The 72089-nt window shown below is 36.0% G+C and overlaps 3 protein-coding genes across 3 annotated transcripts; all 3 read left to right on the top strand.

The window, feature by feature from the left end:
• Window positions 1-36500: 36500 nt before the first annotated feature.
• Window positions 36501-37432, top strand: LOC131054464 (uclacyanin 1-like). The gene is made up of 2 exons (XM_057988994.1): window positions 36501-36678; window positions 37035-37432. The coding sequence occupies exons 1-2, from the start codon at window positions 36501-36503 to the stop codon at window positions 37430-37432; spliced, it is 576 nt and encodes a 191-aa protein (XP_057844977.1).
• Window positions 37433-42817: 5385 nt separating this feature from the next.
• LOC131054471 (transcription factor CPC) lies at window positions 42818-44478 on the top strand. Its single transcript, XM_057989004.2, has 3 exons — window positions 42818-43134; window positions 43745-43829; window positions 43936-44478. The coding sequence occupies exons 1-3, from the start codon at window positions 43080-43082 to the stop codon at window positions 44018-44020; spliced, it is 225 nt and encodes a 74-aa protein (XP_057844987.1). The 5' UTR covers window positions 42818-43079; the 3' UTR covers window positions 44021-44478.
• A 10203-nt stretch (window positions 44479-54681) lies between these two features.
• LOC131859968 (uncharacterized) lies at window positions 54682-55203 on the top strand. The gene has a single exon (XM_059214286.1). It carries the CDS (start codon window positions 54682-54684, stop codon window positions 55201-55203), a length of 522 nt encoding a protein of 173 aa, XP_059070269.1.
• The last annotated feature ends 16886 nt before the right edge of the window (window positions 55204-72089 follow it).

Here is a 72089-nt window from a genome sequence, read left to right as displayed (position 1 = left end):
GTGTAGTTTTGTGACATTATATTTTGTCCCTACTTTAGCAAGCATGATTGTTTGAAATAGAATGCAAATTAAAGTAAAGAGAAAGAGTTGAGAGTGTTATACCCAAGATATGAAGGTGAAGCAAAGTCTTATATCCATTAGAGTTTATGCTAGGGAAGAGACTTGAGTTGATCCTACATAAAGGTTGTTAAATTGTATCACTATACACATATTAGTTGTAGACAAACGTGTTAGGTGGAAAGAAAAAATTAGACACACAAAATCTTATAGATACAAGATGATGATATGTATGGGTAGAAAGTTGTGCTATGCTAAGGACCATATGATAATCCAATTGGCCTATGACTACTACAAACTACATTGTAAGGAAGCCACAAAAAAGAGACACAACTGTGCATAAAGACAAGGTCCAATGAGTTTCCCCTGGCACATTAGATGATGGATAAGAAAACTAGATGTAGACATATTTTGAAAAGAATCATAAGATAAAAAATCTATAATATGGATATGGTAGTCCCCTTATAATAATACATGCTACACAAAGGAGCACAATTAATTCTAAGGAGAAGAGATGTTGTGCCATAAAACACAATAAGACGTATTGATGGAATACTACCTTGCAATAGATAGAACATAGAACCCACAACATCAACAAAACAAAAAGACACAAGGGGATCCAATTATTCAAGATTAGTAAGATTCATATTAGTGGCATCTATATGATTACGTATGAATCATCATCATAGTCTCAAATGTTTTGTATCATGAAGGAGAACAAAAAGACAAAGAAAAAATAAAAATTTGGGTCAACATGGAAAAAGGCCTTAATGCCCCCAACACTTTGTATCATCCCTAAATGTCAAAAATCAATGTACAAAAAAAGAGATGAATGCTGACACAAATAGATGTATTTGATAAAATTTCTTCCTTGTATTAGAGTACCTATAAGGGTATCTTGGGTCCTCGATGAGAGAGTACAACTTGATATACAAGAAATTACAAGTAAACACAAACAAAAAATCACAAAGAGGCATTTCTCTAGTCAATCACCTCTAACAAGTCATCCTCCTCCCAATATTGATCAGTGAAGGAGGTAGAGCTCATAAAGGGATAATGACTAAGGAATTTTTACTTGCATCTCACCTACACCAAGAGATAAGGATGAGGCTACCTCAACATTCCCATCCAATAACTCTCATGAGTCAAGAGTCAACAATCTCATAAATATAGTTGACAACATCTGAATACACTCTAGAGAGACAAACATACACTTCTCCAAAGAGGAGTGAGGTGACTCAACTACCGGATACAAAATAGAAGATGCATCATCAAATTCTAGAAGAGTGGAAGTGACAAACTCCAAAGAAGGTGAGGCCTCCTTAACTACCAAAATAGAAGAAGAAAGAGAAGCCAAAGGAGATGACTTCTTACGATGGAATTCAGGAATGGGGCCCTACTCAAACTTGTGCTCGGGCAATTGAAATGAAATATTCACATCAATTATGGGTAGGCTAAAGGACTGCAAGAAAGCTAGGATGAAGATGTGGAAAAGAAGCAAGAGGGACAGATAGAGCCATGCTAGACACAACCTTCATATGAAGAATGTCTATGGATTGCATAAATGGAGTAATATAAAACAAAGAAGTGATAAGAGGCAAATCTATTGGGAGATAAATGAATACTTGTACCCTTTTGGGGTGATGTTAATTAACATATCTTAAAGAATTTATAAGTAGAATGTAAGAAGGAACATAAATAGAAGCAAAGAAATCATGAGTAGTAGAGACATGAATAGGGATAGAGAGATGATAAGAGGCAACTCTAGGGAGGAAGAAATGAATAGCTTTACCTATTTCGGGTGATGTTTATTGACATGTCACAAAGAATCCATATGGAGGACATAAGGAGAAAAATTTGAAACAAAGGCATCATGAATAGCAGAAACATGAATAAGGATAGAAGAAGAGGTGGGACCAAAATAATATACTCATCCTTAGTCTTCAATGTGGCCTCACATTATTGAGGAGACGCTAGTTGACAATTCTTATGCTCATGTGAAATCTAGTTTTGACATAGATGAACACCAAGAATAAAATCTTGGGAAGACTACATAATATATTGTGCATCATAAGCGAAATCATCTTCACAACCATCGCAAGAAAAAGAGGAGGCTCTACTAATGAAAAATAAGGTGCTAAAAACATAGGGACCTTAGTCTTGACTATGGTCACCTTTCATTCTTTTGGCTTGAGGAGTAGGTAGAGGAAGAAGAGGATCCCTCAAAGGCTAAGACGTAGGTGTTGCACATGAAGGTCAAGCCAAGGAAGAAAACTTACCCTTGCCATGCATAGTAGGGAAAGGGATACCTGGAAGAATGGTAAGCTCAAAGACATGGGATTTCAACTTCGACAACATAGCTACCTTTCCTTTTCCTATGTTAGGCATAGTAGAAGGAACATAAGGCACCACTAAAGGTTGTGAGATCATTGAACAATGAGCGGTTTGACACAAGGGAGAAGGCTTGTTCTTAGCCCTCGATCAAGAAGGAGAAAAGGATGAATCATGTTACTAAATAAGAGAAACTAAGAAGAAACAGGTTGAACCAATAATGATGATAACTCTCTAGTCTTATATTTATAATAAACTTTATATAACAAACCACAATGGGGTGGCATGGGTTGAATCAAAGTAGGCCATAAATGATCAAGAGAGATGCCCACATGTGACACAAGTAGATTGTATCCAATGTTATTGATATTTTTCATAGTGCCACATAAGGAGAATTCAGACACTTGTGGAAAATAGAGGCAACAACATCCAGGGAAACTAGCCAAGGGATGCTTAGATTCACTCTAAACAAGTTAGACTTTGGAATCTCAACAAATATTGCAGAATTAGCCTTAGGTCCCACAAGGACCAACAAAGAAATAGATGCCAAAGGAGGAAGAGAAAGACCATCATGTATACAAATGGTAACCTTTGACTCATCATATCTTGCCCTATGCAACCTATTAATAAAAATGGCCTCCTCTATGATCACATTGACTTTGTAGGTAAGATCAACCATAACACCAATAATGACATTATCATTAATATGAGTATGAATGTATAAAGGGAAAGGCTATCCATCGAATGATGAGTCATTAGGTGTGAAAGATATGTCAGATATCTTGACCTTTTGACTTGAAGGGAAAATCAAAGTAATTTTTACCATCTTCACATATGAAAGATCAATAGGTGGAGCATAAGAAGATGTAGTGATAAAGTTGGAAAAATGAGGAGGAAATAGATTTGTGTAGATCTACAATTCACAATTATCCTTAACAATAGATTTATTAGAATTTATTTTCCTATCACCATGTTAGATAGTACCACTATCTATGTGATCTTCGACTACATGTCTCAAATATATACAATATTTGATGTCACGCCAAGACATCCAATGATATTGACAAAATTTGGAAGCATCATACCAAATGAGGTATGGCTTGTTATCAAGGGGTATTATAATCTTTAGAAGGGTAATTGTTGACCCATTTTCTGTCAACTAAGTTGTAGATCTAATCTAAGAAATCCAAATCTTTTCTGCATAACCTTCGTGTATGTGCACCTACATAACCTTCATGTTACGTGCTTTCCTTATTGATGGTCTACAAAGGAGTCTTTTTATTTTCGGGCTCCAATTATTATTTTTATTTAACTAAGTCAACCAATCAACTCACTTAAGTTCTACCAACTAGAGAGTTCCCTGTCATTCGTGGGCCGGTTCCCCTTATTTACTCTTACCATTTGTTGGTGGTTTCATCTTAGGATTTACGCCCTGCTACCCAAGAAGTTTTTTCAAGGCCAACAAATGGTGTCGTGGGATAGCGGGATGGTGATCCCAACCTATGATATCATTCTCCCCACATAGGAAAAATAGAAAGGCAAAGTTGTGTGTAGGATAAGAGGAACGAGCACAAGGTCTTTTAACCGCTACCTCGTGAGGAAGGATAGGATACATGAAGGCCCCCTGCAGGGTAAACAAAGCTAGGGGTGGATAGTCATCCTGTCATCCCGCATGCCTTTCCATGCAGTCACGGCGACCCTGCGGGGTAAGAAACAAAGATAATAGTAATCTTACCACCATCCCACAGAGGATTTTGTAGAAGCATTTTGACCTCGCAGGATAAGAGAAACAAAGAGGAGGTGTCCCCGCTATCCCGCAAGAAATTTTCATGGAGGAGAGGGAGTGTTGTGGGGCAGAAAAATGAAGTAAATGGATGGTTTCCCCACCATCACGCATGTCATTCCAAGGTGCCAAGGGTACTTTGCGGGATAAGAGAAATGAAGAGGATCTTATTCCCCACTCTCACGAGGATTTTTGTGGATGCGGTGATGCTCTGCGGGGTAAGAAAACAAGGATGCGGGTAGTGTTCCTGCTTCCCTGTGAGGCAAAAGCAACAGTTCAAAGGGCCTTGTGGGGAAAATAACAAGAATTCAAAGGTGTTTCCCGCCATCCCGTGGTAGGGTCCCCAGGGAGCTTGCGGGGAAACAATGGACACAATGTGGACCCAACTCACCATGTCAAATGATGACTCAGATGCCACGTCGGATCTTGTTTGTTTTGTGGGGCCAGTGGGTCTAGCTCTCAAATGAGAGGGCCTTTTCAGCCAAGCTTTCTATGTCATTAGAGGGGTTATTTTGTCTTGCCGAAAGGCTATGTCTTGTTGAACTCTGACTTGGTGCATCCAACCCGATGTGTAGTGCATCCTCAGCCATTGGATTTTCGTAAAGTAGTTGATCAATGGTGATTTCTTAAACTTTAGTTGGGCTCCTTTGGGTGCTTATGTGGTGATATATCGTGCGTCTATCTACGTGCGAGATCTCTTGATCAATGGTGGACATTCAATTTTGTGCTAACTATTGGAATTCAATTGCTCCATAGGTGGGTGGTTGTCCAGCTGGTAGTCAAGACATTTTTTGTGCTCAATTGGCACCTGGTATCAAATCCTTTTTGCTTCCAGCTATCAGATTTTTTGCCATTTACTCCAAAAGTGACCTTGAGGCTGATTTCAAATGCTACCCCTTGCTTTTTTAATGCAGTTTGGAGATTTTTTTTGCCTCTGTCGTGTTGCCATGATGCATTTGTCGTAGAGATATCTTCCTTGTAAGGATTTTTCTATCTTTTCTTATTGTAGAGGATGTTCTCAGAGGTGTTCCAAGTGTGCTATTAGATTGGCCCTCTTGATGATCTTTTTCCCTCTAATATTTTGTAACCTAACCCTAGGTGGGTTAGGATTTCTTAACTGAAGTCCATTTTGATTTATGCTTGAGATTTAAAGGCAATTTTGTAACCCTTTTAAGGGATCTTCTCTTCTTTTCTTTTGCAGAATTCATGTTTGTCTTCAGCACTTGTAAAAATTGCCTTGTCTTCCATTAATGAAATTTTCTTACTTGTCTCTTTTTCAGTTCATGCAATTTGTGTAATGTTTTACCCTTTTGTCTGAATACATCCTACTTGTTTTCTTGAGCTGTAGGTGATTGTATTAATCCATCTTCAGATATTATTTGTGAACTATTTTGGTTCTTCTTTTCATCTTGTGAGAATTCTAACCTTCACTCACACTTAGGTGATCAATTAGGATATAAGTATATACATACTTGGGTAGTTTTCATTTATGTTTTGTGCAGTTACAGACAGGAAGGTCACATTTTAGTCTATGTGCAAACCCCTTTTCCCCTCTTTCAAAAACCCTTCTCTTTCTCCCTTTTCCTTGTCAAATCAGTAGATTCGATTTTCTATATTGGGTTAGTCCAACTCTTTGCATTAGATTGAATAAGAAGTCGACCTTCTCCAGAGACTCGGCCTCACTTTTGCAAGTCCCACAATTGGGAGGCTATTTTAATGTTGCACAAGGTTGATGACCAAAATAGCTATTGGGTCCATCCTGATGCATGGTGTATCCTTAGCTGTTGGATTTTCATAAAGCAACCGATCAACGACAATGTCTTAAACTTTAGTTGGGCTCCTTTGGGCACTTATGTGGCAAGATCTCACATGTCAAATTGCATGCGACATCTCTTGATCAATGATGGACATTTAAATTTGTGGTAACCGTTGGAATTCAATTGCTTTGCAGGTGGGTGGTTGTCGACCTGGTAGTCAAGATGTTTTTTGTGCCCAGTCGATGCCCGATATTGATTCCTTTTTTCTTCCAGCTGCCAATTTTTTTGCCATTTACCCCAGAAGTGACCTTGAGGCTGATTTTAGATGCTACCTCATGCCTCTTCAATGCAGTTTGGAGACTTTTTTTGCCTATGTCATGCCACCATGATGCATCTATTGTAGAGATATCTTCCTTGTAAGGATTTTCTGGCTTTTCTTGTCGCAGAGAACATTCTCAGAGGTGTTCCCAATGTACAATCAGATCGACCCTCCTGATTTGATCTCTCTCCCTCTAATATTTTATAACCTAACCCTAGGTGGGTTAGGGATTCTTAACTCAAGTCCATTCTGAGTTATGCCTGAGCTTTAAAGGCAATTTTGTAACCCTTTTGGGGGATCTTCTCTTCTTTTCTTTTGTAGAATTCATTTTTGTCTTCGACACTTGTAAAAATTTCCTTGACTTCCATTAATAAAATTTACTTACTTCCCTCTTTTCAATTCATACAATTTGTGTAATGTTTTTCCCTTTTGTTTGAATACATTTTGCTTGTTTTCTTGAGATGCAACTAATTATGTTAATCCATCTTTGAATTTTGTCTGTGAACTATTTTGGCTCCTCTTTTCATCTCATGAGAATTCTAACCTTCAATCACACTTGGGTGATCAATTAGGATAGAATTCTATACATACTTGGGTAGTTTTCATTGATGTTTTATGCAGTTGCAGACATGAAGATCACATTTCAGTCTGGGTGCAAACCCCTTTTCCCCTCTTTCAGAAACCCTTCTCTTTCTCCCTTTTCCTTGTCAAATCAGTAGATTAGATTTTATATATTGGGTTAGTCCAATTCTTTGCATTAGATTGAACAGGAAGTCGGCCTTCTCCAGAGACTCGGCCTCACTTTTGCAAGTCCCACACTTGGGGGCTATTTTAATGTTGCACAAGGTTGATGACCAAAATAGCTCATCAAGCGAGTGAAATTTTGTGGCAACAGTAATCAAGTTGTCGTTTATCATTTTTTGAAGTACACATAAATGAGTATCATATAACTTTGTAAAGAACCAACTGCATTGTGATATGAGTATACTCTTCAAAGTTTCCTAAGGAATTGTGAGTACATTAGTAACTACTTTATTATTTTTAGACCCTCTTAAAGAATATATAGCTACACAATTATTAGTACGTGAAGATGAAGATGAAGAATCCCCAAATTGAGTCAACATATGCTAGTAATATTTAAGTGAAGTACATAAATTTGCAAATGAAGGATATTTTAGCAAACAAACTCCTTCCCTCAATGTTCGCTGCAAATTTCCATTGAATATCCTTTGGGTTTTATGATCATGGAGGACATAGGGAATCAAAGATGATATAAATTAATAATAAGCAATGAAATCAATCAACTTCTCATTTGGTTATTTCTTGCAATGGAAGACCAACCATGGTGACCCTAGGTCCATTTTTTTGCTTGAAACCTTTGCAAAACTTGATTCATGAGCTAATCAAAAGAGAAGATACAATTATCAATAAATGAGTAGAACTACTCCAACATGGTCTCCTTAAGGAACTATGGGAATAGTTTAGCTAACAAATGGTCTTGACAATAAAAATCAATGCACATTGTAGTGAAAGAACTATCATATAACTACGGATCACACTTGGCATTGAACTTTTCAAACTTCAAAATATCAATCGCTTAGAGAATAGGAACATTCAATATATGAAAAGTAAGAAGGTTGCGATGATAGTAGGGCATGAGTGAGGATTTTGTAGCAGAATTGGTTAGATTGGTGAGATGAGACTACTTTTGGCCCATATTCTATAATAGGGTGTTTAAAATAGGATTGTGTGGCAGGGGAGGTGGAGACAAATTACCCATAGCAATAAAAACATTAACCTTGGTTGCATTGATTGCAAAAGAATGAAATGTAGAAGTAAGATTTGTGGAAACCATGGAAGGGAGAATTGTATACCCAAAGGATTTTTAGAAACATTAATTCTAGGAGTAGGAAGATTCATAGATACAGTGTTTGTGTTACCATCAAGAGATAAAGGATTAGAAATAGGGTTTGTATCAACCATATTAACTGGTACCTAAGGCACATTCAATTGAGGAGTAGTTAAATACACTTCTCCAAAGAGGAGTGAGGTGACACGAATGCAAGATGTAAAACAAGAGCTACATTGTTGACTTCTAGAAGAGGGGTAGTGACAAATTTCAAAGAAGGTGAAGCCTGCACAACTACTAGAATATAAGAACAAAGAGAAGACAAAGGATATGACTTCTTAAAATTGGATTATACTCTAACTTGCACTTAATTAGTTACAATGAAATATTTGCAACAATTGCGGTAGGTTGAAGGAGCCCAATAAAGCTAGATGAAGATGCAGACAAGAAGCGGGAGGGGTAGATAGAACCACACTAGACACAAACTCCATATGAATAATGTCTATGGACTAAACAAATGGAGGAATATCATGCAGAGAGGTGATAAGAGGTAGCTCCTAGGAGGTATAAATGAACACTTGCACCTTTTTGGGGCTGAGGCTCATTAACATCTCTCGAATAAGTTAGAAACATAACATAAGAAGAAGTAGAAACAAAAGTAGAGACATCATGAGTAACATAAACATGAATAAGGATAAAAAAAGTCATAGGAGCTGAAACAATAGGCTCATCCTCAGTCTTCAGTGTAGCCTTGCATTCTCAAGCCAACACCCATCGATGATGCTTATGCTCATGTATAAGTTATTTCTGACATAGATGAACACCAAGAATAGAAGCCTAGGAAGACTTTGTAACATCTTGCATCATAAGTGGATTCATCTTCACAGCCATTGGAAGGAAAAAGAGGAGACTCTATTGATGAAACATGAGATTCTATAGACGCAGGGACCTTAGTCTCAATTGTTAGCATCATTCCTCTTTTTTTCTTTAGGATCAAGTAGAGGAACAAGAGGATCCCTTGAAGGCTAAGATGTAAGTGTTGCACATGAAAGACTAGCATAGGAAGAAAAATTATTGTTGCCATACATAGTAGCGAAAGGGATATCTGGAAGAATGGAAAGCTGAAAGACATGGGAGTTCAACGTTGATAACATAGGTGAATTTCCTTTCCCTCTATTAGGAATAGTCAAAGGAACAGGAGGAACCATGGAAGGTTTTGAGGTCTTAGAATGACAAGGGAGTCAACTTGAGGGAGCAGGCATGTTCTTAAACATTGGTGAAAAAGGATTAGATGATGAAGCATGTTGTTATTGAACACAACACATGATTGAGTGGGAGGTATGAATCCATTCGGACCTCTAAATACTCTACTTATGATCTTTTAAACTTTAAACCACAATTATCTTAATAACTGCAATTATGAAACATGAAAGCACAAAGAACAATAAACACATGAACACCAAATTTACATGGAAAACCCTAAACAATGGAAAACCATGGTGAGAATCACACTCACAATATGAATAATTGATTACAAAGTTTTAGGCTCAATACCAAGGATCTCATTGTACCAAATTGGACTTGTAATACTAAGGTACACAACCTTAGGGAAAGATACAAGGGACTTGCATTACTGAGACTCGGTATCTCAAGGAAAGATACAAAGGACTACACAAGTTGTCAAAAGGAACATACCTTCTTGTAGAAAGTACAAGGAATAGATGAATTGAAATGAAGAAGATCTCATGATCATGAAATTATTATTGAGCCACTATGTCAAGTGATCGATGTCATGGCAAGCACATCTGACAATAAGCATTATCTCAAAAATATTATCACACTAAAAATATCATCATCAAATATCTATACAAATTGTCTTTCACATCAACATCTTGCATATCATTCACATCCACTTCACATCGATTCATGCATATTCCATACATCAACTCATAAAACTGCAGATCTATATATACAAGATCGTTCATTTAAATCCTCGACTAGGTCGACCATAGGAAAAATATATGATATTACATAAATTAGGAAACCTAGACCAATAACACATGTAATTTAGTCCACTTCAAGAGATAGATGGGATCAAAACACATCATAACACATCCTTCTAAAATTATTTCAATGAACCACACATGCTAACACATCCTTCAAAATCAACATCAAATGAAACATGTAGATAAATAACAAAGCATGTTAACCAATCGGCCCAAAAATATCCTCCAATATAAAATACAAACTGTGGATCTACACATGCCATGATGAGACCCGTACCAAAACACAAACTCAATCTTCAATGCATATCCATACCAAAAGAGTATGATCCAAATAATATACACCACCTCAATTGGCTAGAAACCAAGCTAACAATGCTGAACACAAAACAATACAACTTTACTTGCCAATCAAACTAGCACTAGAAAACTAAACTAGAACATTGTGCAAACCAAATGAACATGTCTTCCAAGATGCAACACTTGAATCTACATTTCCATGAACCACCAAGTGTTCTCCATACTAATTTTGGCAAACACCCTCACTATCATAAACAACAACAACCAACTCTATCATTTGAGAAACAAAAGACCTAAAATCCTGATAGTGCAATATACAAAGATCATAAACACTATATTTAGAATTATAATCCATAATATTCACAAGCTAGAGGAATGCAAATAATTCTTCCACTGGGACAGTATATACTCTTTCTTGCATATAAATATTATTTCCTACGTATTTGAAACTTTCACTACATTAATCTTTTGTAAACACCTCATACTTACTCCACATCATCACCAAACCACACAACAACACTCAAACACTCACTTTCAGACCATCTATAACATACAATGGAAACAGTGATAACACCATATAGGTTGACATTAATGACAACACAACTCACCATAACTCAAGTCTCCAACATTATCTCCCTTTGTCATTGATGACAACACTTTATATCTCTCTCCCCCAACAATATCTCTATCTCCCTTTGACATTAGGGATAAAGGGATCACTACTATAAACAACAACTACTTTACTAGACTCTCTCCTTTTAATTTTGACTTTGTTTCTCTCTTTTAAGAATAACTCTTATTACTAGAATACTCCATCTAAAATCACACGCACTACACTAGTCCCCCAAATAGAAACATTTGCATCAATTCAGGAGACAAAAGATGAACTTTAAATCTCCCCCTTGATAGTTGCAACACCTGAATGCATCTATTTTAAATGAGTGGCAATAACCCTTAACTTCTATTGGAGATACTCAAAAGTATCATTCGTCAAAGCTTTAGTAAATATGTCTACAATTCGTTCCTTAGTACATACATAATCCAATCTGACTTCCTTCTCTGCAACCTTTTCTCATAAGAAATGATTCTGTAATGAAATGTGTTCAGTCCTTGAATGCTTTACCGGATTTTTTTAAATGTTAATTGCACTTGTATAATCACACATAATAATAATTGCATCATCATACATCACATTCATATCTCTAAGAGTTTGCTTCATCCATATGGCTTGATTACAATGAGATGTTGTTGCAATGCATTATTCTTCACTAGTAGATAATGACATTGAATCGTGTTTCTTACTCAACCATGAGACCAATCTATCTCCCAAGAAAAATGCACCACCACTTCGACTTCTCTTGTCATCAACACATCTGACCCAATCAACATATGTATATTCTCTCAAAATGAAATCATCATCCTTCTTATACCATAAACCATAATTTGGGGTCCCTTTCAAATATCTAGATATCCTTTTTACTACTTGATCATGATATTGCTTAGGATTATCTTGATTTCTAACAATGAACTAGACAACCTACATAATATTCAGTCATGAAATAATCAAATACAATAGTCCACGAATCATAGATATATATTGTTTCTAATCAACATACAAAGATCCATCATCTTTGCTTAACTTACAACCAATAGCCATAAGGGTTACAATTGGTTTAGAATTATCCATCCCAAACTTCTTCAACATATCCTTGATATACTTGGTTTGAGAAATAAAAATGCTTTATTTTAATTGTGTAACTTGAAGACCAAGGAAAAATGACAGCTCACCTATCATTGACATCTCAAACTCCTACATTTCTTCTACAAACTTCTTACATGCATCATCATCTCCTCCAAATATGATATCATCAACATATATAACAAACAATAATCAATAATTTATCATCTTCAAATTTGAAATAAATATTGCTATCTGTAGTACCTTTTTTGAAATTTTGCTACAACAAATATTTATCCAGTCTTGCATACCAAGCTCTAAGAGATCACTTGAGTCCATAAAGTGCCTTCTTGAGTCTACAAACCATATCCAAATATTTTGATAGCTTGAACCCATCTGGTTTTTCAATGTATACTTCTTCAAGTTCTTCATTCAAGAATGTTGACTTGGCATCCATCTATTATACATTAAAGTTCTTATATGTAGCAAATGCAAGAAACATCCTTATAGATTCCATTCTTGCTACCAGAGAAAATCTCTCCTCAAATTCTATACCTTCAACTTGTGAATACCCCTTACAAACCAATCTTTCCTTTCTCCTTGTGACTTCTCCATCTTCATTTGTCTTGTTTTGGAATACCCACTTAGTTCCTATCACATTCTTATACATTGCTCTAGGTACCAATTCCCATGTTTGATTCTTCTCTATTTGATTCAAATCCTCTTCCATTTCCTTTATCCAAATTTTATCATTTCTAGCTTCTGCATATGTCTTTTGCTCCACGTAAGATACGAAACAATAATTTGCTTGTTCACTAGTTTTTGCAAGTATTCTTCTTATCTAAAATCCTTTATTCTTGTCTCCAATGATATGTTCCTCTGAATGATTCTTCCACACATAGTTTGTTGGTGTCTTAGTTGTTTGATTGGGTTATTTTTCTTCTACACTTCTCTTCTTTATCTTTTATAGCATCCTTTTCTTCTGTAGCAGGAAGGGTAACTTCTATTTTAGTCTTAGATTTAGGTATGGTCTCAGTCCGATTCCATTATTCACTCACTTTGAAATTTGCACTCTCCACAATCTTATTAAACCTCTTATTGTAACACTGGTATTTCTTACTCCTTGTAGAGTATCCCAAAAATATTCCTTCATCTAACCTTGCATCAAACTTTCCTACAGTTTCCTCATCTCTCCTCATGTAACACTTGCTTCTAAAGATTTTGAAATACTTGACTCTAGGAGGTCTTCCATTCCATATTTCATAAGGTGTCTTTGTGTGCTCTTACTATTACCTTGTTAAGAATATAAATATTAGTATGCACAACTTCTTTCCAATACACATTATGCAAGTTAGAATCCTTGAACATAGTTCTAGCAATTTCAACAATAGTCTTATTGTCTCTTTCAACAACTCCATTTTTTTGAGGGGTCCTAGGAGCATAAAATTTTCTTTGAATACCACGTTCTTTACAGAATCCATCAAATTCATTTTATGTAAACTCTCTCCCATCTATCAAACCTCAAACATTTGATCTTAGCATCTACTTGATTCTCAACCATAGACTTGAATGCTTTAAACTTTTCTAATGCTTCATATTCTTCTCTCAAAAAAGTAACCCATGTCATTCTAGAATAATCAACAATAAGAAATATAAATTTCCTTTCACCATTTAGTCCTCTTGTCCTTGTAGGTTTTCATAGATTTGTATGAATCAACTCCACAGGTTTTGAAGTTGAATGCTTCTTATTCTTGAATCTCCTCTTAGTTTGCTTTCCCAACTGACATTTCTTGCACATAGTGTCAATAGGTTTGATAATCCTTGGCAAATCTCTCACAACATGAGTATAATTGATCTTTACCATGTTTTCAAAGTTGATATGTCCCATTATTTTGTGTCACAACCAACATTCACTGCTCTACACCAACAAACAACTTCTTCCACTATTATCCTTCACATCGTAGACATTGTCATTAGTTCTTATACCTTTTGCAACTAATCTCTTAGGACTTCCTTTTTTTATTTCACATTTGGACCCATGAAATATGAGCTTATAACCCACACTACACATCTAACTCATACTCAAAAGATTATGTCTCATACCCTTAACGTCATAGACATCACCAATCTTATGCTTACCATTAATGGAAATAATATTTTTACCACAAATAGGTGCAACTTCCTCACCTGCAAACTTTGCATATCCACCATCACACTTTTCAAAATTACTGAACTTTCCTTTATGACCTATCATATAATTTGAACATCTAGAATCAATTATCCATGCTTTTGGCTCTACTTTTTCATGTAGTACAGTCTTCACACTCACAAGTTTTTTGTCAATCTTCATATCTTTCGAATTACTAGACATTTCATTATTCTTCTCTTTTATAGCTAAGAACAATGATTCTTCATTTGAGTCATCACCATCTTCTTCTTTAGATGCATAGGTCTCCATTGAATAGAAACTCTTCTTAGGTCTATCATTATCATTTGTTCTCTTATTTCTATTATTCTATCTATAACTATCATTTTCCTTATTATCATCATTAGGTCTCTTACAATAGTCTTCCTTATAAGTGAAGATAAGAGGATAAACATGAATGATGCAAGGCTACAGTGGAGATTAGAGACTTCTTTGTTTTTTGGTTTTTCCAGTCTTTTTAGTTTTTTAGTTTTTTGGTTAAACTATGTCTATGCCATAAGGAAAACAATATTATTGTTTTAGTTTTATGCTTTATTTGAACAGTTGTTCGAAAGCTTCTAAGATTAGTATTGTTTTAAGTTTTATGTTTTTTCCTATTCTTAGGAAAATGATTGTCTATAAGACAATTACTATTATTGTAATTCAAATTCAGGTTTTTTAATATCAGTTTCAGAATAGAGTTTGCATAATCTTTCAATCCTGGTTTTTATTCAGTTATGAGTTTGTTTTAAGTCTCTTTCATTTTGTGTGTGTTCAAAATTATCGTAATTTTTCAATAATTACAATTATCTAAGCATAATGACCAATTCTTCCACAATTGAAACATTTGAAAGGTAAAAATTTGCTTCTATCTCATCATACCACTGCTTGCTTCAAGTTTATCATCAATCTTCTTGATAGCTTTAAATATTGCTTCCTTCTCTTTTCGCAAATCATCTAGCTCAACAATCTAAAAGGCAGAGAGTGAGCCATTAAGTTGATCCACAATGTATTTTCCCATATCATGACTTTCTTCAATGGCATACTTCTTAGGTTTGTAGCATGTTGGTAATGTTAATATCAATTTTCTCACAACTCCACTTTCTTCTAATTTTCTACCAATACCCCTAATTTCATTCACAATCTCATTTACTCAAAGTAGATACCTTTCAATGTTCTCATTATCAAACATCGTCAAGTTCTCAAATGTGTGCTTTAGATTTGTCAACTTGGCTTTCTTTATCTTTAAATCACCTTCATATACACTACTCAACTTCTCGCAGATTTCTTTAGCAGACTTCAACCCCATAACTTTAGAAATTGTTGGATCACTTAAACAACTCATAATTTCAACTATAACCTTTGCATTATTCTCATGTGCCTTGATCACATTCCGAGTTTGTGGAATATTTGTCAAAGCAATATACCTAGTCTTGATAATATCCCATATTTCATTCGATAAAGATTCTAAATGATATTTCATCTAATCCTTCCAATAGGAGTAATTTGTTTCATTAGGCTTTGGTTCTTTTTAATTAACTTCTTGTGTCATTCTAGATCTTCCTCTGGCGGTTAAGCTTCTCTAAGAGGAACCTTTCTCTGATACCAATCATTGAACACATGACAAGACTAAGAGAGCGGGTGAATCAATTCAGACCTCTCAATACTCTACTTTTGATTTTTTAAACTTTAAACCACAATTATCTTATTATTTCTATTATGAAAAATGAAAGCACTAAGCACAATAAATACATGAACACCAAATTTATGTGAAAAATGCTAAACATGAAAAAGCCACTGTAAGAATCACACTCACAATATGAATAACTGATTATAAATTTTTAGGCTCAAGGCCAAGGAGCTCACTACACCAAATTGGACTTGCAAGACTAAGGCACACAACCTTAGAGAAAGATACAAGGGATTTACATTACTAAGACTCACTATATAAAGGAAAGATGCAAAGGAATGCACAAGCTGCTAAAAGGAACACACCTTCTTTCGATAGGTTCATAGAACAAATGAATTTAAATTAATAAGATCTCCTAATCATGAAATTTCCCTTGAACCTTTGTGTCAAGTGACCAATATCATGACAAACACATATACTAAGCATTTTCTCAAAAACACTATCACATTGATGCTATCATTGGCAAAACTCTTCATAAACTGGGTTTCACACCAAATCTGCTTGCATATCATTCACATAAGTTCACACACATTTCATAAATTAGCTCATACAACCACACATCTATATATACAAGATCACTCATTAAAACCCTTAATTAGGTAATCCATAGATAGGATATACAATATATATAAATTAGGCCACTCGAACCAATAATACATAATATAGTACACTCCAAGAGATAGAAGGGATCAAAACACATCACAACACATCCTTTTGAAATTATTCCAATGAATTGTGCATATTAACACATCCTCCAAAGTTGTCATCAAACGAAACATGTAGATAAATAATAAAGCATGTTAAACAGTCGGCCCAAAGACATCCTTTGATGCAAACTACACACTATGAATCTACACATGCCATGATGAGACCCATACCAACATCCAAACTCAACCTTCAATGCATATCTAGAAAAAAAGAGCATGATTTAAATAAGATATCGGCCACCTCAATCAACCAGAAACCAAACTAGCTAACAACACTTGAACACAAAACAACATAACTTTACTTACCAATCAAACTAGCACTAGAAAACTAAATTGGAACATTGTACAAACAAAATGAACATGTCCTCCAAGCTACAACACTTGAATCCACATATCTAAGAACTGCTAATCATTATTCAGACCAATTCTGATAGACATCACTGTCAAAAACAACAACAACCAACTCTATCATATGAGCAACAGAGGACCTAAAAACCTAATAGTGCAATATACACATATCATAAACATTATATACAAAACCATAATCCATAATCTTCACAATACGCAGAAATGCAAAGTATTCCTCCAATGGGACATTAAATACTCTATCATGTATATAAATATGGTTTCCTACATATTGAAACTTCCAGTACACCAATCTTCCAAAAGCACCTCATACTTACTCAACATCATCACCAAACCACAAAAAAACATTTGAACACTCATTTATGGACCATCTACAACACACAGTGACATCAATGACAACATAAATCACCATAACTCAAGTTTCCAACAACTACTGCATAAGTGAAACTAAGTAGAAGTAGGTTGAACCAATCACTAGTACATTCGGGTCAAAATTTTGATGGCAAATCATCATAATTCTAACACAATTTCATCGCACTACCAACAAAAAAAGCCGTCAAAAACTTTGTATTGGAAGTTCCGACTATCCTTGTGGTCGTCACAATTCTGACATCACCTCCAACATTTCTGACGGCTGCCATGGATGCTCATACCCCAAAAGAATACCATCATGATCTCGACCTATCGTCGGAATTCTGACTCCAAAGGGTAAAATTCCGACAGAGGAGTGCCATCGGATGCACAGCACCCTCATCGGAACTCTCCTGGAGTCTGTCGTAGAGATACCAATGTCAATCTTTTTCTATAATTTTTTTTTTCAAAAATCGGCTTATCGTCGGAATTCCGACGATAAGCCGATTTTTGAAAAAAAAAATTATAGAAAAAGATTGACATTGGTATCTCTTCTATCTCTCTTCTCTATCCCTCTCTACTATCTCTCTTCTCTCTCCCATCTCTAGGTCTCTTTCTCCATCCCTCTCTTCCTCTCTCCCTCTCTACTTCTCTTTCTCTACCCTCTCTAGGTCATTATCTCTTCCTCCCACCCTCTCTCTCTCTCTCACCTCTATAGGTCTCACCTTCAATTCCTCCATCATTACCCATATTGTCAAGTTGCAAGATATTTCCCAAAGTACTTGGTTGATAGGGTTGATTTGCTTAAGTGTTGGAGTCGGAGTTAGATGAGACCTGCATGATTAAGTTGTATTAAGTGATCAAGTCACCAAGATCTCAATTGTAAACATGACTAGGTTCTAGGGTTTTAGGGTATAGCATAGGTCAAGATTGAGGTATGGTGGTCAATAATTACCTTCCAATGACAAAGACATCCAAATGATGAAGAATGAAGGCGATGAACTCATAGAAGTTTGGAGGAGATAATTTGACTAAGTTAAAATTTTGTTTAAGTCATGGTCATGATACTAGCTTGCTCATCAAGATAAATTTGTGCAAATGAACCCTAGAAATGTGCCCATGCTAGAGAAGCAATAATTCCAATAAAACCTAAGGAAATGCTAGTAAGGGGTCAAAATTAAAGAATTAGGGTACAAAAAACAAAATTTGGCTAAGTCGAGATGTTTCTCAAGGATGACCTAAATCATGGAGTGTAAATCAATCATGAAACATGAGAATGGATAGGTCTTGACCCAAGCAATGTAAGTCCCCCTTGTGATTCTAGCAGATATCACATCACAATCATTGAGTCTATCTACAATATAAATTCAAGACTTGACTATTGGAATCTTGGAGTCATCCCATTTGATCACGTAGTTTAGCACTTGGGAGGATTTTGTTCAAGAGAGGATAGAATACTTAGTATTTTATTTTGTGTTGCATAGTGCATAAAAAACACATCAACAAAAACCATTGAAAGGTTTGGTTAAAGCCTTCGAATCACAATCTCTACGAGAAGCTATCAAGAGTGCCTAGAATTTGGAAACTTTAGTATCCAAGAACATAATTCATAAGGCACCACTTTTAGAGCAACCAAAGAGCCTATCAATGTAATATTTTATTTACCTTGGATATGTTTTATCCTAAGTTTGTGATATTCCACTATTAAAAAGCTTAATTAGGTAATATTTTTACTTAGGTAGAATAAGACAATGAGTTGCACATTCTCCTTCTTTGATTGAGATTCTACTTTTTCCTTGTCACAAATTTGGAAACTTGGATAAGCAATTTCTTTTTTTGGTTTTCTACCTCTTCATGATCCTCATGGATTTGGAATCTTGGAAGCTATATATTGTAGGTTTTTCCTTGATTAACATATCAAATGAAACTATTGTGAGCTTTCATATCTTAACATACCAAGGGCTTAAGTTTGGGGATGATAGGGGGATGGCGAAGGGGGCAGAGTGGGATGCAAATATATATACAACTTAAAAAATTAATTATAAAAGGATGTGTATAGAATAAGTATAACAATTGTAAATAAAATTTTGCCACACTATGTAAATTTTACAATAAACATTAAAAATATGTCAATGATTGCATTGAAATTTGAACATTAACAATGGTGGTAGAGTTTTGGAACTTTGGGAACAAACTAAGAATAAGTATAAGAATTGGAGATGAAACTTTGGCATACTAAGTGTTTAAACTAGTCAACATAAAAAAAATGGAAATGATTGCATTAACAATAAGAATGGTGGGTAGAGGTTTGGGGTCAATGGGTAGTGCCCCTTGTGGGGGGTTTGGGGCAGAGCCCCCATCAAGGTTAGGGAGCATTGCCAAACCTTTAATACGGATGACATTTTCACAATAATTTCACCATTTTTGTTTAGAATTAGAGTTTCTAATTGGGGGCCATGGGAGACTCATAGGCATCCTCAAGATGGTCAAGAGACTCCTTGGAGTCCCTAGGACGTCCCTAAGGGGTGCGGCAAGGGGATGTTTCCCCTAAGTATTTCATCCTGAAAAAATAGGGATTTTGGAGGGGGGAAGGGGTCCCCATGTTTCAATGGTTTCAAAAGATTCTAAGTTTTTTTTTTATCTTGTCATAACAAAATATACTCCTCTTGCATCCTTGGATGATTTGAAAATTGAAAACAATTTGACAAGAAAAAACTAACTTCTAAAGTTTAGACTTAGTTTTATTTTTTTATCAAAGTCACTACAACATTTCAATGATCAAAGTAGCTTTTTTTTGGTGGTTTAGAAGCATCCAAAAGGCTTGAGAAATTCAATATTATCTTTCATTCCACCAAAATTGGAGATCAAGAAGCATGCTTACAAACAAGGATTTGTTTGTAACTTAAGGCAATCGACTAGTTTTTGGGGCACTTTCAGGTCTAAAGAACCTACCATTGTGTCAAAAAGGCCCATAAGACCCCATTTTCATCTAAAACTTGTCTCTTTTGGTCATAGAAGCATTTAAGGAAAAAAAAAATCACACAACCAATGATATGCCTATACCATACATATTTGAGTTAAAATAAAAATAAAAAATTGACAAGGTTTGGAGACCATTGAACAATTTGGGAGATTGCTAATACATACACTCAATTTATAAAGTCTCAATTTGATGTACTTAATCTTCGAGAGGCCTATACAAAAGCATTTTGTAATTGCGAACTAAGATAAATTTCCATTTTTGGTAGTTTTCATCATGGATTATGGTATTAAATTCTGACATTCTATTGTCAAGATAAATTCAGAGAACCATTTGTACTCAAAACAAGGGATAGTGAAAAATTACTTTATGTAGGATCTCCTACCCTATCTCATTGAATTCATTCCTACACCAAGTGACTATGAACAAAAGTGTAGGTATTTAACAACAATGACATGGTCCATGGACTAGTGATCCTCCTCTTGATACTCCATCTACAAATGAGAACATCTCTTATACACGTTGCTACTTTAGAATTAAAAGTTTCTTCTTCTAGAACTTTCCATGATTCTTTGCAATAGGATTATATGTCTTCTAGATTCACCCCACTAGGATACATTCCTATCAAGCATCTTTACTTTTTTGAAAAGTAGACCACATTTCAGATCTAGATGACACCATAATGACTTTGATTTCCTCTTGCAAGATATTCCTCCATCATGTATTGCTTCATCAAAGTTCAAATTTGCTTCTTCAAGGGCTCTCAATGATTCTCTATATAGGATTCTTCGTGTCTATGAGATCCACTTCATTGGGAGGCCTACTTAAACATTTCACATCTGTTTGTGGACTCTCACCTTTCAAATATTGATGAAACAATTGAGAATATTTGTCTTCTCATTGATGACAATGCCCATCGAGTTACATTGTCTCCCATTGTAAATTCACTTGTTCTATCCCCACCATATCATGCAACATGACACATTCTATTTCACATTAATTAAGGTCTCACACTTCAATGATTGTAGTCCCTAAATCTTCTATGAAACAATCACAACTTAACATCAACATCAAGACACATGAGTCACTTCAAAAACCATACATCTGAATTCCTTTCTACATTCCACTTGAATGGGAATTCAACAATTTGACAACTCAATATTTCCATATTGTGAAAGGAAGGCGCATCATTTGTTGGAAATGAACCTACTACAACATTCACCATTCAACATTTTGCATTTCTTTTCTCTCTTCTTTGTGGAGGCACCAACTTTAGGGGATGGGGTGGGTCTATATTATCCTTCACATATGTCACTTGGGATGGAGTTTTTTCCTATGGATTTTCTAGTCTCTACTTCGAGAGGGTACACTCTCTTTATAATTTGGGGTTATTTCATATTTTACATGGATACCTAACCTTGTGACCCATTTCTTCTTACCTCAATTGCACTTAAGGGGGTGTGCCAATGTACCATTTTATTCACCAAGTGGATATGTTTTATCGTAAGTATGATATTGCATTTGTTTGTTTAGTTTACTTAAGTAATTTCTTTTAACTTGAGATAATGACTTGCACATTCTCCTTCTTTCATAGGATTATGTTTTTTTCCTTATCCTCAAAAATTTGGAAACTTGGATAAACAATTCCTTGTCTTTTGGTTTTCTATCTCATCCTCATCTTCATCCTCATGGATTAAAAATCTTGGATATCGAGTGAAGATATTGTGAACTTTTTCATTTTCTCTCTTATGAAATCAACTATGTTATGCTATTTTGATTTTATTATCATTTATATTTAACAATTTTAAAAATGTTATCACTTACATTAATTTCTAGGTTAATATTTATTTTGTAGATTATAATAGAATTTAATACCATACCCAAACAATATCTAGTATGAACTAGTTAGTTACAGGCTAGGTTCCAAGCGTACTTGGTAACACAATTTTTGAGCTTGTGTTTGTTTATGATTTAACGATTGATGCATCTAGCTTTGCTATGCATCTACTTTGAATACAATGAGAGGGTGATTTTGTCTAAGCCAAGAGACCATACTATCTAATATCACCCAAGAAAGATACTGATATTTTACCTTGGAAATATAAGCCTTTTGTAAGTATAATTCAATGAATTGTGATAATACTTAAAACGAAGTGAATTAAAATCTGATTGAGTTCCCCATTGTATTTTAACAAATCACCTAGGACGATGTTCGTTCCTAAAAATTTCCAATCCTCTTTCCAAAATGATGAAAAAGAAGAGAAAGGAACTAATTAATGTTGGGACAGAATTTAGAAGACCTATGTTTTGTGTCTGAAAGCTACTAGCCTAGAGAGCATGGAAACAATCTGAAGTCATGGGAGAGATTTTCAGTTCTATCTCTAGCAATTATGTCCAGTACTCTTGTATTGAATTTTTAAATCCTTCTAAGTTTAAATGTTCACGAGGAAACTCTAAAATTTTAATAAAATACATAAATGAAAACCAATTTTATTTTCGTCGGAATACTTTTGAAAATCACATCACCTCAGTAATTGAACTGTAACAATAAGATTGCGTACAAAGTGAAGGTTTGCTATGAAACATGTTAAAAGGGTTAAACAGTTTCAATTAATACAAACACTGGAACTATTAAACAACAATAGCTTGTTGGTAATAAAGATTTTGGACTATACCCACATTTTACACCTTTTCATACAGTTACAAAGAACATAGAAAACATGTACGTGGAACTATAGATTCCAACATATGTAAAAATACAACAATCTAAATAAGAATGGGAAGCATGTGGAGAATGGTTAAGATATGCATAAATAAAAGGAAAACAAAAATCTCTCAATGTGTATCACAAACAAATCAAGGAAAAAAGCTTTTAGGCAGGGGACCGATATGATCATAAAAATTTCAAAACTTTCAAAGTATAGAGCATTTGAGATTTTACAGAGAATGTGCTAATTCAACTTTATTCATGATGAGGCATATTCACAACTTTTGCAGTCGCACCATGGTGTTGTTCGTGTTGGCTCTGTTGGACCTTGCAACTAAGATTCAATATACGTACATTATTCAATAAGATTAACTGTGCAACATAATGAAATATTGAAAAGTGTGTTATCTTATTGAGCTTTGCTTTTTTTTTAGAATAGTTTAATATTATCTACTTAATAGGGCCAACCACATGAAGGTGGAAGCTCATTTGGCCCCTCCCCCCCCCCTAACATCACTCTAAATTCCCTATTAACATCTAACATTCATTCATTCTTTCATTCATTCTTTCATCCATTATCAAAATATAACATTCATTCATTATCACATAACGTTCATTAACACATAAAATTCATTAACTTTCATTAACACGCAACATTCATCAATAATCATCAACACATATCATTCATGAACATTCATTAGCACTTAATTACATTCATTAACACATAAAAATCAGTCATTATCAAATAAGGTAGATTACAATCATTTCTTTCTTTGTTTTTTTTTGAAGCTATGTAAAGTCTAAGTGGAGCATCGTCTTCTTCATTATTTTCCCCATCTTCTGATGTTCTACCCTCTTCTCATGCTCTTGATGTATGCCTAGTCCTATACAAAGGATGAGGATGTTGAACCAAAGGGGGGTCCTCTACAATAACAAAGAATTGGGTTAAATTCAAAACATTTTTTTATTATTGTTACAAGTATTTCATTAATTTAAAGAACACAACTGTTACACTCTTTACCTGATGGGGCCACATCATCTTCCACATCATTTTGTCTAGCCACAACCTCGACATGCTGAACACCCTCTAGATCCTCTGGAGTTGAAATACGAAACGTTACATTAATCAATACACCAATTGCAATTAAATTTGTTTAAAGGAATAATAGTGGTCCTCTTTACCTAATTGGGGAACATCATGTTCCTGATGTTGTATACTCGGATCATGCTCCACTTGGTCACCACTAACGACATGCTCTAAAATATTAACAATAAAGGTTACATTAATTACTACACTAATTTTCAATTTAAGATGTTTAATTGTATTAATAATTACATAAAAAAAATTGAATAGCAAATGAATACCTCCACTACTAGGATGCACATCCGGACCTTCATGTATAGGTTCTATTCCACGATTATCATGTTGCATTCCAATGTCATGCGCAGTGTTATCATTGCTTGCTTATTTAAAAAAAATATAGTCACTTTATGTTGAAACTTAACATCAAATAGATTATTGGTTAAGTATTCAATTTGAAATAATTTTCATTTAGCTTATCTACCATTGTGACAGATGCATCAGAATCTCGTGTTTGCCCACTCAATTCTCATAGTCATTCAGCCATGGCTATATAGCCTTGCTAGTAGCCAATTCTTTTGTCATCTTCTGTGGGCGCTCTATTGAATTCAGAGCCCTGCATTTTTTCTTAGCATTGTGAATTTTGCTTGTATTGTTTGACCAAAAAAAAATTGTTTACAATTTATAAATATTTTGGTGTGATACTTAATTTACTGATTCTTACAATTTGTGCGGCAAGTTTCATATAACCACCAGAGCCAAGTTTGTGTTGCCCATGCTTTTCTTGTCTTGCCTTGGTTGCCTTTGACGTGTCACTCAATCTATGAAAAGTTTGAAATATGTTAGATTATATAAATATAATGAATAATTAGTACATATTCACATTCTTAATAGTATCACATACCTTCTTCTGGCATCTAGTGGTGTATTTCCTTTTTTCCTTTCAATTCTCTCCTTTGCATCCAAAATCAGGTCCTTCCACTCTCTCTCTAGAATCATGGGGGGATGCTCATACTTTATGTTCTTCTCTAAATGTGTCCTGTATTGGTCCCTCACATACTTTAGATATGTGCCAGCTTTTTCCAAGAGCTTAGTCTTGTCGAATGTGTCATTTCCAAACAACCCTACCATATGGTTTGTGAGTTCATCTTTTAACTTTTTTTCTTGGTCATTCCACCTTTAAAGCAAAAAAAAACCTGTTAGATTTAGAAACAAACTAAAGCTACCTTTGATATAGTTCAAGAAATGGATAAAAGGAAAACTATTCTAGCAATGATATGAAATCAAAATAGTGGATAAGGGTTAGTTCACGTATGATGTTCCACCTTTTACATACGGTGGGCCCAAATATCTGCAATGTCATGTCATTAAGATTTTTATAAAAAATATCATTTCCTGCAAAAAAAACATGGGATCATTAGTCCAAAATGAGTGATCAGTAAGTAAATTACAATTAGACTATATATAATAATAATTTTAAAGTACCTGGAACCTTCTGTATCTTCAAGGGAATCAATTCTTCGTCGCTCACCACCAATGTGGCTTGCAATGTTCTCGTACTAACAATACAGGAAGATCCAGGAAATTATGGTATGTTATCACCAGTAGTCGCCTCTGGCACATCCTCATGTGCATCTCCTGCCACAGTAAATGAATCCACTATGAAATGCCTCCAAGAAAGAACACTTCAAGGGTAATAAACACATAATGAAAGAGAGAGAAAAAGAGGGATCTACCACCAGTGGGCGGGTCAACACGAGTCGGTGCAATAGACGATGTCTGCATGCTACATGTTGCCAACATTGCAGTCGGCAATACAGTTGGGGTCGACCTCGGACCCATGTCACCTGAAGAGTAACATTAAATATATAAAACATTAAAAAAGCAAGTTCACAAGTCCAAAGGAGTGGTTTTAATATATAGAACATGGTCATCACCTGAACTACCCACAATACCCTGATCATCGCCACCAGGATGATGAGGCCTTATAAATTTCTGTAAAAACAACACATACATATTTTAGTTAATGACATAAAAGAGAAAAAAATATAAACCATTATTGAACTTTTGTTATGATTAAAGATTTCATTACTACTTACTTGCAAGTTTTCCACTGTCTGCAACAATAGTTGCACCCTCTCTATTATCTCATCAGTCTGAGGGCTTATGGTTGCCAAATCAACAATCTCTTGGCTAATTTTTCTAATATTCTTTTGTACCAATTGTATAGGGTTTGTGCTAAGTGCGATGTCATCAGTGCATAACACTGTCGAGCACCCCACATCCCTATGGAGGTGCTGAGGTACCGCAGGTTCCTTTCCCTTATCCTGAACATCCGTCTAGGACAAGAATATAATTAACACTATCAAAATTACTTCAAAACACTCAAGAAAAGATCATAATGTAATAGTTTGCTTCTATCTAATTTGTACAATTACAATGAGGTTTACCTGCTCCATAGAAGTGTCAGGACCTACACCCCTATCTGTGCTATGTGGTGGATCCATGTGGCCCTGTGACAAAGAAAAAATATAAAAATGTTAGCAAAATGAAACCAATAAACTTAGCAAAAAAACTTAATAATACAATGGTTTATTGGATTCATTAATTGGAAGTTGGCTTAAATGGTATATATATAGTACGTACCACCCCCATGATAGTAAATTTGTTTGTATCTATACGATTCAAATTGTAATTGATTAGAAGCTCTTCCCCTGCACTTATTGATTTTATCGCACATACAAACACACAATTTCCCTCACATGCCTCAAATATGCAATTGGGTTGCTTATTAGTTGACCCAGGTCGTGTACTATTTATAAAACCTGCAATATTCCCTGTTGCTTTTGGCCTTCCATCAATGTATACAACCACTCATTTATTTTGATCATTATCTTTTTGTTGTATATAATTGGCTGACAGTGCATACCTACGCATACTTTTTTTATATCGAACAATCTGCATCCAATCATTATAATTGTAACAAGGTCCAACAAACTCCATCAATTCAGCAACTTTGTTGTAAGAGACCTTTATGTTGTCCATGGAAAATAGGCCCAAACCATGTAATGATGAAGGTGCTATGCGATATATCCTCTCATTAACACAAAAATCAGTGTTTATTGGAGGAAGTTCCTTGGGTACACATTGTTTCAGTAGATGTTTGTACCTCAAGGGCACCTCAATGTCGCCTTTGGTCTCATCATCATAAGAACATGACCCCCCCTTGAGCAAGAAAAAATTCCATGTGTTTATTGAATTTTCTTCTAATCTTTTGACCTCTAGTTGATCTCCCTATTTGAGATCTACTACATGTCTCACTTTCCTCTTCTATTCCTGCATTTCCCTCACTCGAGGAAGACACATCTGACAAATACCTATTTGGTGATACCTATACACCATCAAATGAGAGAGTTAGTTGGTAATGAGAGAGATATTTTGTAAATGAGGGTAATATTGACGAAGAAGTCGGCCATAAAGTTGATGTTGAGATTAAAATTTGAGTAAGTCCAACTGGGGCCTCAAGTGTTGATAACTATATTAGATTTGCTGCTAATGTTGAGGTTAGAAAAACTAAGGAAGTTTGTTTTTCTTGTAATTTTTTAAAAATATATTATTTCTATAAGGTGTATTGACTTATACCTGTCGATCCATGAGACTATGCAAGATCCTCATCAAATGGGTTCAGGTTCCTGCACCAACAATTGAGCATCATAAGCATTACATTTGTAATTTGATAAACAATAAATATTGCAGTATCATAAGCATCATAAGCATCACATATGTATCATCATATATGTAATTGATCATCATAAGAATCACATATGTATCATCATAAACATGTAATCCATCACACACGTATCATAATCACCATCCATCACATATCTAATAAGTAGTCCACATTCCATAAATAAACACAAAGTTCAAAAAATGTCACATGTATCATCATAAGCATGTAATCCATCACATATGTATTTTAAATCACCATCTATCACATAGCTAGAGGTGCATCATGAATTAATTAAGTGATGGCATTAGAATTCAAAACATATGAATTATTTATGTAACCATATAAGTCAAATCAATTTCTATCAAGATATCAATATTAAATAGATAATATAATAATCGCATCTCATACATTTCATTCATGTCATTGATCTTCTTCTTCATCCAACTCATCATCATGACCATCATCATCATCATCATCATCATCATCATCATCATCATTGTCGTCGTCGTCATCGTCGTCATTGTGTTTGTCATCGTCATCGTCATCACCATCACTGTCACCATCACCATCACCACCACCATCATCATCAGTAGTAGCATCATCATCATCATCAGCTTCTTCTTCATGTACATTTCCGTCAAGAACATCATCGACTAACTGTCGATCGTGATCATCATCTATATCATCCTCTACCTCTTCGGTATCTTCTTCTTCCATCACATTATACATTATCAGCCTTCCTCTTAGATCATGTCTAACAACAAATGACCAACCCAGTTTATGTGGAACCTCCGAGTAAAATACCTGCTCCATTGACTTGGAAGAACATAGGGCTCATCCCCAACTCATTCAAATGACCTTGTATTAACCATTTTAAATTCATTATCATGTTCGATAATAGTTCTATCAGGATCATTTTTATTCAGTCGTAGCCTATACCATTTGACAACGAACTGAACTAATTTGAAGGAATTAAAGTCACACTCAAGTATATCATCCAAAATGCCATAGTATCGATTTTGAGACTCTTCAGGATGTATGTTGTTTCTAGATGAAATTTTGGTCACCTCAAAGACTGCAGTTATCCCAGAATCACAAGTTTTCTTCGTGTCATCCAACTATTTGATGCAAAATTTATGACCATTGCAGCACATAGCCTTGTGGTGTTTGACCTGCAATATGTCTAACATATTAAAATTATTGCATCATGAGTTGATAAACATACAAGTGATTAATAAAATTATACGTACCTGTTGATCTCTTAAACCATATGCTAAATCAATTTCCCTTTGTGTAACATTGGAATCTCCATTACGATGAGCTTCTTTAACCAATGAAGCGACACCATCCCATGTTAATGTGTGACCAGAATGTTGACATCATTCAATCCACACTGTCATCCAATCAAGATTGTTTGCAATATACAAATGTAGCGCATCCCACTCCCGACCAACTGTACAAATAATTAATAGACCACTTACAACTGATTTATTTAGAAGATGAAGAATTAATTTACTACAATAACATCTTATAATTACCTCTCACTTTCTTCAATCTACCTTTCCCCATCAAGTGCTCCCCTTCGAATTTATTAATGGGGTTGGGATCCCAAATGCGATCTACGTGGATTTTTGCTGCAAAACTTAGGAAGATATTCAGTAATGTACACCATAGTTTGGTATACCATATATCCCTCCACCATAGAACCCTCAGGATGTGCTCTTTGTCGAACCAAAGCCTTCAAAAATTTCAAGTGCCTCTCAACCATCCACATTGACCTAGTGTGTATAGGTCCACACAATTTGATCTCCTTAACTTGGTGTATGAGGTAGTGTTCTTGTGCATTGAAAAAATTTGAAGGTAGACACTTTTGCATTTCACACATTAGATGAGGGATTTTTCTCTTCCAATATTTTATATCTTCCTTGTGGATTTCTTTAGATGACAACCACCTAAAAGAGATTGAAGACACAAAAATATATAAACGAGACTTTACAAAATAATATACAATATATTGCATAACAAGTAAAACAAATGGAAAATATAATATCTATACAACAAATTGAACAAACATCACTACTTACCTCATGTATTTTCCAAGATCATATATGACTTGCTTGATATTATTGTCAAAGTGGTCTGGGAGAGATAGAGGTAGAATGTATTGCAACAATTATAAAATGATCTTTTCATTGTTTTCTAACATAATACAATGAAAAGTACATGCGCGGTATACAAATATATAGTAAATACACAAAAACGCAAATTACCTTAATGAAGGTATGCCAATCATGCATTTTCATCCCTGGCCCAAATTCACTCTTCTTTGATATGAGATTGTTTATGTTCGCAGCAAATCTTGTGGGAAATCGAATTTTTCATATGACTTCTTTTATAGAATTGTTTTGTTGCTCCGTTAATAACCAAGGAAGGGCACTTATATTAATCTGATTTCCATTGCTATTTGATTGAATGACATTTTTCATTGCATGATTGGATTCCACAATGTCACTATAAATTTTGACAATTTTTTCTTTGTCACGCCTTCCATCCAATATTTTCCATAATGTCTCTACTATATTCTTTCCAATATGCATTGTATCAAACAAATGCACAATTTGTAGCTGCTCATAGTAAGGCAACCTACTGAATTGTCTGGGATAACTTTTTAGTCCCTTTGGAAGGTGGTCATCCATGCCTTGACGACCTTCAGTATCATCAATTACATCATCAGTAAACAAAACATGATAGAAAAATTCAAATTCCAAACATAAACCATTAGATGGAATGACATTACCTTGATGATTAATTCTATTATATTCCAACTTCCATAAGTGAGGAGTCATTCTTTGTGGCTTTGATGTAGTCTCTTCTTTCCCATTGAAAAGATGTTTTTCAGTATTCCGGTACTTATGATTTTTGTGAAGGAAGTGCCTCTACTCATCAAACACCTGCTTTCCTAAACTTTTTGAATGACGGGATTTCATCTTTGGACCACAAACTGGACATGCAAATTTTCCCTTTGTTTGAAGACCTACAAGATAATGTATAATTCTGTTAAATCAATTAATTTTATAATTATAATTATCATGCGCAACTTGAACACTATAACGTACCACAAAAATGTGTTAGCCCTGGGGCATCATGTATTGTCCATACAAGCATTGCATGGAATAGAAATTGTCTTTGTCCTATTGGTCTAGAGATGTCATACATGGTCACACCATTCCATAACTCTAGAAACTTGTCGATAAGAGGCTCAATATATACATTCATATCTTTAACTTGGTACTTGCCTAGTGGAATGAACAAAAACATTACATAATTATTATGACCATTTTACTGCAATATTTATAATTAAATGTAGATGACTATTAAACGATAAAATACCTGGAACAATCATTGCCAACATTATGTGCTCCCTTTTTATTGACATCCATGGAGGAATATTATTGTTGATAACAAAAATAGGCCACACTGAGTAAACAGATCTCAACTCTCCAAATGGATTGACACCGTCCACTGCCAATGAAAGCCTGAGATTACAAGGTTCTTCTTTAAAGTGTGGCCACTTTTCCTCTATGTCCATAAATGTTGAACCATCCATAGACATTCGAATAATGTCATCTCGACTTCTATTGCGTGCATGGTAATCCATAAATTGTGCCAAGCTAGTGCACTTGAATAATCGTTGCATACGTGGAATAATGGGAATATAACGAAGAACCTTGTGAGGCACCTTTTTTGTTATTTGATATGTTCGATATCTACTGATATGACATTCAAGGCATTCTGTTCCAAATTCATGTTGTTTATGATATATAATATGATCATTGGGACAAGCATCTATTGTTTGATACTCCATTCCAATATCTTTCATAATGGCAGATAATTCTCGGTATGAGCGAGGTAGAATATTTGATGGTGGTAAGAAAAACTCACCTATCAATCTACAGCAAAAAAAAAAGTTTGAGGTGTTAATATAAAGAATATTAATGGTACATGATTCACAATTTATTAACTGTAATGACATGTATGACACACCTTAACATACATGAGATTGTTATGTTGGATAAACCATTCATAACCTTCAAGTTCACCAACAACAATACAGCAGAGAGAAGAGTTGTTTGGGAGCCTTTGTAAAGGGGCTCATATGCCTTCTCAAGAAGAGGTAAATCATGAACATCAAGGTCATCCTGATCATCATGATCAACTGTGCCAGTACTAAATGTGTCATGGATCAATGTATTTGTACCATCATCTTCAGTTGTGTTTTCTGGTGCATGATCGTCATCTTCCATGGGATCATTATCTTCAGCTTCCATATTCACACCTCCATGTTCCTCCACTTCGAAAACCATATTCTCAGGGTTGTGTTGATCCATACCATGTGCTCCGGGGTGCTCAACCTATATAAAATTGATATACATAAATAAACCGTGATCATGATCTCATCATCAAGTGATTTATTATGTATATAAATTGTTAAAATGATATAATGAACAACTTACCAGTGGATGATAATCATGTCCCCCTTCAATGTGACCATCCTACCTACAATGTTTCTTAGTTGTTTTGATTAAAAGTCTTCTAGTCTTTAAGCCCTTACAAATTTTGCAGGGACAATAACATTTCCCATCACCTTTTCTTTTCAAGTTAGACCATAATCTAGCAATTGTCTCCTTATTTTGTTCTTTGCTGATATTATCTGACATGGTCTTTCTTCATAGGCAAAAAAATCAGGCTATGGAAACTTCAGTGCAAAAGCTTCACAAAAATTGCAAATCAAACCAAAACCATTTAACTCTTCTTTTTCATCTTAAAACATTGAACTTAATAGAGAACGTATTTAATGTAGTTGATTGTGTGAATTTCTGAGCATTGTGTCTGCAAATTCTTACTAAAAGTTTGCCTGTTGCAGACTTTCTGAGAGACATTTTTGAGTATTCTAAGCCTTGGTTCTTGTATTTTCACTGGTGATAAGTTGGAAACTTTATGGCAGACCTGTAGCCAATCGATCTAATTTTGACAAGTTATACACCAAGCAAACATGCATCTAGAACTAGCATTGTTTGCAGGTCACCCCTACCCTATGCCATGGGTATATGACTACCCAGAACTCTAGTTTAAGCACCAATCCTGGAAATGATCGGTATATGACTACCCAAAACTCTAGTTTAAGCATTAAGTTACATCATTATTGACCTTACTTTGGGATGCTATGTATGAGATTGGAACCTTTTATAAGGTGTGATCAATGTGCTATCATAAATGCAAAGCCAAAACCATTTTGATGAGATCATGATCCCACTAATACTATTTTGCCTTGTTAATTTTGCACCCACAAAAATGATAGAACTAGATATAATATGCCATCAATGCCCATATACCGACAATGCTCAAGATGAGCCAGTTAGAGGTAGAGTTTAACCACTTTCCATATAGGTAGATTATCTCTAACCTCATTTTCCCTATAGGTAATTGATTAGGTTCATTTTAGAGTCTTATTTCCAAATATGTACCTCTATGTTAGCTTTTTGCTTTATTATTTGCCTGTTTATGCTTAATCTTGTCAATTTTGCATAATTTTACTTAGTTCTTGCATCTTCAATGAAATTATATCTAATCATATCCAATCACATCAAAATGGAACAATTAATCATATTGTTGGTCTCTCCTAGAGGAATTAAATTGAACAAAATTGACTATTCCCCAATAAAAAGTTTTGAAATGGTGAATGTATAAGTTTGTAGTTTACTTTCCTAGACTAGGACCCCATTTCGTCAACATTTCACTATGAAAGCATAAATATTTTTTCTTGAAGAGAACATCTTACAGATTATGCTTCAATGTATAACACATTTTCATAATCAATCATTCAACTTCACATGGATAAAAGAATTCACATATTCTAAATCATGATCTGACGATGTGAACAACTCATATGCAACTATATGGCATGGAAAACATTTATTTTAACATACACTTATTCATCCACATTGCAGGGATAACAATACAAGGCTCACATATTGGTCTAAGAGGATGCCATGGTCTCACAAAGTAACCAAGAACCATATGAAATGATGGTCGTGAATCCACACACAACTAGGGAGGATCCATATGATTATGTATGACTTCCCCCTTGTTTGTTTAATGGGATTAGCCTCCAAGACATAGCCGTCAATAATCACTAAGAATGTACAAGTGGATCGTAGCTACCCATACAACAAACACTTACCCCTATCCTCAAATTTTCCCAATGTTTGATTCCTTATATACACTCATCCAAGGTTATCTATGTCAATCTTGGTGAGGAATCACATCACAACAAAGAAGGCAACATTTAAAAATAGAAAGAGTTTCACTAAACTACCAAAGATCATAAATATTGAAAGAAAGAAAAAATAGTACCAATAATAAGTCAAATAAATGTGTTCAATTCCAATAGCAAATCAAACATAGCCACAATAACTACAGAATAGAGAAAACTCACAATAGTGATTAAACTAATTCAAACAAGATAAAATAAAATTGTTGGCCCATGCAACAAAGATGAGAGATCATCAATAATTGAAGGAAACTTCACAATCCTTAAAAGTGCACATTACATAACTATACGACTAGAAATTATGGCTAAATAGAGTGAAGATTCATCATGACTCCAATAATAGTCCCTCATGTGTGCATTTGTGGCATGAACACAAAAAATCCCACATGGCATGGCCATGTACCTAATGGAGAAGACATGCCTAGGCTACATGCCCAAAAAACATGACTATAATAATAGTCCCTCATGCATGCATTTGTGGCCTGCACACTACAAATCCTAACATATCATGGCAATACACCTCATAGAGAAGACACACCTAGGGCCACATTTCACATAGCAACATGCCTCACAAAGAAGACATGCATAGGGCACATGCCACATAGCAATGTGTCTTATGGAAAAATGTGCATGCATGTCACACACCAAAGATATATGTATACATCATGAGGCACATTCATATGTTATCAAACACAACCTATTGTATCTAACATGAGTTCCTCTCTACATGTGTGCAAATCTTCCAACACTAATCACCACTAAGAAGGAATAATATAAAATGCATCTTCAAATATTTGTGTGTGTGTGTGGAATTGTGTCTTTGAACCCAAATCGCTACCATCAACAACATGTAACCATCACCTACACTATATCAAAACATAAGTATGGTGTGACATCATATCTATTTACATAATGTCAAAACACATGCAAACATGAAAATCATCATAGCATGACAAAAATCAATCTCCACATGTTGGAACAAAGATATAAATAAGATAATAGGGTAAGAGGAAACCCATACCAAGAACCACATACCAACTATCAACAATGCCATCAAGATAAATGTAGGATAGGATACCACTATGAGCCATCCAATGGTCCATTCTATGAGGAGAACTAGGGGATACTATCTTTGAAAGGTGTGGTCAATAGAGATAATCCCTCCTAATGCCACAATATGTCACCATAGCTTCTTGAGTTTTCCATTCTTCTACTTAACACCACATTTATTGAGTTCCTCAACAGTGAGGTTGGTTCTCAATAGGATGCACAAACATGTAAACACACAAGCATGGTTTCATCATACTTGTACAACAATACAAATTCATTTTTCTAGTTAATTACTCAGTGTAAAAATAACTCCATTACATAACATAGGGCAATAATCACCATAAGTTTTCAAATAAACTGCCCAAACATCAATTGGAGTTACCTTTTCTAAGGTACAAACATAATTTATTTATAACTTCAAAATTAAAATAATCACAATACATCAAAATAAGTTCAATAGTGCATGGAAATAGACAACATGATCCATAATTAAACCCATAAATTACCCTAATTGGATATGCTAATAAAATGGTGTCTCAATAATAGAGATTATGTTGGACCTATAATAGAGATCTGGACTTTGCTTCATCATACACAAGCATGGTTTCATCATACTTGTATCCAAATACACCATCCATAGATAGGTACTCAGTACCACAATCTCATGGGTACCCTTTTAGCTGAATTTACCCTATATTTAGGTGAATCTACCCTTGTATCATTCCTTGATCTAGTATGTCATTCCACCAATCAATAATTTTTCCATATTCTTGGGAGAATACAATATCCCTTAGGTGAATATGCCATATCCTTAAATGAATCCTCCTTGTCATCATCCTAAGTCCTCTTTTTGTTAAGTCTTATCCCTTCATCTTTAGGAAAATCCACCTATCCTTATGCGAATCTACTTTCTCTTAGGTGAATCTATTTCACATAAATCATTTATCTTATCCATCTTTCTTACGCAAATGGTGAATTTTTCCTATCCTTAGATGACTACACTCCCATTTAGGTGAATCTATCTAGTTTTAGTCTCCTTCCATTATTTTGTCCAAATTTGTATCCTCTAGTTTACATGAATCTACTTGTTCTTAGGAAAATCAACCCTATCATTATAAGGAAAATTCACCTTGCCATCATCCTTAATCATCTACCTTTCAAGTGTATAGTCCATCCATCCTTGGGAGAATCTAACATATTATTGAGTTCAAATCCTCATGAAATATAGTCATGTTTATCTCAATGATGGCTCCAAGTGCATCTACTTATTGCTTGATCTTCATGGTGATGGGATTCACTTTCATGAATATGATGGGGTGTTCAACAAAACAACATGTGGTGGGGGACGATAGAGGATGGGATCCTGCCTCATATTTCAAAGGATGGGCTTCCCACAAGATCTTCGATGTTGGAGATAATCTTTGTAATATTGCCCTTCCCTTGTTATAAATTTGTTCAAAAATTTTAGTAAGCCCTTTGATTAGGGTTTATAGGTTATATATGTATGGATGCTATTGGTTCTTTCATATCTATTTAAATCCCATCTGTAGATATTAGATTGGATCTTTCACCATGCCCTATGCCATGGTGAGTGCCTACTTTTAGATCTTGTCAATCTCTTTTGAGTAGCTCTTTTAATCGACTTATGGCAGTCAAAATTGGGTTTGTGGAGAACTTAAAGAATAGATCTTTCTTCTAATGAAAATTTTAGGTTAGATAAAGTTTGGCCTTTGTGCCCAGAAAAATGATGGCAAACAACTACATTTTGACATTTGACAGGGTTTGCTTATGCTTCCTCTCAACAAAGCGTATTGGAGCTGAAGAGCCGAGAAGATTTTGAGAATTGTGATGTGAGCAATCCAATCAAGCTATATGATGGAGGGCTTGATGCAGTCCCACTCATTGAAATGGGTTACAGATATTTTACCAGTGGAAATGCAGAAGACTGTCAACGTGGAATGAAAGTGCACATTAATGTTTTATCTGATGGACTCGACAATGGCCAATTTGACAATTTCGATGTAGTTTCAGATGGGCTTGACAATGTGGCCAAAGATTTGGGTTTAGATTTATTATCAGATGGAATGGAGCATTATATTGCTGCTTCTGCTGGTGATGATTCAATGGAGGAGGGGGCAATAAAGGAGGTAATTGCTGAAGGGCCCACATCATCATGAAGGCAATTATCTGATTGCCCTCCATCAATTCTCATAAACCTCACACTCTCCATTTGTGGCACTGTTATCACCATGCTTATCTACGCCATGCTTTAGCTTATCAACTCTTTGTTTGATTAAGAACATATATATATGTATCTTGTACAACATTTGCTAGCATCCTCCCTACGTGTGCCAAAATAGGAGCTTTGGAACAAGGTATGGACATCCATCAAAGCATAATCGAAGGGGGTTTTTTGTCAAAAATTAGTTGCAAATGCTTCAATAACAAAAATCGCAAAATGGGGTAGCATACACACAGCATGTGAACTGTATGACGGAATACCTCAAAGAGATGTCATTTCATGGAATTTTAAGATCGCAGGATATGCACAAAATGGATTAATTCAAAAAAAAACTAGTTGCCCTTGATTGCGAAAAAAAATTAGTTGCCCTTCATTGAAAAACAAAGAGTTCCTTTGATTGCAAAAAAAACCTTACCTTGCTTGTGCAGAGATCGCTTCGGCGAGGGGGGGGGGGGGGGGGGGGGGGGGGCAGGGAGGCAAGACGGTCGTCGCTTGCTTCGGTCGGTTTGCTTTCAAAATGAAAATGCGTTGTGTTTTTTTTTTTAAATAAAATGCCCGAGGTCGTCGGAATTCCGACGAACACGGGAATTTTAAAAAAAAAAATCAAATTTTCACACAAAGCTCCTTGTTTGTCAGAAACCTCCGTCGGAATTTGACCCCAAATGTATTAGTGAATAGTGAGGATAATTGTCTAGTCTTATATTTATAATAAGCTTTATACAACAAATCAAAATGGGGTAGCATGGGTCCACTTGAAGTAGGCCATAAATGATTGAGAGATAAGCCCTCATGTGACACAAGTGGCTTGTATCTAGTATTCTTGATAGTTTTCATAATGCTACATGAGAAAACTTCAGACACTTGTGGACAACAAAGGCAACAAAAACCATGAAAACTAGCTAAGGAATGCTTATCTTCTCTCTAAATAAGTTAGACTTGGGAATCAAAACAAATATTGTAGAAATAGCCTTAGGCCCCACGAGAACTAACAAAGCAATAAATGCCAAAGGAGGAAGAAAAGAAAATCATGTGTACAAATGGTGACCTTTTAATAATCATATCTTGCCATGTGCAAACTATTAATAAAAAGGGCCTCCTTTGTGATCACATTGGCTCTGTACGTAGGATCAACCATAGCACTAATAAAGACATTATCACTAATCTAAGCATGGAATTATAGACGAGAAGGCTCTCCATATAATGGTGAGTCATTAGGTGTTGAAGATATGTCAGGTATCTTAATCTTCAAAGTGATATCAGAGTGATTGTTACTATGTTCACATATGCAAAAGATTCTATTAGGAGGAATAAGGAGGAAATATATTTGTGTAGACTTGCAATTCACTATTAGGGTTAGCATTAGATTTATTATAATTCTATTTCCTATGACCATGTTATATGGTATTGCTATCTATGTGGTCTTGGACTACATGTCTTAGATGCTCACAACATTCAGTGTCATGCCCAAGCACCTAATGATATTAACAAATTGGAAGCATCATACCAATTAGGATATGACTTGTTATGAAGGAGCAGTCTAATATCTAGAAGGGTAATTGCATTATCCTTTAATAGTTTTTGAAGTACACTTAAATAAGAATCTAATAAATTTGTAAAGAACCAATTTCATTGTGATATGAGTGCACTCTTCCAAGGTGCCTAAGAAATAGTAGTTGCATTATCAACTACTTTATTCTTTTTGGGCCCTCTTGAAGAAGACGTAGGTCCAAAAAAAATAGTACATGAGGAAGAAGTGGAAGCCCCAAATTGAGTCAACGAATGTCAATAATATCAAAGTGTAGTACCAATATTTGTAAAAGAAGGATATTTCAGCAAAGAATCTTATTCCCTTAATGTTGGCTACAAACTTCCCTTGAAAATCATTTGAATGTCATGGTTAGGGAGCATGTAGGGAATCAAAGAAGATATAAATTGGTAACATTCAATGAAATCAATTGTCTTCTCATTTGGTTACTTCTTGCATTGGATAGATCAACTATGGTGACCCTAGGTCCACTTTTTGCTTGAAACCTTTGCAAAAATTGATTCATGAGGTGATCAAAAGAGAAGATAGAATTATCAAGCAATAAGAAAAACCACTCTAACATGGTCTCCTTAAGGGACCGTGGGAATAGTTTAGCTAACAAATTGTCTTGATGATGAAAATCATGACAAACTACAACAAAGAACTAGCATGCAACTATGGATCACCCTTACCATTGAAATTTTTGAACTTCAAAATCTTGATCCCTAAGGGCATAGGCACAATCAAGATATGCAAAATGAGGGGGACTACAATGATAATAGGGGATGAGTGATGATTATGTAGCAACATTTTTTAGATTAGTGAGATGAGACTACATTTGACCCATATTCTAGAATAGGGAGTTTTTAATAGGATTGTGTGGTGGGGGAGTTGGAGGTAGATTATCCACATCAGCAAGAACAATACCCTTGGTTGCACTGACTGCGAAAACATGAACTACAGAAGTTAGATTTGTGGACACCATAAAAGTAGGAATTGTATATCCCAAAGGATTATAAGAAGCATTAATTCTAGGAGCAATGAGATTCATTGATACAATATTTGTGTTACCAACAAAAAATGAAGGATTGACAATAGGATTTGTATGAGCCATATGAACTAACTTCTCAAGAATTAGGGCATTCGACTAAGGGCCATTGATATCTAAATGGGTGTCTTGAGGGTGAGGCAAAACAAATGCATAATAAGGTACATGGGCTTCACCAATGTGAGTCGATACCTGAAGTGACTCAAGGCCCTTACGATATAAGATGGGCAAGTCTCTTAAATTATGAACTATAGGAGTGGCTTGAGGCATTAAGTTTTCATGATTAAGAAAGCCTTAGAATTCCCCGAAGTTCTCCTCTAAGGATTGCATTTGATCAAAGGGCACCTTAAGAGAAAATTCATGGTCGACAACAAGAAACTCAAGGGGGAAATTTTCCTAAGAATTAGGTTGAGAATTTAAGGTTGAAAAGCTCCCAAAGACTGGCTAAGAGCCAAAAGGATTAATATTTCCAAAGAGCATCATACTAGGTCTAGTGGGACTATATCAGTCTACATGTATGCTAGGTCTTGTGCTTCTTCTATGTGTCTAGAAGTCATAGATTGGGTTGTAAAGCTCATAGAAGAGTGCCACAACATGTAGTCCTGCCAACTTAAGAAAACGAGAGAAGAGAAGAGAAACAAAAAGTTTTAAAGTTTGAATGTTGTTTGAAAAGATTGAAAGGTTTTTGCAAAAGGTGAGTTCACGTCAAGTTCACCAAAATGTAGAGCATGAAAAGTGAATCACTATGAAGGATAATCAAACTCTTCAAGGATTGAAATCTCAACCCCTCCACTCAAACAAACCTACAAATAACTACGACTTTTGAGTTTGTCTAATAAACTAAATATGTGTTTTAATCAAGTATATAAATTAATTAAACTCTCTACAATTTAGAAACTGAAAATATAGGACACAAATATCTCTTCGATAGTTTGATGAACTATCTATCCATGACAAATGCACAAGTCAAGGATGACAACATGGCATGCTAGCATCTTGTATAGAGAATAAGAGCTACCATATAAAGATCTACATAATGATCTATATAACATTTTGGACATTAAAGATTGTGAAAGCACAATTACACAACAAATATAAAGCAACTAAATTGTAAACACTTGATGAAACTAAATGGTTAAAGAACAAAGAAAAAACTTAGAGTATTATCGATAGATGCTTCAATAGCTCTAGGATCTCCTTTCATACAATTTCTTCACATGTACCTACACATGGGAGACTAAGGAAAATTGATGAGTGTCTGTAAAAGAGTTTGCCTTAATCAAACCCTCATTTTGGTGTTTCCACGTCCACAGATATCCTTAGACAAGATTGGATAAAAAAGACATAAATAAATAGAAGAACAATATACTAACAATATCAAGACAATATATATTTAATAACCCTAGAGAATTATAACTCCCAAGCATAGAAGCTAGATAGCCTACTGGTGCAAGGAAGCAGTGAGAAACTCCAAAGTAGTAGTGATTTCCTTCAAATAATAATAATGTAAAAGTGAGATGTCACTATGGCAATAGCAATAGTAAGGGGATGACTCCACACTGCAACGGTTAGCTGCAAGCCTCCTACATGGAAGGTCTTAAGTTCAAATCTCAAAAACATTGTTCAATATAAAAAAAATAGCAATGGTAAATGATAATGGAATATGCCAAGTACTTTGAATGAAAGGAAAGCAAGAATGGTGTTGTAGAATGCCAAAAGAGTGATAGCAAGCAAGAAGAGTGTTGAATGAATGTTCAAAAGTGGATTTGGAGGTACAATGAAATGGTTTAAGCAACAACCAATGACCCTCGATATTGATGTAGGTTGGTAGAGGCATTGCACTATCGAGATGCAACAAGTATAACATCCCAATGGCTAACATAGTTGCCTATATTCATGGGATGCTAGCGCGACACACAAACGTCCAAACCCAATTTGGACCTAACAATCGAGGAATTAGGCATGCAAGGTGGCAAGGTATGTTTTAGATTGGGGTTAAGGTTAAAATGCATAATTATCTTGATTATAACCAAAGTGAAGAGTTACGTAATGTAAAATTGTAAAAGATGCAATTTTACGACATTACAATATCAAACATATATTTAATTATAATCTTATATAATCTTTACCAATCTCTTAAAATTCTCCCCTTTTAGATTATATAATTTTACTAAAATTTTAATTATATTTTATACCAGGATTTCTTAAATACAATCATCAAATTTAAACCTTAAGTACTATAGTTTCTTTTTAAAATCCATAACTAACATTATGGATGATCAATCAAAATCCTATGCCTGCGCAATATAGGTAATAAAAATTTACAAAAATGAAAAGGGTAAATAATTGCCACAAGTGGCACTCCTTTAAAAAGAATGTTTGTGGAGGGTAGCACTCCTTAAAAAGGAATGGATGATCGTTTTCTTTAGAAAAAGATAATGTCCTAATAGGTTGTTGGTACCTAACACCAGTCACCTATATCGAGTAAGGTAGGAGAAACTTTTTAATGAAATTGAAATGTAAGATGGAAAATAGATATATAAATTTGCTGACGTGGGAAATGCCCATATGCCTGCCACGTAGGCAGTACGGTAACAAACTATTGTAAGATCTGATTTTTTTTTTTTAAGCAGAAGAACATGTGGGGGCTGTCTGTGCTTTAGTTTTAAGGTATGTAGGTATTGGGCCCAGCTCAATACCATACCATCTTAACGCCCTTTGAATGCCATGATCAGTTCCACGCTTAACTACCACTCAAACCACAACTACCATTCCTTCCTTCTCCTAACTCAATGTCACAAATTCAATGATATTCCTATAACTACATAGAGCACCGTACCTTACCTACTTATATAATTAAGTAGCAGTGCAAAATACCCCAACCAACAAACCCATCCCTTTGCCCAGATTTGACGCCTTCTCTTGCGAGGACTTCTTCATTTCTTCCCAAATTGGATACTTGTTCTCAGTACAAATCCCAACTTAATTGTTGAAGGATTCAACAGCGTCATGAGTGACATTGATCGTTCCTCGTCAGAGGACAATATTTCAGTGAGCTCTCAAGGTAAAGATTGTAGTTGTTGTTTGGGACTCGGGCATTCAATTTCAAAGATACTTATGTTGAATTCTTGTTTTTTGGGGGTATTTTGTTTATGCAATGGCTTGAATGCATGTCCTAATGTGGAATTAGGATGTGGGTACCTATTTTGGTTTAAACTTGGCTTGATAGATTTATGACAGAGTTGGATTCATGGGGTATGGATATGAATTGGCTTGATATGCGTTCTGTTTCAGAAAGTCAGTCCTTGGCAAATGCAATCAAATCCCTAGTTCCTCCAAATCTGTAAAATCATTCGTTTTGGGGTTTTTTTGTTCATGAAAAGGCTGCAATGCATGCCCTGCTATGGGATTTGGATAATGATGCAAGGATTTTGAAAGGGATTGGTTAAAAATTGCTTTGTATATACTTATTCTGTGGAAAAAACATTGGACTCTCAAGTATAGATAGTGAATGAATCCATATGTGTTCAGCCCTTTCTGAATCCCAAAATATGCTGCTTTGGGTAATTTTATTCTTTTCATGACAAGCAAATATGATGTGGCTCCTTAAGTTTGGATTAAAATTGAATAGATAGCACATGAATATACCTGCTGACAAAGTGAAGTGGATGCAGAAGAGACCAATGCAGACAGCAAGATGGATTTTTCAGAGGATGAAGAGGATCTTATAACCAGGCTGTACAATCTACTTGGCCAGAGGTACTTTTGGGATCCTTAATGTTTTTGAAATTATGGGCTCTATGGGCATAAAAAAAGCCCTAAAGTGGATTAATTGTCTTACTAATCTCATTGGACATGGAAACAGGTGGGCTTTGATAGCTGGGCGAATTCCAGGTAGAAGTGCTGAGGAGATAAAGAAATATTGTAGCAGACGATATGCCAGTGACTGAAATGCTGTGATCATAGCTAAAGAGAGGATAGAAGCAACTTGTCCTGTGTCTGATTCAGTTTTCTGGTCTGATATGTATTAGTTATTTATGAGGCATCTGGTTCATGTGTGTGTGAGAGAGAAAGTACCAAACAGAGGCTTGAATTGTATGATCAATTTTACACCCAGATTTCCCTTGGTGGAGAGATGAGATTTTTTTCTCGCTTTAGCGCAGGAGGCCTTAAATTGTACAATATCTTTTTTTTTAACTTAATGCCTGTTGCTGTTTTACAAATAGTAGTACAAATTTTGATCTTAGCTATTAAGTATTGTTGACCAGTAATTATGTAACGGCAAAGCTCTCAATTTTTCAAGGATAGTTTGGCCTGGTTTGGCTGGTATATTGATTGCAGTAGCCAGGTCATATTTTTCTTGTTCAAGTTATTTATTGCTTATTAATGAAAGGTTTTTTTGTCTCAACTGTTTGTTTATTAATTACAGTAAGCAGGTCATATATTTCTCTGACAAAATTCATTTTGGGAGTTTGTTAATGCTGCCAAATAGACTGCATTATATGGAGTAATACATGACCTGGTTGAAGTAGGATGCATGAAAAAGCAAAGGGATACTTTACTAAGATAATCTCAAAGTGCCCTGAAGCTTGTATTACAGAGATTGTGGGATTCTTCAAGAACTTGAACTTGAGGAAGTAAAAGCATATTGGTCCTTGACACACATGTTCTCAATGAAATACTTGTTGAAACACTTTGTACAAAGGTAGACAAAGAAAACCAGTAAATACTAAGTAGAAGCAAGTTTCAAAAACGTTTGAAGGGTATTTGCATAGCATCTAATGAAATAAGAGTCATCTAATTGCCTGCAGCCCACACTAAGAATTATGCAATATTCGGACTTTTCAGCCTGTATTGTTTAGGTCCTGAAAGCCCATTAGACCAATAAGCGAGGAATAAGTGAAGCCACCGAAAGTTCTTCATTTGAAAAAAAATTTCAAAGTGGCAGGCTAGAGCAAAAGTCTATCCATTTCCCATTACAATGACTATATCAAAATTTGCATTAATACTTACAACTGTGATACTGCAAAATAATCTCAGGTTCACCTGTTTCCTCTCTTCATCCTCTATATGATTGTCTGCTTCTAGTTATCTATATTACATAAATGAAGCAGTGAAGTAGGTGAGATTTCTTTCTTAAATTTTACTGCCCACCAGTGGAGTTCTCCGATGGTTCTATTTGTTTTCTTCTGAATTGTGAGAACTAATTAACTAAAGAAAGATATTGCAAAATTTAGTGTTTGTAGGGTGAAAGCATAAACAATTTGACATGCTTAAGGGGTGCCACTTAAACAATTTTCATTAGCAGAAAGATCTTTTCTATGTGCCACTAATTAGCTTGATCCACAATCTCTTTAGTATGAACTGTATTTAAGAAAAGAAGGCTTTTCGGAAATTTGTGTAGGAGATTTCGCATTGACATTCCAGATCACATTCCATGATTACATCTTTTTTCATCATGATATGGATCACCAAATATAATTCAAAAAGCTTTTTTTTCATAGAATCATTGTTTGTGAAAATCTTATGTTTTTAATGAACTGTAATGACATTTGACACTATCTGTTTCGAAGGCAATGACAGCTGCAAATGATATTTTTATTACCTGGAAGATTGTTGGGTATAAATGCTTATCATGAGGCTATACTGTCATTCCACCGAATCGTTCTGAAGTGGTTAACACACTAGTACTCAGATGCTGTCGAGAAAGTTGGGTGGAAGAACATCATTCAGCAACATTGGAGAGTACATTTGGACCTAAAGAAACAAAATTTAGTGTTAAAAGATGTGAAATGAATAATATTCAACTCCAATGAAGAAACAAATGAATTCATCATAAAATGAATATTTTAGTTTTCATTTTTTATCTTATATTTACATTTCAATGAGATGTTGGTTTGGTCTCTGAACAGAATGGGGCTGTTTTGCTCAAGCTTTTTTGGTTCTAATATAATCATTAAACATCCTTTGGCAGGCTTAACTCAACCAGCCTGAAATTTTCTTGAAGTACACATTAGGAGTGACTTAGATTCAAGTTTCAACTCAGTTAAGTCAATTGTGTATTGACTGTAAGAGTTTGAAGGTACAATCTCATGTGATGTTTACCCTAATATTGTCTCTGCAAATATGCAATAAATTTGTTGTACGAGTCAATCTATTTGTTTGCATCTCATTTATGACTAAATATTGAAAGTTGAAGTTAAATCTCCATATGCTACTGTCAGAAATGTGGGACAGGGAAAGCTTTAAAAAATAGGTTGCTTCTTTTATGAAATTACCAATGAATTTGCTTCTGTCAAATACAAATTGTAGTGTATTTATTGTACACTAAATAATAATATTTGTCTCCATCTCGTTTAACATCAACTATTTAAAGTTGAAATTCAGTCATCAGGGAATTGGAAAATGCTAAGAGAAGATTAGGCTAAAGAAATATTCAGGAATTTGTTAAGAAAACGGCACATTGTTTTGGTAAGTGCTTAAATCATTTATTGATTTCCACTTTTATTTTCTGTGAACATAAATGCCGAATGAGTAAGATAAACTAAATCATAGCTATACAGCATATATTACTCCCTCCATTCTTGAATGTTCTTGTGTCTCAGTGTAAGATAACAGAACATGTGATCCATGTGCCTTGTTTTTACTAGGGTTATGAAGGTTGGTTTTCCCTGGAACTGTTATAAGTGTACAATAATAATGGAATGCCACCACATAAGGCCTAGATTTATTTCCATGTATTTCTGATTTTCACAAGGTTTCACATGGAAATGGCTATCCAGCCATCTGGATGTACCATGGCATCAATGGCTAGATGCTATACTGAAGTTATGACTTCTCATCGATAAGGATCATTTACGGTCTATTCACTGTACCATCACATCAAACAAATTCAAAAACAGTCTTCATCGATGAGAAGTCAAAATTTTAGTTATGTGACATCCAACCATCAACACCATAATGCATCAATATAAAGTGACTAACTTTTCAACTGCAAAAAGATCTGTTGCAACTTGCATGCTAATTCAAGCAAAAGGTTGCCTAAACTTGCACCATTGAACTTAGAATTGATATGATAATTGTATGTGTAGGTAGAGGATTTTGCTGGGACAAAAATACTTGCAGGTGGAGTGGACTTCACCTTCAGCCCATCAATGCTTTAATGTCAGACAACTATAATAAACATGAGTGTGCAGCCTTGCAGTGTAGTGTAATGTCTTGCGAAGATTCAGGTTTACAAAAAGTGTGGAGGATTTGTCTGTTCTTAGCTTAGAATTAAAAAATTTGGTTTATTTTTGTTGATGTGTTTTCAGTAGGGAAGAGGGATTAGTAGTTGGGTAAGGGTTTAATGGTTGGAATAGAGTTTCAGAGTATTAGATATTATTTTTTTATTGGAAAAATATATTATAAAGTTGTTTGAGAAAGGTGTAATGATTTGATAATATATTATATTTTTAAAGATTTTTTTATTTATATTTACAAGTAATCAATATTTGATATGACTTAAAAGAATATCATTTAGGAAAGTGTAAGTACACAGAAATGTAGGCTGTAAACTATTAGGTCATCATTATATAATTTCTTATCCTAGAAATGAAGATAGAACACCATTATGAATATATATTTACTTATATGCATGACTCTTAGAACCACATTCCCTTATTAATATTCAATCCTTTCAAAATATCAAATCTTTCTTTTTCATAATAATAAATCAATAAAAATAAGGGACAATGCGTCAAATCAATGTAGAAACATGAGTAGTGTACAAAACAATAAAATCAAGAGAGTGTTTTGTGAAATAACGAGTGAAAACATAACTATGGACCGATGGATGATATTATAACAATTTTTGGTTAATGGGTAAGACATATGGTTGCTATGGACTACATGTTGGTAAGGAAGTATGATATGGGATACATGGGTGGAGCATATGACACTAGTGGCAATGTGAGTGGAAATATGGTATGTGAATATAATAGTATAAGGAATAGAAGCACTAGACGTAGGCATGGTGGAGGGAATGCAAGCAAGATGGAAAACATAGTGTGGGAAAAAGCCAACAAGAAAGGTAGGAGGAATTCTAGTGGTAAAATCTACACAAGGTAAACAATAGCAACTATTGAAGTGGCAAGTGCGCTTAGTCAAAGATCAAAACATGAAGATACATGCGAGTGTACACCATTATAAGAATGTATTAAAGAGACAAGATCATGATTTAAATATTCATTTCAAATGGATACCCTTATAATATTTTATAAATGATAATTACCAGCAAATGAGGAGATTTGGTTTGAGTAAATGTGTTAATCAGTGCTTTCTAGTAAATGAGAGATCTTTCTTAGTAAAGTGTGCCTTATGATCTTAGTCTTGTTGACTCTCTAAGTGGTTGTCAACATGAGGCATTAAAAAATATTTCATTGTTGTTAGAATTGGTAGCCATATTAGGCTTTAAACAAGCATTCATTCTTAAGGGAAGATTAGGATATCAAGTGGCATGTTGACTAAAAACTAAAATAAGGTAATACAAATATGTAGCTAGTGTATATCAAGTTACTTTTTGTTTTAAAAATTAGACAAAGTAGTGATATATCATATTTGAAAATAAAATACTAAGTATTTGAGGGTGGGCAAAGTGGGCAAAACTAAAGATAGAAATCCTTAAAAGGAAGGTTTGTGAATGAAATGCTAATGAATAATAACACAAGCCTTAATAAGATTTTAAAATAATATACTAATTATAAAATTTAGGTTTGTAACCCTAAAATTAAATGAAGGTATAAACCTAAAGAAAAAATCCTAAGTTGGTGTAAGATTAGATAGGTTCACTAAAAAAATGTAAAGGATAAATGTAACCTTTTTTAATTAGCCTCGATTAATTAAGTACACCCAACAAACTAAACACGCGTAGCCTATGTAAATAATAGTTGGTTATGTGATTGCATAAGTATGTAATAAATATTATTTTAAGAGAGATGGAAAATTTGGGTTTTCTGGCAGTTTGGAGGATGAGCGGCGGTGTTGCCTCTGTGTTCTGATCGTCTGCTAGGGGGAACCCTAGCGGCGATCCTTTCCTATTTAGCTTCTACGTGCGAGGTGGGGTTTTGACTCGGCGGTGTGGGTATTGGGAGGTGCATGGGGCTGTAGGAGCCCTTTGTGCCTCCTCCTTGGCTGGTTCCGAAGGCTTGGCTTATTTTTTCTTTCCTTTAGGATTCGGCTTTCAGTGTGGATTCTGGCTTCCTCCTTTGTGGTGGGATCTTCTGCTAAGCATAGGGTAGGGTTTTAGTACTTTGGTGAATCTTAGATTTCATCAATGACAGGAAATTGCCTATCTTTTTGTTTCTCGGCATGGAGTTTCCACCTGATTCTCAAGTTGAGATGATTCCTGCGACCTTGGCTGCTTCTGATCTACCTCCTGGTGTGCATGCAAGTGGTTCTAGGATGCATGCAAAGGAGATAGGTGTGCATGCAAGAGGTTTTGAGTATTTGCGTACATCCTCGGTGGGTGATTCTTCTAAAAGGACAACAAATTCTAAGACGATGAATGGGTGTCTTGAGAGGTGCATAAACCGTCATGTTTTGAGGATTCAACTTGAATCGATTTCGTCGGAGGAGTATTGGTGCAAGCATGCTCTCATCTGCAAATTTATCGGGCTTCGCCTCTCTTTACATGTCTTGGAGTCTTGGGCAAGAAGGGTTTGGAACCCGGAAGGTGAAATGGAGATCCTTGTTGCGGCTAATAATTATTTTATAGTTGTCTTCTCGTGCATGTCAGATCAAAACAAGGCTTCTGAAGGGACTTCGTATTTCTTTAATAAAATCGGGCTTTTTTATCAAACCTTGGCATTTGAGATTTAACTTAGCTAAGGAGCTTCCATCAAGGGTCACTATCTCGGTTTGTCTTCCTCAGCTTCCGCTTGAGTTTTGGAAAAGTGATATTCTTCACTCTAATGCGCTTCTATTGGGTAAACCAGTTGGGTTTGCTTCTCAAACTCAAGATTGCAAGGTAATTTCCTATGCACGCATTTGTGTTGAAGTTGATCTAAATAATCCATTGCCTGATTCAATTGAAATTTGTATTGGATCCAACAGTTGGATTATGAAACTCTACCCTTTAGGTGCAGAGTTTGTCATGAGTATGGGCATTTACAGAGGAAATGCCCTTGTTTTAATTAGTCATCGGGGGCTTCTAATGCTCTTCCCAAATCTGCCCCTAAAGAGGATAAAGAAAAAGCTCTTAGGACAGATGAGCCTGCACATAGAGATGGTTTTGTTCTAGTTAAGACTCGCAATAGAGGTAGGGGCCAAAAACAGACTCTACAAGATAGACAAACATATGAGAGTCTCAACCGATTTGATGTTCTGGAGAACTTGATCCAAGAAGAAGGGATTCCTATGGAGCTAGCTCAGTGTGTTCAGGTAGCAGAGAATGTTGTTGTGGGTAGTAAGGAGAGTGAGGACCCAAAATGGCCTTCTATACAGCAGTTGCATGGGGCCACTGTGGTTGGGGGGAAGGATAGTCAAGACTTAACATTAAATGATCAACACGATGGATTAATGGATTCAGATATGCATACTCAACCTCCAGTTATTCCCGAACAAGGTGAGAAGTTGAAACAAAAGGATGGGGACACTTTGGGTGCTTAGGGTTCATCTCCAGTTTTGGGGAAGTCTGACTTGGGGAAGAATTGCAAGGCCACTTAGGCCTTGGGCTTGCAGCAAAAACTTTAAAAAAAAGGGATTTGGGAGAAACCCATGAGGATTGGCCGCAAGTCAGACCAGGAGAAGGTGAAATTAATTGGGGATACTTTGGTGGAATCTGGGTCAGTGAAAACCATTGACTCCCATTTCTCTCAACCCTTGAAATGATTCTTCTTTCTTGGAATGTAAGGGGTATGAACAACATCCCTAGACAAAAGATTGTTTGAGATTTGATTAAAGCTCATGGTCCATACTTGGTTTTCATTCAGGAAACAAAGTTGTTGGTGGATGGTATGGCTAATAAGGCTTCTGATATCTGGCCTCATGGATTATGCCAGTGTGTTGGAGCTTCTGGTAATTCGGGTGGCTTGTCCTGCTTTTGCGATTCGAGGAAGATTATTCCTATTTGGTGGATCTCTTGTCGGTCCTCTTTATCTTTGGTGGCTTCCATTTTGGAGTCAGGCGAGGTAGGTCTTTTTACTAATGTCTATGCCCCTACTGATATTTTAGGAAAGTCTCTTCTCTAGGAGCATATTAGATATGTTAGGTCCTTGGTGCCTTGCCTCCCTTAAATTATGGTTGGTGATTTCAATGTTCTTTGCAGTTTGGGGGGAAAAAGAGGTGTGACTAGGTTGGATCCTTTTGCCCACCTTCTTAGTATGAATATTGAGTTTTTGAATGTTATTTATGCGAAGCCAAATAATGGTACGTTTACTTGGAGCAATAGAAAATGTGGAGAAGATGTGATCTCAGAGAGGATTGATAGATTTTTGGTTTCTTCTTTTTGGATTAGTGATAGATGGACTACTAGCTCAGAAATTTTAGATTGGAGAGGCTCTGACCACTGGCCAATTAAGCTCTCAGCGGGTACCTTTACTTCTGTTAGGAACCCCTCCTTTAAGTTCTAGTTGATGTGGCTCGGGTATTCCTCTCTTCAAGACTTAGTGTCAATCTGGTGGTACCAAGGGAAATCGGTGCATGGTAGAGCCATGTATTCTTTTGTCAAGAGATTGCAGTTTGTGAAATATAAGCTTAAGAGATGGAATATGTGGGGGTTTGGTAACCTTTAGGCTAACAAAATGGCAGCTTAGGCTTGTCTTGATGGCATCTCTCGTTTGATTCGGGACCAAGGCATGGATTTGGAATCGAGTAAAATAGAATCCTTAGCCATTAAGGATTTAGAAGAGTGGGATCTCCATGAAGAGATTTTATGGAAGTAGAAGTCCTGGATTGATTGGCTTTGGGAGGGGGATAGGAATACGACCTTCTTTCATAATTTTGTGAAGGCTCGCATAAATAACAATTTAATTTCATCCCTTGAGTCTTCAGTTGGTGCCCGCTTATCTTCAAAAGTGGATATTGCCCAAGAGGTTTTGCGATACTTCACTGCCTTGTATATAGAGGATTCTCCCCCAACTTGGGAGGAGGAGGCTATAATTTTAGATTGCATCCCCCAGCTAGTCTCACAAGAGATGGATGAGTTTCTCATTTGACCAATTGACCTCCAAGAATTAGAAGATGATGTGTTTTCATATGAAGAAAGGGAAATCTCCAGGCCTTGATGGATTCCCCATTGAATTTTTTCAGGAATTTTGGGAGATAATCAAGCTAGATCTTCTCGAGGTTGTCCATGAATCTCATGAAAATAAATAGATGTTGCTAGCTTTGAATGCTACTTTCTCGCCCTTATCCCCAAAAAAGAGGGGGCAAGCAAGTTGGATCAATTTAGACCCATTGCCCTTTGCAATGTGACTTATAAAATTATTACCAAACTTGTTGCAGAACGTCTCAAATGTTGCCTCAAGAACCTCATTTCTGAGTAGCAGGGGGGATTTGTTGCAAGGAGACAAATTATGGATGGGATTGTGATGGTTGCGGAGGCCATTCATTCTATGGAAATATCTAAGGATAAGGCCATGTTTATTAAGTTGGATATGGCTAAAGCCTATGACAGTGTGAAATGGGCCTTTTTACAAAAGGTCTTGTTAGCTTTTAGATTTTCTAGTGAATGGGTCAACTGGCTCATGAGTTTTGTATCCTCTACCTCTTTTTCAGTGCTCATTAATGGAGAACCTTCTAAGCTATTTAGTGCTTCAAGGGGCCTTCGCCAAGGTGATCCTCTCTCCACGTATCTGTCTATTATCATGGCTAAAGGTCTTGGTAGATTCATTGACTTGGGTTCAACAAGGTTTGATTCAAGGTTGGAGATGGGGTGATAATTTGCCTCCATCTTCACACCTCCAATTTGTGGATGATATCACTTTAATGGGATTGGATAGGATTAATGAAGCAATTAATTTCAGAAGAACTTTGGATATTTATTTGGCAGCTTCAGGTCAAAGAATTAATGAAGACAAGTCATCCATCTTCTTTTTTAATACTCCTTGGCTCATCCAAAGTAGGATTGCTCACATTTTCAGATTTCAAATAGGATCCCTCCCTTTGGTTTATCTAGGGGTTCCCCTTGGCTTGGGACCTCAAAGAAAGGAAATGTGGTAGGAAATTCTGGAGAAGTTTCTAAAGAAAGTTGGCCATTGGACATTTTGATGGCTCGCTTCTATTGGCAGGGTAACTCTTTTGAAATCAGTTGTATAGGCCCTTCCTCTGTACAAATTTTTTGTACAGGTTGCCCCTTCTAGTTTTGTTAAGGAATTTGATGCTCTGTCTTGCCAATTTCTATGGTCTCGTAATTTTCTATCAGCTAAGTGGAGTTTGGTTAAGTGGGAATCAATGTGTAGACCTAAACAAGAAGGTGGCTTAGGGCTCCGTCTTGCGACAATGAATAATCAAGTCTTATTTGCTAAGTTATACTGGAGATGGTGCACTTGTTAGGATTAGGGATGTGCAAGAATCTTGACGCATAAGTACTTGTGAGGAGTTTGTGGTAGTTATTTGCTTAGATATCCTCTTGTGGGGAAGGGATCCATGATATGTGACACTCTCAAGAGAGGGGCTAAGCTTATCAAGGATGGTCTCTTCTGGTTATGTAATAGGGGCACTAAAGCCTTATTTTGGTATGACTCATGGGATGGGAATCCTCCGATTATGTCCTAGTTTCCTCACCTTCGACCTCTTTGCGACCTCTTTGTTGATGCTAGATGGTGTAAGGTTCGGGACTTTAAGAAGGTAAAATATTAGGGTTAGATGAATATTTATTGTTGGAAAGATCCTTAGGAATGGCCAGTAGGTGGCTCTGAGGAGAATCACTACGAGCTTGCTGGAATTCTTGCTAGGAGATTTGAGCAACACTTTCGCTTGGGGTCCTAATCCGAAGGGCATATTTTCAGTTGCTTTAGGGTACCTAGAGTTGGATAGAAAAATGTATGGTAGAGAGGGTATTACCTGGTGGAAACATGTCTGGAATAGATTCTCTTGGCCAAATTGCAATTTTTTCCTCTGGTTGGTGGCCCAAAATAAATGTTTAACCTAGGATAATCTCTGTAAACGTGGATTTTGTTTCAGGGGCCTTCGATCTATACCTTGTGTAAAAACAATGTTGAGAGTGTTTCTCATCTATTCTTTCAGTGCCCCTATTCAAGAGAGATTTGGCATTTCTGGTGGGGGATCTAGAACCACACTTGTGTTCATGCCACCTCTCTGGTGGAGTTTTGGGACAGTGTGGGTAGACCTCCTACTCAGACACCTTTTCTTCAGATTGCTTGAGCTATTGGCCCCTCGTTCATCATCTAGAATTTGTGGCTTGAGAAGAATCAAAGGATCTTTCAGGGGGTGGCTTCGGAAAGTGTTCTTTTGTGGCATAAGATTGCTAGTAAAATTGAAGAAACTATTGTTGCTAATTGTGATCTATCAGTTTTGGTGGATGCAGCCGACATGGGTATTGTTAGGAAACTAATTCTTATTGACAATGGCTTGAACTTTTTTGGTGGGTACGAGACCAAGGAAGGCCAAGATGAAAGTTCAAAAAGAGGGGAGATGGATTCATCCCCCTGCAGGAGTCCTAAAAAGTAATACGAACGGATCTTCTAAAGGAAATCTGAGTCTTGCTGGAATTGGCGGGGTTGGCAGGAGTAGTGATGGTAGGGTGGTGTTCTTTTTCTCTTCTTTTAAGGGGGTTCACTCTAATAACCTCATGGAGGCTGTGGTTATTCTCCATGCGCTTGAAAAAGGATGTGCTCTTGGTTGGAAAAAGATTGCCTATGAGTCTGACTCACAGAATGTGATTGACATGTTGAATACTCATCAGCTTGAGGATGCTAATTGGCAGTTAGCCAGGGTGATTAGGAAAAAATTGAATTTATGCTCATCCTTGGAGTATATCTCTTTCAGTCATTTTCCTTGTGAATGGAATAAAGTTGCAAATTGTTTGGCTAAATGGGCCATGGAGAACCTGAGGAGGTGGAATGTTGAAGATTGGGAGCTCCTCTCTCCAAATTATTCTTGCTTTTTGGCTAAGTTAATTGAAGATGACTAGGGGAGGTGGTTATTTTTGGTGAGTTTCCACGGGTCATTTTTTGGTTTGTTTGTCTCTTTGTGCGGGCTGTCTGCCCTTGCCTTGTACTGTTGGTATTTTTTTGAATAAATTTTCACCTTTTTCAATTTTAAAAATTTTCTTTTTTAAAGAAATTAAATTTCAAGGAACGGTGTGCATGGCTCTTGATTTAAGGAGGGAATATGAGCATTTTGACTTTCAAAATTAACTTGTCATAGTACGAGAAATGAAAATCCTTGAAGTATTGAGTTTCTTGGACTCTGTGGATTTGGAATTTGACTTAGATTTATTGATGTATGGATTATAGATACATGTAAAAGTGGGTAAAAAATGAGACAAATTTATAAGAATATAAGTACATAAGATAGGGATAAGGTCAAGTATATAAAAATATGTATGAAAAAAAAGTAGACTATACTATTTTTGTTCAAAATTTTTAATTCTTTGCAATGATTGATAGCTAATAAAATAATAAAATTGAAGGAATGAGATAGTAAGGTAAGAACTAAAAAACAAGATATTGATCTTATAGTGGAACATTCCCTTCAAGCACCATCTTAAAAACAAAAATTATTACTCTATAGTATAAGAAAAAAAATTAAAAGATAAAAATGATTATTTTATTTTTGTCAAAGTATTTTAAAAAATAAAGCTTTAAAAACGAAAAAAATGAAAAAAGATCCTAAAAAATGAAGAATTAAAAAGTAAGAACATAAAAATAAATGATGGAAAATAATTAGAATATAATAAAACACTATGATTTCTTTCTTATTAATCTCAAAAAAAAAATTAAATTCCGATGTACCGTTTAGGATCTGTGGATGCGCAAAGTTAGCTATAACGGCTACTGGTGCTCTTCCCCTATATAATTATCCTTAATAATTGCCCATGCATTAAAAATAAGATATGAGTCATCTAAGTTGTTTGCCACGATTGTGAGAAACTTTTTGATCTAATAATGTCTAGAAGCATAGATTTATATGAAATACGAATATTAAAAAGTGGGAAAAATAGCTTGGTGTCTTCAATATAAAAACTTAAATATTTAATAAAAAATGGGAATTGCATAGTCGAGACAGTGTGGGAGAATTGTGAGGCTCGAAGCTCTTCAATCACATGAGTGGTGGGCCCTCCATAAAAGAGGAATTTTTTTATATAAAAATTGTTTGCTTCAAAACTAATATTTATAACTAATATTTACTTTACCTAGTACTTTATATACGAAGCAAGATACGGATCAAATTAAAATATTTATATTCGCAGGGCAGGTACGGTTGTATAGTATAATTATTTTGCTTTTACTTTTGGCATGGGAATACATAAAAATGTGTATTTTTTTTTTTTAAATTTGAATTTTACAGTTACTCTATAACCAATAAATAAAGAGATAAATGTTTTTTAATGAAATTATTAAATAAAAAATTAATTGCATATTATAGAAAAATTATTCAAATTTTTAATTCTATATATTTATTGGCTAAATTAATTAAAAGATTGCATTGAATGAATGCAATAGTATCTTGCCTTCGCACTAACTACTAATATAATCAAATAAGTAAACTATATCAATAGATATTGACTTTTTTAAAATAACACAATTAAAATTTCATCTACAAAATTGAACAAAAGTTATTGTAGACACTTAAAAATAATTATTTTAATTCCTCACATAATTAATTAATTAATTATGTTAATTCAAATAATCCTCACAAATCTTCCTCTTGGCTAATTAATCTCAATTAATTAGTTAAACTACATGATTCCTACAAAAACATCTTCTTAATTCATCATTAACCTAATAAAGTCTTCTAGAAACTCCCTAAACTCACTTAACCTTACTCTTCTAATTTTTTATTCCCTCCACTCATTCTCTCTCCTAGTCAAATCCTTCTACAAATCCTATCTCACCTAACCTTTCCTCTAATCCCCCTCCTAATGAGTTGCTAGTGACTAATCATCATGATTAGTCACAAAGTCAACCCCTTGTCCCTTCCATCCAACCACCAGCTTTTAATGCTCTTTTCCTAGGTGAATGTGAGATTTTCAAAATCTCACAATCCTCTAGGCATCTCCTCTCCCAAGGAATTTTTAATTCCTTCTTATTCCTCTAATCCCCATGATCATCCCTTTTTGGAGAATTTTTAATTCCTCCTCTCCATTCTTCAAGGAATGTCACATCCCTTGCTCCTCTCAAGGCATGTTGGGATGTCTTCCCAATGCACCTTTCTCTTCTCAAGGTACCTTGGGAAGTCTTCCCAATGCACCTTGAGGAGTGTGGAGATAAGAAATGCCTTTAAAATATATCTCTTGGTCTCCACACCCTCTCTTGGACCTTGTGTGAGCTCACAAGCAATCCTAGCCCTTCATATTGGATCCATCCCAACCATCCATTCTTCCTCTCCTCTTCCTATAAATTGAGGACTCCATCCTTTCATTGATCATCTCCAAGTTCAGTAATCTTATGTTGCCCTTTTGAGCCTAGGAAATCTTCTTAAGCAACCTTATCATGTCCAAATCATATCTCATCCACACTTAACCATTTTGTTCATATCATCCTCCTAAAATCCTTTTCATATTGTGCACAACATTGGAGAGCCATCCACATCAAGTAAGCAAGAGAAGCACATCAAGTGAAGCATCATCCAAAGGCGCCTTCACTTCATCAAGCTCCATCCGAAGGAGAAGGTATTGGTTTCTGAGGTATATGCATTTCATTCTTGTTTTAAGCATTTCAAATTATGTCTTTGGATTTCATGTGATTATATGTTTGATTTGCATGTTTGTTATCTAATCCACCTCACTAATCTTTTACCCTCTTCATTTTGGCACGCCTGGTGGGACCCATGTCCCTAAGAACTAATGTTTTTTTAATGAGTTTTTGTGAGTTGTGAGACGCAGGTTCCGGAATAACGTGAGCGACTGCAAAACAACACGACTGACTTCACATATTTCAATTTTTCTTTCTCGCCTGTTGTTTGAAATTTAAAATTTTACTATCTGTTTGTTTGTTTACTGCTAGCGCTAGCGTTTCAGCACGGGTGTTTAAAATCAACACGAGCATTTTTGACCAACGTGACAGACATGTATAAAGTCCTTTTTATTTTGTATGTTCTGTCATTTTTTGTTTGTTGTTTTATTTATCTCAGCGCGTACGCAGGCGTTTCTATTTTGTATGTTCTGTCATTTTTAATCCGCTGTCTGTACAGTGCAGTTAGGACTAATTTCCATCTTTTTAGTTTTGCAACTTAATCCACTATCTGTGCAGTGCAGTTAGGGCTAATTTCCATCTTTTTAGTTCTGCAGTTTAATCTGTTTTCTGTGCAGTGTAGTTAGGACTAGTTTCCATCTTTTTAGTTTTGCAGTTTAATCCGACCGTCCAAGATATCTTTAATAAAAAAAGTAAATTTTATTATGTTTTTTAGTCATATCTTCTGCATCTTCACTCTTCTTTCTTCCAAACTCCACTAGATCCCCCACATTTCCATTTTGCACATTTCCTTCATTGGGGACCTTATCCCAAAATCCACTTTTTGAAGCCAAAAAACTCACATTCCTTTATTTTTAGGGTTTTCCATAACTCCTTCCACTTTTATCCAATCACCTCCAATTTTTCCCACATTGTCTATCTCCAACTTTTGCTTCTTTGTCCCTCTTGGACAAATTTTTCCATTCCTTCACCTCTCCTCCAAAATCTTCATTTTATGTTTGCCTATCCCTTGGAAAGTGGCAAAAACCTAGTCAAACCCCATTTATCCAACAAAGCTTCCTCCAAAGCCACATTTGCCATTAGTAAAAAAGTTTTTATTCATGTTTTTCTCCTCATTTCCAAAAAAATAAAAAAATATATATATTTTTGTCATTTTGTTGTCTTTTGCAGGACGCTTGTTAAAGACTTCATTTTTTAAACTACTAATCAAATTGTTTTGCAAGTTGCCTAAGAAATCTGACCAAACATTGGGTTTTCTTAATCTTTTATTCTAGGCACCTAGATCTTAATTAGGGGTAAACAAACTCTTGCTTTTTGTGTTTGAGGAAAGTCTAGAGGTAGGAGAGTATGCTCTTGTCTACATAGACAATCAGAAATCCCGACCCTCGAACCTTTTCTTGTTTGATTGCATGCTTACCCTTAGCAAGCCTGCCCTCCCAACTTTCTCTTTGAGAAGGTAAGAGGGGAACGACCCAAGTGAGTACACCCGGACCTAAGGTTCCCAACTCACTATAATAAATAGGCCATTGACTACGAAAGGGTTAATGGTTGGGGTATATGAGAGTTCACTCTCACATTGGGTGCTTAGTAGGATCCTTCTTGGTGCTTCGTTGGGCTATAGGCTTCAATTGTTCTTGCGCAACTTCGAAGGGTAGCTCCTAACGAGAAGACTTACTAAACACCTTGTTTATAGTGGCCAAAAACTTTCTAGTCATTGGTGTAGGAGGTCGGACCTCTGAAGCTGCCCATATTTTTACGGCCCTTAGTAGAGACACAAAGTTCGCCATGAGAAGTTTTCATGGGAATTGATGCTTGGCTGACCCGAGAAGTGAGTTCCGTGGAGGGGAGCCAGTGGGGTCAAGCATCTAAGTGTCCACTCTAGGTAAGCGTAGCTAGAAAACCAATTGGGATCCAATGACTATTGTCCTTGCCAACCTTAAGAATTTTGTATATGAACATGAGTGTCTTTGAGATAATATGCATTTGATCATTGTGTTTGCTTTGTTTGGTAAATACTTGCCAAGAGTAGACTAAAGACACATCACTATCCCCAAACACTTTGCAAAAAAAAACACTGCCGAGACACAAACAATTGTCCAGGTCATTACCCACACAAAGTCCAAAGCTCTGTCCATCCCATATTTCATAAGCCTAGGAGAGAAGCTAAGAGTCCGTCCTCTCCATCAACATTCAAGTTTGTCCTTTTAAACACCAACTATCGTCCAAATCAGGGTGGTCGTGTCCCTTCATATAACTTGCCATTCGAATCGATCCCCCATTGAGTCATGTTCATGCCAAGAACAACCTAGTCATCTAGTTTCTTCTAAGCCATCACTATCATACCTCCTCCATCAATAATCCTCAAATTTCCTAAGGACTTAGCACATCAAATCAATCTCCCACCGATATCAAATCAATTATCAAAATCCAAATCCAATCATCCTCTAATCCAATTTAACCTCACGTTAAGGTTACATGCCTTGTGAAGTTTCATTTAGACCTCATCCTTAATCAATTGGCTCTCGTGCTTGAAGAAGAATCCTCTCCAAGTACCTTTTGCCTAATCCTTTTTGAGTCGATCAAGACTCTTAACTCACGTCTTTACTTTGCTTAGGGTAATTAGTCAGCCCTTGGTGTAAGAGAGGCCTTTTAATCATCATTCCCAAGTCTAAATTCTACCCAACTTGGTCATTACCTTGCTTGTGGTTTCATCCACCACCTGAAATCCTCATCCAAGGACTAAGGTGTCAAATCCTAATCAAATCCGGGCTCTAATCCAAGAACCCCACCAATCAACAAAATCCCTTGTCATCAAAGACAAAAATCCAAAATTCCACAAATATCTTGCTAAGTCCTTTCATCACAAATTTCCTCCTCCAAGCTTTTCTAAGATTATTCGTGATTTGACTTCCTGGACCAACTTGGGAAGACCCCTGCACAAATTTCCATTCTAGAACTTCTCAAGACTTCCCCTATGCATAAGGAAATTTTGGAACAAGCCCTCCTTGAGTCCCGCGTTCCTGATAACATCAATGCTACTCAATTCCAAGCTCTCATTGAAAACCTTGTTGCCCAACAACACCTTGTATTTACCTCCAAAGATGCTCTTGCAAATGAAGATCACAACAAACCTTTTCACATTGAAGCCCTATTCCAAAAACACAAGGTCAAACGTTTTTTGATAGACGGTGGATCCGGACTTAATCTGTGTACATATAAGTTAACAAAACAATTGGGACTTTCTGAGGACTTGGTAGACACATCAGGAAGGATCACCATAAAATCATATGATGATGATGAGAGAGTTTCGAAGGGCATGATCACCTTACCTCTTCAAGTGGGCCCTATTACAATTGAAACCCCGTGCCAAGTACTAGATTTTGATCTCCCCTACAACATTCTCCTTGGTCGGTCATGGATTCATTCCTTCTGGGCCATCCCCTCTACCTATCACCAATGCATCAAATTCCCCTTTAATGGAAGGGAGATCACTATCAAAGGCGATCCCGAACCTTTTCAATATTGTAAACTCCTAGAGGGGAAGCATCCATATCATTGCCCACTAAACAGACCCTCACCAATGCCTCCACCCGACTCATCAAATGTTGCCTCCACCTCATCCCAACCAGATACTCAAATCAAGATCTTGGACAATGGTTGTGGAGAATACAAATTGGAGGACGTCTTCCTAATAGGAAACCTCCCCCTGTATCCTAAGTCATTTCAAAAACCTAAAGAACTCAAAAATGACCCAAAACCAATCATTAAATGCCAAAATACCACCTCCCAACAATGGGGCCCACTTGATGAGGAGAGCCTTGAAGCAGATGTCTCTTCATGGTTGTATCGAGAAGAAGATGAAGATCCAACAAAAATATCCAAAAAGATGTACCCAAAAGCATCCGTCATAGTAAAAAAAATGGGTTACAAAGGACATGGCCTAGGACTAGAAGAGAAAGGAAGAAAAGCACCCATCAATCTTATCTCCTATAAATACAACAAAGGCTTGGGGTACACCCCAGTGCCCAAGATTGCTATTGCTGGTGCCCCTTCAAGTACTTCTTCGGATGTCGAAAGCACTGATGAAGAGGAATTCCATGAAATGCCTTATGAATACGAAAATGATATCTTCTTTGACACTCACCATTACCCCTATAACCCCTTCTACTTCACATGAGTTACATCTTATCCATCTTGAATTCATAGACTGGGACCAACGAGACAAGCCCATGTTAGACATTTGTGCTGATAACAATGCTCTCATTACCCTCCTAACAGTGCAAAATCTAGAAGATTTTAACAGAGTAGAGGGTATTCAACTTCATAAAAAGGGATACTTTGGTAGTCAGGTCAATGCCCTTAGTCATAAAAAGGAAAATCAAAACAAAGAACATGACTCCTTAGTTGAAAACCTCCCCGAGGTGCCTTTCGATGAGCAAAAAATAAAAACAAAGGGCGTATTCGAAAGTGAAAACCTGGAAAAGGCACTTGACGATGAGGGACTTGACCTCCCTACCACTGGTTACCTTCCACAAGACAGACCAAATTTGTTGATAGAGGAAACAGATAATATCAACATGGGCACCGAAGCCATCCCACAAAATGTGCTCATTGCCAAGTCCCTCACAAAAAAGGAGAAACAAGATTTCATCAACTTCCTTACAGAGGTAAAAATCAATTTTGCATGGTCCTATGCCGATATGCCAGGATTGGATCCTGCCTTGGTAGTTCACAATCTTGTTGTCCGCCCAGATGCAAAACCTATTAAACAAAAACTGCACAAAATGCACCCACATATTGCTCTCTTGGTCAAGGCGGAACTCCAAAAGATGTTAGATACAGAATTCATCAAACCCATAGACTACACTGAATGGGTCTCCAACATTGTACCTATAGGAAAACCTTTCGGAGGCATCTGCATCTGCACAGATTTTCGAGATCTAAATCGAGCTTGTCCTAAAGATGATTTCCCGCTCCCCAACATAGAAATGATTGTGGACCTTACAATAGGACATAAAATGCTATCGCTTATGGAAGGGTTTTCCGGATACAACCAAATCAGGATAGCAGATGAGGATCAGCATAAAACCGCATTCACAACACCATGGGGTACTTTTTGTTACCGATTCATGCCTTTTGGCCTTAAAAATGTTGGAGCTACATATCAACGTGTCATGACAACCATTTTTCATGACCTCTTCCACAAAATTATGGAGGACTATGTGGATGATCTGCTAGGCAAATCCAAGACAAGACAAGAACACATTCCCATTTTAAAACAGATCTTCGAAAGATTGGAAAAATACAAACTGCGCCTAAATCCCAAAAAGTGTGTGTTTGGCGTCACATCGAGAAAACTACTAGGATTCATTGTTTCCCGCAGAGGGATCAAGGTCGATTCCGCAAAGGTAAAAGCTATTATGGAAATGCCTCCACCAAAGACTCTCAGACAACTATGCAGTTTCCAGGGAAAACTCCAATCTGTCAGATGTTTCATTTCATAGCTAGCAGACAAGTGCCATCCATTTGCACACCTGTTACGTAAAGACACAAGATTCAAATGGGATTGCTTATGTCAAAAGGCCTTTGAGAAACTAAAAGAATATCTAGCATCACCTCTAGTTTTGATGCCACCTACTCCTGGAAAACCCCTCATTTTGTACACGTGCTATTGCAGTGGCATTGGGGGCATTACTGGCACAAACAAATGACCAAGGGAAGGAACACACAATTTACTACATCAGTCGAACACTGGTAGGATATGAACTCAATTATACCCCCATTGAAAGAGCATGTTTGACATTGGTGTTTAGCACATAGAAACTCCGACACTATATGCTAAACAACAAGACAAAACTAATTGCTAAAATTGATCCACTTAAATATCTCCTATCAAAAGCAGCTCTCACTGGCAGAACCGCCAAATGGGTCATGCTCCTAAGTGAGTTTGACATCGAATATGTGGACAGAAAGGAAATCAAGGGACAAGTCATTGCAGATCAATTGGCGGAAGCTCCACTTCCAAGTGATCATCCCCTTCTCATAGAATTACCACATCCTTCACATGGCGATTGTACTTTGATGGCTCCTGCACCCAAAACAGATCGGGGACAGGAATATTATTGGTTACACCTCAAGGAGATGGCATCCCCAGATCATACAAAATAGCCTTTGCATGTACCAATAACATAGCAGAATACGAGGCACTCATCACAGATATGCGTCTGGCTATCCACTAGAAAATAAAGGAGTTACAAGTTTATGGTGATTCTCAGCTCGTTATAAAACAAGTCAATGATGAGTACCAGACAAAAGATGATAAACTCCTTCCTTACCGTACCATGGTTGAAGATCTTAAGAAACATTTCACAACAATCACATTTAATCAAATCCCACGAACAAATAACAGGGCTGCAGATGCAATGGCCACCATTGGCTCCCTCCTTCGAATACCAGCACATAGTCAGAAGTGCAAGTTCTTGGTTGAGCAATTATTTATACCAGCATATGACCTACTAGAGTCTGAAATGGTGTGTGTTCTCGTTAGTCCTGAGTCCCCTTGGTACCAATAAACCTTCACTTTCCTCAAAGACAATACCATTCCCCCACATCTCACAAAAACCCAACAAAAAACCTTCATCCGCCGATGTGCTCGTTACACCATCCTCGGAGACACCCTATTCAGAAGGCATTTCAATGGTTCCCTCCTAAGGTGTTTAGATAAACAAGAGGCAGAATGGGAATTACGTGAAGTACACGAGGGTATCTATGGGGCACACTCAAGTGGGCTCACATTGGCTAAAAAACTTTTGAGAACAGGATACTATTGGCCTAAAATGGAGGTAGATGCATATAATTACGTGAAGAAATGCATCCCTTGCCAGCAACATGGCGACAAAATTCATGCACCGTCACAAGAATTGCAGCCATTTATAACACCATGGCCCTTCTCACAGTGGGGGCTCGATCTCATTGGGAAAATCCACCCTTCATCTTCCAATGGACATAAATTCATTATCACCGCTACCAAATACTTCACCAAGTGGGTAGAGGCTATCCCTCTTACTTTCACCACTGACAAGAAAATATCCAAATTCATCCTGAACTACCTAATCTGCCGATATGGCATCCCAAAAGTTATCATCACAGATAATGGCAGACAATTTAGAAACCAAGATGTCAAAGAACTCTGCCAAAAATTCAACATCCAACACCGCTTCTCCACTCCATATTACCTCCAAGGCAATGGCCAAGTTGAGGCTTCTAATAAAACCTTAATAAAAATCCTCAAAAAGACAGTCAATGAAGCAGGCCATGATTGGCACCTCCAACTCCATCCTGCATTGTGGGCCTACCACACCTCCATCCACACCCCCACAGACGCCACTCCTTATTCCCTAGTATTTGGTTCCGAAGCCATCCTTCCCCTTGAGATCGAGATCCCCTCTCTAAGGGTATCGCTACAAAATATCTTACCAGATGAGGAATATAGAATTGTCCGCTTACAAGAGCTAGAATTGTTAGATGAAAGGCGCCTCAAGGCCTTGAATCATCTCTAGGTATATCAAAACTGTCTACGCATGAGTTATCATAAAAAAGTCAGAACTCGAGAATTCCAGATTGGTGATCTTGTCCTCATGGAGAATCTGAAAAATCTACAAGAAAGAGAAAAGAAAGGCAAGTTCAAGCCTAATTGACTTGGACCATATGTAATCATAGCAAATTATGGATCAGGAGCTTATCAGTTGGCTACTCCTGAAGGCGATCATTTGGATGAACCAATGAATATCATGCACCTCAAAAGATTTTATGCCTAATCCTTAGAAAGTCTTAAATTGTCAAAAAAACCAAAAAAATTAAAAACCCAAGAAAAATACAAAAAAAAAAAAAAAAGATCCTGAAAAAATTGTCACTTTGGTGAAAACCTGGCAAATAGGCGCCATGTGACACAAATTTTTTTTAAAAGAAGAAAAATCTACAAGAAAAAGAAAGAAAAACAATTCGTCCACCAGTGAAAACCACTTTGTGGCACTATGGACAAGTACCTTGGTGAAAACCTCCATGCAGGCGCCAAGGTAAATAACCAGATCCACTGTCTACCAGGTCGACACTACAAATCACCCGCCATCCAGTCCACCCATTCACAACATTCCTTCTTTTCCACCTCTCAATAAAACACGCGTATGATGATGAGTCTTCGCCTGAATCATGAACAAGGAATGTCCCATTAAACTGAGCTTCTATCCCTGTCTATAAGCTTCAAGAAGTCTTGAGAAACAATCCCAAGTCCACAAGTCACTTTCCAAAACCATAAAAAATCACTTGCCTAAATCTACAAGTCGACTTTGCCCTAGGGATGATTCCTTCCCTTGCTTGGCAACGTAATCCTCCATCCTAGTCCAACTCTTGGCAAGAGGTATAATTTGGTCATGGAAGAATTGACTAGTTAGATTTTGTTGGATCTTTTCATTTAGACTTGCATCTTTTGCCCTAAGACTGCAACTATCTATGACTGCCTGTGTTTACCATATCCAGGTATCTTACAATAGGTGCATACTGGGGCATATTTTCATAGCAGGGCATGTTTTGGATCTCTCCTGTATAAACCGACGATCTGGTGCTAGTGTTTATCAACACTTACCTTCTCGTGTACAAGAGGTATCAGTGTGTTTGAGGGTTTCCTTGCACAAACCCACAACTTTGTATTAGTGTTTCTTAACACTTGCATTGTTGTGTGCAAGAAATTCCCGTTTGTCTAAAGAGTCAATCCACGCCTTGGGTTTCTTGTGGCACCCTGATTTCCATAATCAGTGGTGCAAGTCACCCAGGGCAATATCAAACTAGGTTGGCTTTCCACATTTGTTGTGCACAAACATCTCACCATCATTCCATCAAATCCTAAACTCAATAATCCCATGGAGTTCTCAATTTCCCCCACTTCCCATCCATTCCATATTCTTCTATCTAAGATCATTGTGTTATTATTGACATATTCCCTCTTTTTTATTAATTCCCTCACATCATATAGAGTGCATTTTTTAGACAGTCATATTTTCCACAAAACATTTACCACATAAGATTGCATCACATAAATAAAAGATACACTCATCCATATAGCATTACATTTAGACTGCATCATAAATCATTCACACATGTTTATTTATACATAAAGCATAAAAATCACTCATCCTGCATCCAAAAACTATGTCAGCAATACATCATAAACATACATATATAAGCATCCACTCTACATCACAAAATAGGTCAGCATAGCACATTCATGATTGCATCCATATATGATATCATAAGAAAAACAAAAATAATCCATCACAATAAATGCAACAAATCATCTGCCACCAATCAAATCATGTATATATATAAAGAGGTAAATGTGTCTGTCATGATACAATGATCACCCCGAAGGGTCATAATATAATACACAAGTAATGCAGGGAGCTAGCTCATCCCTCTTGTCTCACCACCCCCCTCTGTTGTACCCCCCCCGCAAGGGCCCATTTTCCTTCGCGGTCTCCTATCTCCTATTCTTCCTTCCAAATCCTTCCCAATTACTTCATATTTCTTCCTCACTTATTCTCCTCCCTCTATTTTCGAGAATTTTTCGTCTTTTCTTTCTGAAAAAAATTCTCGAGGGGGCATATACCTCCCATGCTTTACACCGGGGAATCTTTTTCTTCTTCTATCTTCTACACATCGCCAAATTTGTCACTGTGTAAAAGAGGGGCAAAATGTAGACACTTAAAAATAATTATTTTAATTATTTTTAATTCCTCACATAATTAATTAATTAATTATGTTAATTCAAATTCTCCTCAATATTAATTAAATATAATTAATATTGTCACTATAGTATGTGACTGATTTATTTAATAAATCAATCCCTTTCTTTATTCTTCTAAAAAACTAAATCCTCACAAATCTTCCTCTTAGCTAATTAATCTCAATTAATTAGTTAACCTACAAGATTCCTACCAAACATCTTCTTAATTCATCATTAACCTAATAAAGTCTTCTAGAAACTCCCTAAACTCACTACTTAACCTTATTCTTCTAATTTTTTATTCCCTCCACTCATTCTCTCTCCTAGTCAAATCCTCCTACAAATCTTATCTCACCTAACCTTTCCTCTAATCCCCCTCCTAATGAGTTGCTAGTGACTAATCATCATGATTAGTCACAAAGTCAACCCTTTGTCCCTTCCATCCAACCACCAGCTTTTAATTTTCTTTTCCTAGGTGAATGTGAGATTTTCAAAATCTCACAATCCTCTAGGAATCTCCTCTCCCAAGGAATTTTTAATTCCTTCTTATTCCTCTAATCCCCATGATCATCCCTTTTTGGAGAATTTTTAATTCCTCCTCTCCATTCTTCAAGGAATGTCACATCCCTTGCTTCTCTCAAGGCACATTGGGATGTCTTCCCAATGCACCTTGCACTTCTCAAGGTACCTTGGGAAGTCTTCCCAATGCACCTTGAGGAGTGTGGAGACAATAAATGCCTTTAAGACATATCTCTTGGTCTCCACACCCTCTCTTGGACCTTGTGTGAGCTCACAAGCAATCCTAGCTCTTCATCTTGGATCCATCCCAACCATCCATTCTTCCTCTCCTTTTCCTATAAATTGAGGACTCCATCCCTTCATTGATCATCTCCAAGTTCAATAATCTTATGCTGCTCTTTTGAGCCTAGGAAATCATCTTAAGCAACCTTATCATGTCCAAATCATATCTCATCCACACTTAACCATTTTGTCCATATCATCCTCCTAAAATCCCTTGCATATTGTGCACAACATTGGAGAGCCATCCACATCAAGCAAGCAAGAGAAGCACATCAAGTGAAGCATCATCAGAGGGTGCTTTCACTTCATCAAGCTCCATCCAAAAGAGAAGGTATTGGTTTGTGAGGTATATGCATTTCATTCTTGTTTTGAGCATTTCAAATTATGTCTTTGGATTTCATGTGATTATATGTTTGATTTGCATATTTGTTATCTAATCCACCTCACTAATATTTTACCCTCTTCAGTTATGACTATAGATTCTTAGGTAATAAGAAATTACGTAAATTTTTATGTTAAACTATCTCCAATTTAAACCTAATATTAGATAAAATATCTCCTCCACTAATAGGAGTTGAGGACTCTAGCCACAAGAGAGATATAGGCCTAAAATTATTTATGCGAAGAAAGTATAGAACTTATGTTACTACTTATCAAGTTGCCATTAGTTTCATGTCAAAGTTATTCTATATACTCTAGTCGGTTATCTCTACCGAGATATTCAGTTGGTATGCACAGTCTAGTCGATTATTGAAGAAAGTAGTCTCAAAACGTAGTATACATCGAGCTATCTACCGAGTATCATTTCATGTCTACCGAGCAACAAAGATGACACACCGAGTTAAATGTGTTACTAGATTCATTGGACCTAGACATACATATGAAAACGTGTTACAAGATCGAGGCACATCTAACCGTTATCACATTGGAAATTGCACTTAAAGATTGTGTATGATTTTGAGGTCATCTAACCAATGAAATAATTTGTATGGTTATTCATTCGATAAATCATATTTGTAAGATCGAAGCAATGAATGGATCACCATTATAAGAGATCTATTTATACAACATGAGTTAAGAATTAATAGTGTGTGTGTGCATGAGTGTAAGAAGACTTTTACAGAGACACAGAGGTCACCAAGAAGGTTTTCAGAGAACAGTCAAAGAACAGAGTAAACAAAAGGGTTTACCGAGTTACTATATGGGTTATCGAGGTATGCTATAAGCAGTGTAACTTATTCTGAGCACATAGAATCTACTATAACATTCCAGATGTAAAGTTATAGATATTTGTAATGATTTTATTGTAATATTTTAAAGTTGTAAGAGAAACCTTTAATAGGGTAAAAGACTCTAACCAAGTCTATAAATTGTAAAGCCTCTAACCAAGTGCAACATTTAGTTTAAGTGTTGTGAAATCCTTTAGCAAGGTAGATCCAATAGATCTTGTTACTCCTAACAGGGTAAGCTATCAAAAATAGCTAAACATGTATCTCTAACCGAGCACTCTTTATTATTGCAGTAGTAAAGTTGTGGGTGCCATCCCCACCGCAGTTTTTCTCTCTAACCAAGAGTTTCTACGTAACCAAAATATATGTGTTATGGAGTGAATCATGTATGATTGTTATCTATTTGTTTTAGCTTTATATTATGTTACTGCACTATTCGGTTTATGCATAACAGTAAAGTTATTATTGAAAAAAAGTTTTGGAGTACTGTGCATAACTTGGATATGATATATCGGTAGGTAAATAGTTAATAGAACTATTCAATAACATGGGAGAAGACAAGGAAAACAATATTCATGATTTCTTTCAAGCACTAAAGGCCAAAATGAAGAAAAGAATCAGGTTATCACAAAAGATTGTCGACAAATACAAAGATGAAATATGCTTTGTAATCAAGAAGGATGAAATCTGGATGGAAGCAGTCATCCCTAGGATAGTTTGGGTAACTGAGATGGGCTATGAAACAGATGATCATATAATTGAAACATATGCTAAAGCACATCTGGAAGCCCCCAGAGAAACTAAGGAAGAAATATTTGGTAGTGCAGAAACTATTGAAAGCCAAATATAATCAAAGAAAAGAGTGAAAAAGGTTGAGGTAGTTGTAAGGAAAGGTTCCAGACAAGAAAAGGCCATCAAAGAAGATGTGTTGAAGAAAACCAATATAACAGAGGATGAGTTAGTAGCTCCACAACCTAAAACTCACCTATCACCGGTAGGTACTTCTTCGAAGAGTGATATGCCTGCAACTTTCAAAAGAGTTGTAAGGAAAAGAGATCCCTCACCGGCAACCACACCCTCACCCAGGAGGACAAGACAAAAACAACAAGCAGTGAGATCTCTGGTAAGAAAGGCTACACCAAAGAAGAAGAAACTAACACCCAAAAAGAAGAAGAGGACAAACAAAGACTTGGCCCCTCTTGATATACTGTTGAATGAAATTACAGAGGAAGGTAAATTGAAGAATATAGAGAAAATATATGACACTTTAACAGCTGATGAAAAAGAACAAGTTGAAAACAGTGTTATATTACATATGGATATGTATAAGAAATTTTTGATGGAAGTAGTAAATGAAATTCCAGATGAACTATTTAAGAGTCTGGAAGTAAAAAGACAAGCAGTAATAGAACTGGACAAGAAAATAAAGATTGAAAAGCTACTTGGGTAAATTCACCCAAAGAAATCGATGACCTAATTGCTCAAGCCAACTGGTCAATATTTTCTATTGCACACCAGCACATTGCTTTAATGGTTGGAAGAGTTAATGAGGTGACTGAGGAGACAGAAAATGGATGGGATATATTCCTAGTTGAAAAAGAAAAACAAGAAGAATACAGGAACCCCAAACCTATAAAAGTTTATCAGAAAGATAGAGACAAGGGTAAAGGTAAAGTTGGTGGACCACCTAGTATCAAGGTTAAAGACAACTTACCCCCACCTCCTTTGATTACTCCATTGGTAAAAACAACAGCTACAGAAGATCAACCGACAGCTGAGAATATGGATGTAGAGGATGGTAATCCTAATCCTAAAGTCTTATATACTGTGGATGTTGATACTCAAAAGATCAACATTGTGGTAGACAAAGATACAACTGATAAAACTAAAATGGCTAGTGAGCCTCTGGTAGCTGAGCAAACTGAAAACACACAGGAGAAACCGACAGATAACAAAGAGAAAAAGGTAGAGACTCAGACTCAGACCGAGACAATGCAACAAATAGAAAAACAAACAGAGCAAAAGGCTCCGAAACAGGAACAATAGCAACAGGAACATGAACATAAGGAAACAGTGCCACCGACAACTGGAGAAGTAGAAAAACCATTGCTTAAGGAAATGCAAACACAAACAAACCTACCAGAGGTCAATACAAGCTTGGTTACTTCCACTGGCGATACTCAAAATGTTGGTTCATCAGGCTACAAATCAACTAATGTAACTGAGGTACTATTAGATTCAATCAAAAGAATAACAGACTACAACTCACAAGCTTATAAGGCAATTGATGATACCATACCAATTTTGAAGGTAATTGCTCCTAACTGTAATATAGACAATAAAGATTCTTTAG

The sequence above is a fragment of the Cryptomeria japonica genome, chromosome 2 (genome assembly GCF_030272615.1).
Source record: "Cryptomeria japonica chromosome 2, Sugi_1.0, whole genome shotgun sequence".
Lineage (NCBI taxonomy): Eukaryota > Viridiplantae > Streptophyta > Pinopsida > Cupressales > Cupressaceae > Cryptomeria > Cryptomeria japonica.
The sequence above is the reverse complement of the archived record's forward strand: the minus strand, read 5'-3'. Positions and strand labels throughout refer to the sequence as shown.

Excerpts from the sequence above, each read along its gene's own strand:
- LOC131054464 (XM_057988994.1), top strand. The coding sequence starts at position 36,501 with ATGGCTCCAAGTGCATCTACTTATTGCTTGATCTTCATGGTGATGGGA. Across the intron at positions 36,679-37,034 it reads CGATGTTGGAGATAATCTTT|GGTTTGCTTATGCTTCCTCT; the intron begins GTAATATTGCCC and ends GACATTTGACAG.
- LOC131054471 (XM_057989004.2), top strand. The coding sequence starts at position 43,080 with ATGAGTGACATTGATCGTTCCTCGTCAGAGGACAATATTTCAGTGAGC. Across the intron at positions 43,135-43,744 it reads TATTTCAGTGAGCTCTCAAG|AAGAGACCAATGCAGACAGC; the intron begins GTAAAGATTGTA and ends AAGTGGATGCAG. Across the intron at positions 43,830-43,935 it reads TACAATCTACTTGGCCAGAG|GTGGGCTTTGATAGCTGGGC; the intron begins GTACTTTTGGGA and ends ACATGGAAACAG.
- LOC131859968 (XM_059214286.1), top strand. The coding sequence starts at position 54,682 with ATGAAAGTTCAAAAAGAGGGGAGATGGATTCATCCCCCTGCAGGAGTC.